This window comes from Durio zibethinus, chromosome 12 (genome assembly GCF_047325235.1).
Source record: "Durio zibethinus cultivar Kanyao isolate XHJ-2024 chromosome 12, ASM4732523v1, whole genome shotgun sequence".
Taxonomy (NCBI): Eukaryota; Viridiplantae; Streptophyta; class Magnoliopsida; order Malvales; family Malvaceae; genus Durio; species Durio zibethinus.
In genome coordinates this window covers 7,232,092-7,304,180 of record NC_143173.1, presented here as the reverse complement: position 1 = coordinate 7,304,180, position 72,089 = coordinate 7,232,092, and the positions used below count along the sequence as shown (strand labels likewise).

The following is a 72,089-nucleotide window of genomic DNA, read 5'->3' as shown; positions in this document are numbered from 1 at the left end:
ATGGTAATGGTCGACATTCACACAGTTTTGATTAAAATTGTCGACTGCTTGAATCAAATGACAAGGATCGAGCTTTTGTTGCCAGCATTTCGACGAGATAACTTTATTGGATAGACGCTTAACGATATTGCTCCTTTGGCAGGTCGACTTGTTTTAGATATTTGGAAAGCCCAACTCCAAGATATTTTCTTCAAGTTCCTACTAAAAAAATATGATGAATTGGCTATGAAATTTAACAATATCATGATGTAACCCACTATTTTGGAACTGAAATAGCAACTTAATGTGGTTGGGTTTGCTTCTAGAAGCCTCACCTCTCCTTGCAACAGCTTGTATGGAATACACAAGAAAATGAAAAGGCAAATAAGAACTTGAAACTTGTTTTGGTAAGTTTCCTAGGTTTCAACTTATATCTAGTGACGGGATCAACAGTACAAGTCTTTAAAATAAAATTCTTAAACCAGATAGGCTGCGTAGCAACTCTATAGCATGCAACAAAGACATCCTGCATGGTGAAAGCAACTAAGAGTGTTTGTTTCATTTTCTTTCAAAACACATTTCCTCTAGCCAGCATAAAAATATATTCTGAGATGGATTTCCTGTCATCTCGACAACCAACAAACTCAGAATCTGTATATCTTACTATTTCAAGATTGTCCACCTTTCTATATCTCAATATATGGTCTTTAGTCTTTTGAAAGTACCTCATCACTTTCTTAACAGCAACCCACTGATCCATAATAGGATTGAAAAGATTCCTCCAAAGAACTACCACTGCAAAAGCAATATCTGGCTTAATGGAAATATGAGCATAAATAAGACTACCAACTACACTAGAATAAGTTATGTTCTTTATGGATTCTTTCTTCAAATCATTCTTCAGACACTAACTAAGATTAAGCCTATCATCTTTCACAATAGGAGCATCCCTAGGCTTACAGTTTCGTGTTTTAAATCTATCAAGCATACAATTAATGTAAGACTTTTGCAATAGTTCCAACAAATTTTAAAATCTATCTCTATGAATCTCAATCTTAAGAACAGAAGAAACGTACCTAAAATTTTTCATGTCAAAATTCTTGAATAACAACTGTTTAGTTTCGTGCAAGTTCGGCGTCAGTTTCATGTAATAACCCAATATTATTACAATCTAACAAGATATCATTCACATATAACAAAAGAAAATTGTACTTACCATCTGATAATATAAGCCTTGAATATGACATTAAAGGTTGCTTCCTACTGATGGTCATAATTTTGGGATTGTGCTAATCTTATTATCATTACCTGAATGGAAGGAATACACTTAGGCTTCTTTTGTCAAAATTTTCTTGGACTGATAATTGTCGTACTCAGTAGCCTATGTGCTTTTTAGTTCCTTTCACGAATCAAAAACAGTTTGTTTTGAAGATAACTTTAGTGCTATTTTTTATGGACATTGATTGTAGGTTGAGTGAATAACACATTAATCAATTTTAAAGATGATGCAATTATAATGAACCATCAAAGAAACGAAAATGTAAAATTCTGATAAAGGATCAGTGAACAAGAAGGATTTATGGAGTTGAGATTTGTGATTCTAAGTTTCAATTTTCATGTTCCCTTTTGCTTCCAAAATCTTGGATTGTCATTGTCTCGTTCAGTGCTTTGGTTTCATTTTAGTTATTGTGAGCTGTTTGACTCGGAAGGGTTGCATTAGTTCAGATCACGGGGCATTTTACCTCCATATTTGTTGCATGTCATTAATATCAGTTAACTGGCCAAAAGGATAATAAAATCAGTTCAAGACCCTTGGAGATGCAAGGTCCAACGGGATAATTGCTTTGCATATTGATAACAGGCATCAGTAAAGAAGAATTTACAATGGATACCAACTTTTGGCAAGATCAGGTTCGCTACTACTGCAAGCTGATGAATGTTAGTAAGGCAAAAATACAAAATGTGATGGACACGATTGCCTTTTGTGGTGGATTTTCTGTAGCTTCGAATGGATTTCCTGTTTGGGTAATGAATATAGTACCTTCAAGCACGCAAAATACCTTATCTGCAATTAATGACAGGGGTCTCATTTTCGTGATTGGTAATAATTTTTTTTTATATTCTTTCTTACTTTAGCGGACCATCTGCAATTAATGAATATAGTGCCTTTAGCGGACTATCTAGCCAAGTCGGGAGTGGATAGATCCACTGACTTGATTACATGGTTGTAATTTTGTACCCCTCTTTTTCTTAATAAAATCTCATTTTTCAAAAAAAAAAAAATTTCTTTCTTACTTTATTGCTAATTTCCATTGGCAATAGAATCAGTGAAATGATAGTGATAGTTCTTGTTGGCAGTTTAAGATCTTTATTAGTTCTGTTAATACGTGTATGATTTATCTTAAGATGTGAGCCATTTTCAACATATCCACGCACATATGATTTGCTGCATTCCAACCAACTCTTCTCTCAAATATAAAAGTAGTGGACAAGGTTGCCAGCTTGAGGATATCATTCTTGAGATGAACCGTGTTTTTGAGGACTCGGGTGAGTGTTTCATAAAGTTTTCCTTTTACTTGTACATGTTGAAATTCAACTAGAATGTCTTAGTCATTGAGATAGTGATATATATTTCTGTCGTTGGCTGAGAAGCAATCGCAGGGCCTTTTCAGATTGCTCTCATTTGAATCATTCATGTACTATTTCATGAGTAGCATCATTAGGATCTCACATAGAAATATAATCAATCACCTTGTTCATACATTTTGCAGTGTTTGGTGCCTAGTTTTTTGGGAAGATTATAGAAATCATCATGCAATTTTTATCTATTTATAGTGATGTATCATGTTCATTGCAAAACCCCCACAAGTTTGAAATTAGACACTTTTGAATTAGAATGTTCTGGATGCAGGACATGGGAACATTATAGTATAATTTATGGACTTATTAAAAGTTTTCTTTTGTGTGCTTATTTGTAATATACATTTATTTTAGGGTATTTTGTTATATATATATATATATATATTAATTAATTAGTTTCTTTTATTTACCAGGTATTTGTTTAGGGAGTAGTATATTGGTGCTAGAAGCTTTAGATTATTGAGATATTATGATTGAATTTAGATTTGATATTGGAGTGCTGATGGTTTAGCTCTTGGTTCTCTCTTCAATCTTTACCTTTCTTCTATTTCTTTCCGGAGTTCCTCTTATTTAAGTCCTTTCTGTCTGATGCTCCTCTGTCTATTCTCTATTTCTATCTCTTTCCATCCCTTTGCTCTACCTCGGCTACAAACTGAAGCTACTCAGGTTTAATGAAGCACAAAGTATAGATTTTTTAAGTAATTGCTTTGTTATAATGTAATAATTTGTAAATGCTCTACCGTTAAACAACATTAACACATTTTTTTATGATGCAAATGTAGTTATTAATGTTACTTTTTTTTTTTTTATGGTGAAACCAATTCCATTCTTCCCTCTAATTATTTTATTTTTAATGAAAAAGTTGCTACAATTCTACCAAATGTTGTTCACTATAATTGTCTAATCGTAATAAAAAATTATATAAAAATTCATTATTTATAAGTGTGAGTTTCATATAAAATTTTAATGGATTTACAAAATTTTAAATTGTAAGTGATTAATTGTATTATAATAGTAGTATGTAATACGCTCTCTTCTCTCGTGACCCAAACTAATTAAGAATAATCTCTTTTTATCTCAAATGAAGAAATTTTCATCAAACTTGTATGCTTAGGGCCTGGGCTCAAATTTGCCAACTAAAATTAGTCTGTGAATCTACCAAAGTTAGGTAAAACCTTGTTGCAATTGCATTCTGCATTTAATATTGAGCTAGACCTACATTAATGCTTGATCGGAAAGCTTGAACAAAATGACCACTGCGAGTTAAAATTACCCCAAAATCAACAGTGTCAATAGTTGAGTTAAAATTACCAACATTTTACCTTTGTTAATAATGTTAGGTGAAGGGTCAGTATCTGAACAAATATTCATACAGCATGGGATGGGAAATGGGGTAAAGTTTTTCTATACTGTAACTGGGTCTGGGCTCGCTTCTTGCTTCCTTCATTGTATTCTTGAAAACCATTGGGCTTTATGCTAAGTTAAGTAAGAGAAGGGAAGACAATTATTTTCCAATCCTATAAATCCCACCTCTTTTATTCATGACATTCCAATTTTTGTTTAGAGAGATCAGAATCTAAAAGATAAAAGAAAAAATTGTAGGTATTGAAATTTGAATTACAAACCTATTAAAATTTATCTTTTAAAAATAAATACACCAATAAACTAAGTTAAACATTAAGTTCTTTAAACATTCCAATAAACAATAGTTTCGAATTTTTCACTCTTTTTGCTTTTTTTAGTAGCTACTAGTTTTTTATACGTGTATGACTTGCGTGTAATTTTTATTTTTAAAAATTCATTTTAATAAATAATTTTTTATACTATAACAATAATAATGATAAATATTAAAAATTTAATTTTGATTTTGATATAATATAAGTAAAATTTAATAACTGTTATATAATTTTGATTTTGATAACTTTTGATAAAATTTTGATAACTTTTGACACAATTTGGTAATTTATGATATAATTTTGGTAACTATTTATACAATTTTGGTACTTTTTTATAAAATTTTAATAACTTCTTGATATAATTTTTGTAATCTTTTGATAACTTATGATATAATTTTGGTAATTATTGATAAAATTTATATCATCATATTTAATAATGGATTCTTATAGGAAAATGCGAGTTCAGTTATGATATAAGATAATTTTTTTTATACAATAAAATTATGATTTCATTTAAATTTAGAATTTTTTCATTAAATTTTTTATTGAATAGGTTTATGGTAAGTTTATTTTAATATCTCAAGAGAAAATTTTTATCTCCATTTCTGCTGGTAACCAAGATTCAATTTCTGACAATTTCAAGTGTTAAAAAATTTATCAATGATTGACAATTAAGTTTCATTGATTTACCTTATGTTCTCAATGATTAACTATGAAACTATAAATGATATACTGTTAAATTATTAATAATTTATTACTAAATTCGCATTGATTTACTACTAATTTATGAATACTTTACTGCTAAGTTATGATTGATTTACTATTAATTATTGATGATTTACTATTAAATTACTAATAATTTATTATAAAGTTATAACTGATTTACTATTAATTTATCGATGATTTGCTATAAAAATTTATCACTGATAGATAATTAAGTTTCGTTGAAAAATTTTCAAGTATTAAAAAATTTACCAATGATTGACAATTGAGTTTCATTGATTTACTTTATGTTCTCTATGATTTACTATGAAACTATAAATGACATACTGTTAAATTATCAATAATTTATTACTAAATTTGGATTGATTTACTACTAATTTATTAATACTTTACTACTAAGTTATGATTGATTTACTATTAAATTATTGATGATTTATTATTAAATTACTGATAATTTATTATAAAGTTATAACTGATTTACTATTAATTTATCGATGATTTACTATAAAAATTTATTAATGATTGACAATTAAGTTTCATTGAAAAAATTTCAAGTGTTAAAAAATTTATCAATGATTGACAATTAAGTTTAATTGATTTACTTTATGTTCTCAATGATTTACTATGAAACTATAAATGATATATTATTAAATTATCAATAATTTATTACTAAATTCGCATTGATTTACTACTAATTTATGAATACTTTACTATTAAGTTATGATTGATTTACTACTAAATTATTGATGATTTACTATTAAATTATTGATAATTTATTATAAAGTTATAATTGATTTACTATAAAGTTAACAATGATTAACTAATTTACTACTAAATTATCACTTATTTACAACTAAATTATTAATGATTTACTACTAAGTTATCAATAATTTACATCTAAATTATCAATGATTTACTATTATGTTATTATGCATTTATTCCAATGTTATCATTAATTTACTACTTAGGTTTCAATTATTTACTACAAAATTATCGCAGATTTATTACAAAATTAATTATGATTCATTATCAAGTTATCATCAATTCATATTAAATTATACATAATTTATTATTAAGTTATTATTAATTAACTATTAAGCTATTGATGATTAACTACTACTAAGTTATATTAATTTCTTTTAAGTTTCTAATGATTAACAACTAAATTATTATTAATTTACTATTAAGTTATATATGATGTACTACTAAATTTATCAATTAATTACTATTAAATTGAAACTAATTTACAATTAAATTATCACTATTACTAATAAGTTATTATAAATTTATTATTAAATTATTAATTAGTAAGTTATTAATTATTTTTTTATTAACCTATCATCGATTAACTAATATGTTGTTATACATTTACAACTATGAAACATGAAATTTAAAAGTCCACTAATAATATTCGAGATAAATTTTTTTATATATAATAACATTATTGTTTTATTCAAATTTATAATTTTTCATAATTTTTAATTGAATATATTCATTTTAGGTTTATCGTAATACTTAAAATGAAAGTTTTGACTTCATTTCTACTAGTACCACTAAGTTATTGATAATTTATTATGAAGTTATAACTAATTTACTACTAATTTTCCAATGATTTACTAAAAAATTATCAATGATTAATTAATTTACTACTAAATTATCACTTATAACTAAGTTATTAGTAATTTACTATTGTGTTATTAGTGATTTACTACTAAATTATCAATTTACTACTAAATTATCAATGATTTATTATTATATTTTTATATATTTATTATTATGTTATATTGATTTTCTACTTAATTTTTAATTATTTATTACAAAATTATCACTGATTTACTACTAAATTGTCTATGATTTATTACCAAGCTATTTATATTTTATATAAATTATGCATGATTTACTATTAAGTTATCATTGATTAACTGTTATGTTATCGATGATTTACTATTAAGTTATACTGATTTACTTTTAAGTTTTCAATCAATAACTACTAATTTATCAATTATTTACTACTAATTTATAATTGATTTACTAATAAGTTATTTATTATTTACTACTATCAATGAATTATTATTAAACTAAAACTAATTTATTATTAAATTATCACTAATTTACTATTGAGTTATCATTAATTTATTACTAAATTATCAATAATTAATTACTAAGTTATTAATTATTTTTTGTTATCATTGATTTAGTACTGTACTGTTTTGCATTTAGAATTATATTATAATTGATTTACCATTAAAATATTATGTATTTATTATTGTATTATTACTAATTTATTAAAAAGTTATCAATTATTAACTACTAAATTATTATTCATTTACTATTAAATTATTACTAATTTATTATTAAGTTATCGATGACTATTACTAAATTATATTGATTATATTTAAGTTTTCAATGATTAATTATTAAGTTATTAATTATTTGCTACTATGTTCTCATTGATTTATGTATATCCAAAAATAAAATAATTACAATGTATGGTAGATGATGTAATCCATAAGATAAAGAAACAAAAAAGAAAAAGTTCTAATATAAATGATTTGAAAAGTATGAATAAATGCTTTTAATTTACTATAAGTAGTTTAACATATAATAATAAGTTTAAATCATAATTTTTTATACTAATGCAAGTATTAAAACTTAATTAAATAAATCTATACAATATACATTGAGTCAACATTTCTAAGATATTCTTTAAATTTTTTTAGTTCATGATAAAATAGTATATATTAAGATAAGCTTATTAATGATTTGATTAAATTATTAGTATATATGTTTTCATACCTATTAGCGAAGTACAATTGCATATAAATGATTGAAAATTTTGAAGTGTTTTATCACAAATGGAAGTAATAAATTTTGCCTTATATTTCTATCTTTTAAGTATATAATTTTGGGTAAAATTTTGTTATATATATGATCAAAGTAATGAGAACAAATTTACTAAATAAAATTTATAAAAATTAAACAAACCCTAATTTCAAAAAAAATATTAAATTCATAATAATTATATTTGTATTTTTCTTATAAAATTTTTTTGTACTAAATAAAAAGATGGAATATTTTCAATTATTGCTTTATTGTTATTACCATTATTCAAAATGATTTTTTTTTTATATTTTGATGCCAATTAACTTCTTTATTTGAAGAAAAAAGAATATTATAATGGATCATAACAAATAAAATAATATTTAACTCTATGTTACCTTCTGAATGAGTATAAACTATTATATCTCTTTTAAATAAAATATTTGAATTGTTTCTCTTAACCCATATAATAGCAACTTGATAAACAAAAAAACGATTATAAACTCATTGATCTATATTAACATTTCTATAGTACGAATTTCAAAATTCTCAAAAGAATATTTATTCTTTAATCTCTGCGAGACTTGGATGTAAAGATTTTTTTCTAGGATTATTATTAGTGTCTCCATCATTTCTGCATTTAAATTTTTATTGTGTTGTATTCTTATTTTATTTTGAAATTTATTATTGATATCATAAAAATATAGCTAAAATAACATGGATTAATCAACTTAAACTTGAAACAATCCAAAATTCAAATTGAGTATAAATAAAATTTTACTCATTTTAAAATTTAATTTAATTAAAATTAATATAATATACATAATTATAGAAATGAACTAATATAACTCAATTTCAATTAATTTTAAAAGTCAACAACTTATTAGTTATTTAAAACCCAAAATGATTGAACATAAACAAAATCCAAATTGCAATAGTAATCCAATCAAAATTTAATATTTTTTATTCATCTTCCATAATAATTTAAAAGTTTCTTATTTAACATTTTTTCTTCATCTTCAATGTCTTATTTTTACTGTATTTGTGGTTGAATTAGTTTATTAATTTTAAAAGTGTTTCTAAAATAAAATTATAATTGTAAGTAATTAGGTATACATTTTTATTTTAATTTAATGCAATTTGAATCCAACTTTTCAAATCAAAAGAAATATGCACCAATTATTGAGTTAATTTTGCTCAATTACATAAATGAATAATTGAGTACACAATGAATAAAAGTAGATTATAGAACTTGATTTAACCAAATTGATTCTAAGTCTATAATCCAACTCAAAATTATGAAAAGTCAAAATTCAAAATGATTGAAATACTAAATACACAATTAAATAAAAATTTATCAAATGAATTTTGCTAATAAATGCCTTTAAATCACTTTTAAGTTTAGTTAAATTATAATTTATAATAATATTTTATATTAAATATAATAATGATAATTAATTCAATGAATTTCAATTTTTTTGAATAAATATTACCTAATATGACAACTTTAAAAATTTTGATATAGCAGTGAATATTCTTCAACAAATGTAAAGGAGAAAAATGAAGGAGTATACAATGTTTTTCTAAATAAAAGAGTTTCATATTAATCTTAAAGAAATTTGAAACTAATACATTTGTATGTTTTTCATTAAACATCATATAACACTAACATTTTTTGTCATATGAAAAAGATGGAATTATGTATAACTAATTAATCTGTCATCTCATTTTTTACTTAGGATAATTTTTCATTGATGCTTCAATCAGTTGAATGTAATTATACATTCTATTAATTGAAAGCTTAATTTTTTTATTTAAAAAAATTTAGTTTACATAAATATTTGTTAATACATAATTTTAAAAAATAAAATAAAATAAAATTTTAACCTTGGTACTTATCATGTTTTATTAAAAAAATTTCAATTCTAAAATTAATAAACTTGTTATATAGTACCTATACAATTTATAATAATTTCATTTTCAGTATTAATAACATAAATTTTCATGAATTAGTGTAATGTTGGCATAAACATATTTAAAAAATAGTTCCAATAAATTTTTTCATACCTTAAAAGAATTAACAAAAAAAATAATTTTACTTCATTTAAAAATAATTCACATTAGGTCACTCAGTCACCTAAATGACAAAAAAAGCAAGAAATTTAATATAATTGAAAAAGATTGAATAATCTTGAAATATAAATTAATCATATATATGAATATTAAGATAAAATTTGAGAGATAATTAAATCAATTATTGTTTTAATTAAGGTGAACATTTCTAATAGCAATTTGACAATACCCGATTTTAAGCTACTAGTAGCTCTACTATCTTCTAAATTATCTAATTCTATAAGTGAAAAGTACAATTAAAGAATTTAATGAATCACATAAATTTAATTGTTGGTGAAGAAAGTACAACTAATTTGCTTTTAATTTGATATTAATTTTTATTCATGGGAATAACAATTCTTAAATAAATTAATAAAAATTATATATTTAAAGATAAATTTATTAATTTAAAAATTTATAAAAATATTTAAATCGATCCCTATGAATACTTTTAAAAATTACACTTTTATGTATAAATAGATAATTTTCTTAAAATTAATGACCTAAGCATCTAATATCAATTAAACCCTATTAGTAAACGATGATCATCCATTGCGTAGGAAGAATATTTTTACAAGTAATAATAGAATAACAAGTAACCCACAGACACCTTGGTATATAGATCAACTATTTCAACTTTGTGTTTGTTTTACTAAAGAACAAGAGAAGAGGTGGGTGTTTGCTGCAGCTGAGGCAGCCCTACGATAAAATGTTAGGAATGTGTGAAAAGAGAGGCCGGTAAACGAAAAATTGATATGACAACACATCCCCACGCTTGTCTGCCTACTGCCTTGGTAGCCCCCACTCTCTTTATTTCTCATTCTAGCCCTCGCCCCTTAATCGTGCCATATGCTTCAGTCTTTTTTTTTTTTTTGTCTGTTTGAACCGACACAAAATAACTCCCTCGTTAATAGACTTTTAGGCCACACTTTAAGCAATGTAACAGCTTAAACCGATAGAACAACAATTTTTGTTTTATTCCTCACTCTCTTTCCCACCCTTAAATTGACAGAAAAATTATGGGAGAAAGGCAAAAGGTTAAGGTAATACGCCAGTAACATATGAACATGCGATTGAGAGAGAGAAAGAGATGGAGAAAACCAAGAGAGGGCGAACTTAAGATTTCAATTTTTATTTTTTATAATTCCTAAAAATATTAAATGATCATGTACGTGCCAAAAGAGTTTAGCTTAGATGGCACCGGCATCTTTTGCTGAGGTTGCCACAGTTCAAGGCATAATGAACTCCTCGCAGGTAACTGGTAAGGTCAAGTGGGATCTGAAATAGTTTAGCAAATTCATAAAAAAAAAAAAAAAAAATCGCCATACATGGGATCCACACGGGTTTTATTTGTGGTATTATTGAATAATTGTTCTGTAAGTAAGATTAAAAAAAAACTTATCTTCTATTTTAAATTTTTGAAAAAGAAGAGTTTTCATTTTACAAGAAAGATTATAATTTGAAAATAAAAAATTTTAAATTAAACATAAAGATAATTGTATGAATAAATTAAATTAAATTAAAATTTGAATTTAAAAAAAATAAACTTTAAATTCTTTCCTCTTTAAATAGATATATAGTTGTAAATTAATTTTTTAGAACGGATAAATTTGCCTATGCCCTAGGTTTGACTGCAACAAATTGTGATTGAATTTATTTTTCTTTTCAAAAATTTTTAAAAAAAAGTGCTTGTCGAAATTACTTGGATCTTGGAACGTTTTTAGGTATTTCTTTCTCCACGAGATGTGGTTGCTAAATTTTACTTTTTCTCCATTGATTTAAGCACTTCTCCTAATTAATACATATGATTCTCTTGATCAATCATTTTAGTATAATCATCATATAATTTATAATTTAATTTAAATGATTCATACAATCACCTTTAAAAATTGATATTTATTAAATTTAAAATGCAAATTCAATACATACAATTTTTTTTTTAATTTTCAAACTGTAACTTTTTAAAAAAAAATGATAATACATATAATATATATATATATACACACGCACACACACACAACTGAAAAGTTTTCAAATATTGCTTCAAGAAATTCTCCACAGAAGGGACAGGTTTTCATAGAATATATAGCTAGTAAATACAAAATTAAGCTATAGCTAAGGAAAAAAAATTATATGGCGTGATATGGGTAATTAAGATGAGTAATTGGGTTTGCTTAAGAATTGTGAGGGTTAATTATTAATTAAAAGCACCATGATGGAAACCCATGCTTTAATCTTAAACATGATAACTTTAAATAAGATACAGTAATACAATAAAAAATAATACAAAAAATATACAAAAAAAATATGATTTAAAATTTTAATAAAAATCATTTATGAGTTTGATAAAAATAAAAAATATATATTTTTTGTATTTGATATGTTGATACAAATTGTAACAATAATTTTTGTATTTTGTATATTTTTGATACTAAATAAATATTATTCAAATACATAAATTATGATCTACTTAATCCCATAAAATGGCAAGTTAATAAATAATCCAAATATAGTAAACTAGTAAGCTCCAATAATTAATATAAGTTCCAAAATCAAATCCTTTTCTGAACGTGCTACGAACCAGCTAGCTAGAAAAGGAAACCCATATTAGCTGCAAAAACACACATTAACACACCTTTACATGCTTCTCTTTATCCAAAATAAAGCTTCAATTTTAGTTCATGAACCAAACCAAACAAACAGCTTCCATAATGCATGTTTATTGCTTTAGTCTATTCAATAAAAAGCAAACTGAAAGATTGCTGATAGTGTCTTCGATCTCAGCCAAAAGGCTGAGAAACTTACAGTTCATCGGATGCTAATAATGCCATCATGAAAAGCATGAAAATACTTCCAAGTTCCATCCTAGTTTTTATAATATTATTCTTTTTTTTTTGTGGGGTCTTGCTGATTTTGTTCCAAATTCCATTGCCTTTAACAAAATTAACGTGCAAACTAACTGAGTTCCCTCATCTCTTCTACGCTCTAGCTTCAAAGTGACCGTTAATTGTTACGGATGGAGCCATGGGCATGGTACACAAAACAAATTTATCACAACCCATATTTCATCAGCATCAAGGAATTAAATCGGCTTATCTTCCTGATTATACATTAATTTTCATTACTTTAGTGATTTCACAATAGATCTATACACAAATCAAATTATTCGTTGGGCTCTGAACACACACTTTAGAGTTTAAACCCGACTCAAAATTTTATATGATTAATAAAATTTATTTTTTATTTAACTTAAAATAAATTTAAAAATATTAAAATATTAACATTTTAATATTAATATACTTTTAAAAATATTTAACCTTGATCTAAGCCCGACAAACATAGTCGGCCATGGATAGGCATTTGGAAAGGCCAACCGGTCTAGTCAGACAACGAGGACAATTTCATTCCCAAATGCTATAGGTCAAAACCCTAAGAGCACTAATCTCAAACAATGAAAATCCACTCTAGGGCCTTAATAGTATGGTTTGGGTCCTAGAAGATTTCATATAATTAAGTGAAATGAACTTTGATGTTTCAAAAGCTTCTTGCAAACTCTAATTATCTGCTCATCTTTCCACTTGCTTAACTTTTGTTTAATCTTTTGTCCCATCTTTCCTTAGCAGTACTAAAAGGTGAGGTCTAACTTCCATTTAGAGGCATAAAAAGCACTTTGCACTTTCTGAAAGCAAAGTCGGTTTTTTTAATCCAACACCGTACTGTCTAAAGTTTGGCAGGGCTGGCCCAACTCGGCAATTCTTTTTTTTTTTAACAAAAAAAAAATGATATGCCAAAATTTTTATAACATGATACCTTTTAAATTTGCATTTTGGGGAGTTTATGGCGCTACCCAATTTCATTTAATAAATGCATGTATCAATTAAAAGAATTGGGTTCAAATCTCTTTTAGTTTTTTAAGTAAAATTAATATATACTAGATAAAAAATCCATACTTCACAGTGGGGTAGTCTTAGGTAGCTTCCCAAGAATAGCAATTCAGGGCCTAAAAACTTGTAAGAGGATTTTGGCAAAGGATATTGTGACCTGCCATGGAGTTCAGTGACAAGAATTAAGTAAAACATATAATGAAGTGTAATTCATCTTTAGGAATTTTAGGTAGTGGACATCTAAGTTCTTACAGCAATTAGGAGGCCTATCTCAACTGATGAAAAGACCACTCCAAAAAAGGCTCCCAAGCAAGCAACAAAATCAAATGTATTGATATTCCATATCAAAATTGCTGCCTGAACATCGAAGAGCCCTATATTTGTCTGCAAAATTAAAAAATTTGCTTGCAATGCCTAAGAAACGTGCTTGAACATGTGGAGTCAGCTGTCTTAAACACCAAAGATGCTAAAGCCATAGCAGCAACAGTTTCAATTGCAACCTGTGTCCCTGGAACAGATATGTTCACCGGTGTGAGAGGCCTCTTCTCTTTCATGACCTCAGGTATTTCCCAATATTTATGGTCTGCTACAGGATCACCCACCTGCCTTAGTATTGGAAGTGAAAAGGTAAAAGTTAAGATACATTTCAGAGGCTTTTTTTAAAGGATTGTGCAATTATCAATTAGATCACCATCTTAGATTCCAAATCAAGTATGTTTCGCGAAACAACTGCAGAAGTGGCACAAGGTTTCTCACTTAGTAAAATGAGACTATGAACAGTAGCATGCTCATTATGACAATGTAATTGATCTCATATTTCCAAACAACCAATCACGACAACATCAGAAATACCAAGCTAGAAGTTTTAGGCTTAGAACCAATTGCTAAACTTCGAGATATTCCAGATCCTTAATAATTGCTACCTTTGGTAAAAGCCCCTGTGCATTTTAATAAGTCAGAATGTAAATTTTTAAGGTAAGATTAAAAAAAAAAAACAATTTAAATGAAATTGCACAATCACTCATGTACGTACACACACAATCCAAAAAAGTATATGGTAGTTAAAGACAGTGATAACCTGAATAAAAAGCACGTTTTCTGAAGGATGAGCATTTATAAGGTAATCCGTTATCTTTTCAAGAGTTCCTTGAGCGGGTTCCAGTTGATACACTGCTTCCATCTGATCTCCATGCTCAAGGATAGCCCATGATAACATTGTAGCTATAAATGCCAATGGAAAACCAAATTTCATGTGATCCCCAGCATCATACTTCCCCTTGGAAAGATCCAACTGCACTTCACTTTCATCCTTAAGTGCTGAATCTCCTCCCCATGATATCTTATTGTCCACTAACTTACTAGCTGCAAAAAATGCCTAAGGTTTGATCAATATATTTGTAATCAAATATACCTCATGCGAATCAAAGGCCATGCCAAGTAAGATGAATGTGTCTGCACGCCACTGAACTCCAATACCAATGGGTCTATGACACAAATTTGATCTTTTGGCAGTTTTAACATGATAGTAATTAACATCAATTATTTTGTCAAGATTTCTTGTAACAATTACAGTAACCTGTACCAAAATCCCAAGAAATGGAAAACACAATCAATATTAATAATATTCACAGGGACATCACATAGCAATACAAAGACATCCATTCCATCACAAAGATAAGCTAGATGGATTAGACTCCATCTTGCAATGCATGGATGAGTTAATTTGCATGGTAAATAAATCAAACCTTGGCCAGCTTGTTGAAGTCAAAATATCTATTCTGAGAACCTCTACTCCCAACAGGCTTAGACGGATGAGACTCTAATGGAACCCCCTGAAGTAGATAAAAAGTTAATTTATATGTTTTCATAGAGCTATAAAATTAAAACCAAAACATAGTATACAGTTAACACAAAGGAAATAAACAATACGCAAATAGGAAACTAAGCTTACCAATCTTCCTCGTGGATCAAATAATCAAACCTAAATGCACTTTAATGCCTAAGGTTTAACTTTTTTTATACTCAAATTATACTGAAGAGATCAACATTTTTGCCTGTAGTGGGCTATTTTGTTGGGAAAAGAGATAGGCTTTCCTAAAATTAAATCAGGACACATAAAAAATAACAAATTTTGGGTAATTGTAAATAAATTACTCTATGTTTCTATTAAATTCAATCAGCCTTTTTATAGGCTTACGAACAGAGAAAAAAACTCAAACGGTTAACAGATAATGGGAAAGTGGGGAAAGCGGGGAAAATGGATAAATATTAGGAATCACTTAACCACGTTTAATAACTACTACCAATAACTACTACCCACTAATCCTAAAAACCATCGTCTACTATGAACTATATCCTAAAACTTACGACTTTGAGCCTAGACGTAAACTCAATTTTGAATCATTTTTCAACACTCCCCCTTGATTCAAAATCACATACTCCAAGATGTAATCTGAAGTAGAAAAATTTCTCTCTTGAAAGTGCTTTGGTGAAAAGATCTACTAGGTATTCATCCATTCCACAATGCTCCATTTTGATTACACCATCTGCAACTAAGTCACGAATAAAATGAAAGCGAATGTCGATGTGCTTTGTTCTCCCATGAAATGCTGGATTCTTTGTCACAGCAATTGTTGACTTGTTGTCACAAAAAAGTTTAGTTGCTCTATCTTGAACCTTACAAAGATCTACAAGAAGTCTTCTAATCCAAATTGCTTGACAAGTTGCTAAAGTTTCTGCTATATACTCAGCTTCTGAAGATGATAAAGCTGTTGTAGCTTGTTTCTTTGAACTCTATGTGATGGCACCTGATCCAAGAGTGAAAACACTTGCCAAAGTACTCTTTCTATCATCCAATGAACTTGCCTAGTCACCATCTGTGAATCCATATAACTTGAAATTTGTAATTTGCCAATACCAAATCTCAACATCACTAGTTTCAGCAATATAACGAAAGACTCTTTTTGTCGCTCCAAGATGATGTTTTGTGGGACTTTGCATAAACCTGGATATCATACCAACAAAAAATGCAATATTTGGTCTAGTATGGGTCAGATAAATCAAACCTCCTACTAAGCTTCTAAAAGTCTTTACATCAGCCTTTTCTGAACCATCTTCAAGTTGTAACTTCTCATTCATGTTCATGGGTGTGGCAGCTGGATTACAGTTGAACAAATTGAATCTTTTAAGTAGATCCATTGCATACTTTCTTTGTGAAATGAAAATTCCATCCTCGCCTTGCTTCACCTCAAGCCCCAAAAAATAACGCAACAAACCCATGTCTGACATTTCAAATTTTTTCATCATGTTAGCTTTAAATTTAGCAACAAAAGAATCATATGAGACCATATAAATAATATCATCAACATAAAGGTAAACAATTATAAGATCATTTTTTCTTTTCTTTTTCACATAAAGAGTAGACTCATTCTCACTTCTTGTAAAGCCATTATGACAAAAATAGCTATCAATCTTACTATACCACGCTTGTGGTGCTTGTTTCAGCCCGTAAAGTGCCTTTTTTAACTTGTACACCTTTGTGTCTTTGCCTTTGATCACAAACCCTTGAGGTTGACTGACATACACTTCTTCTTTTAAGTTTCCATTTAAAAAAGTAGAATTAACATCAAATTGATAAATAGGTCAATGAAATTGTGCAGCCAAGGCTAAAATAAGTCTCACTGTTTCAAATCGAGCAACCGAAGAAAAAGTTTGTTCAAAATTAATACCTTGTTGCTGCAAGTATCCTTTTGCCACCAACCGGGCTTTGTGCTTATGTATGGTTCCATCATGTGGTATTTAGTTTTGAACACCTATTTGAGGCCAATTGCATTCTTGTCTTTCGATAAATCTACCATGTCCCATGTTTCATTTTTCTGAATTACCATCATTTCTTCTTACATTGCATTATGCCATTCTTCTTGGTTTGCTGCTTCTTTAAAAGTTATCGAATCTGAAACAAGGAGAGCAAATTGACAAGTTTCATAAATCTCTTTCAAAGATCTAAACTTTTTTGGAGGTGTTTCATGTGATAATTCTTTCAAAGAAAATGAACTTTTATATCGTGAGGTTAGAGGTGAAGAGTGAGATAAAGAAGTCAGTGAATAAGAATTGCCTGGATAGTTTGTGGGAGTTGATTCGACATCTTCATTTACTGCATTCTCATTTAGATTCTCACTTTCACTTCGAATCATAACTTGAGTAGTCTCATTTTTGCCATTCCACTCTCAACTTGTATTTTCATCAAAGATCACATTTTTGCTAATAATCACCTTGCCACTAAGAGGATTATATAGACGATATGCTTTGGATTGAGTGCAACATCCCATAAAATGCATTTTTCAGGTTTTTTCTCAAGCTTGTGACAAGCTTGAGAATTAACTAAAGCATAAACAACATAACCAAAAATCCTTAAGTGATTTATCATCGGCCTTGTACCTTTTCAAGCTAAATAAGGTGTTTGATTGAGGACTATTTTTGTAGGAGAAAGATTTAGTAAGTAAACAACAGTTGCCACAGCTTCAACCCAAAAATGATTTGGTAGTCCTCTCACTTGCAACAAGCTTCTAGCTATTTTCACAATAGTATGATTCTTTCTTTCAGCTACACCGTTTTGCTCTTGAGTATAGGGTGCAATCAATTCCCTGTGAATGCCATTTTTCTCATAAAAAAGGTTAAACTCATTAGATAAAAATTCTCCTCCTCGATCAATGCAAAAAGTTTTTATGAAAGCTCCACTTTGCTTTTCCATAAGAGCTTTAAATTTTTTTAAACTTTCAAAAGTCTCTAACTTATTGGTTAAAAAATAAACCCAACTCATTCGACTATAATCATTAGTAAAGAGCAAAAAATACTTACTCCCACTAAGTGATGTAGTTCTCATAGGCCCATATAGATCGACATGTATCAATTCAAGGCATTCGAGGCTTTCCATGACTGTCCACTTGGAAATGACTTTCTTACTTGTTTTCCATAAATACATCCTTCACATAAATCAAAAGATCCAATTTTAGGCAATTCAAAAACCATACATTTTTTACTTAGTAACTGCAAGCCTTTGATATTGAGATGTCCAGATCATATATGCCATAATTTTGATTCATCCTTCCTGCTAACAATAAGAGTTTGCTTTTTCACGTTAGAAATTTTAAGTGAAAACATTTTGTTTTCTGTCATATGCATATTCACCATAGGTTGCGCAAATTTATCTTTAATAACACATACTCTATTTTCAAACACAATTACACATCCACCAGCCATTAGTTGTCCAACACTCAACAAACTATGCGCCAAATTAGGAATAAAAAAGACATCAGAAAGTAATTTTCTTTTACCATTGCTTGTCTCTACTATAATGGTACATTTTCTTTTAACTTGCATCTTCTTGTTATCTTCAAGTCTGACTTGTAACTTTTGTGACTCATCAAGATCTTTAAACAATGATCTATTAGGGGTCATATGGTTTGAGCACCCACTATCCATAAACTAAACATCATTTGGAACTTCATTAACAGGTAAATAAGTCATGAATAACTTACTTTCTTTACTTTTTTCCTTTACATAGCTCATTTGGTTCCAGCAATTTACTTTTACATGCTCAAATTTCTTGTAATTGTAACACTAGATAGTACTCTTATTCCCTTTTTACTCACCATCAGATTGCCTCTATTGTCTATCAAAACGACCTCTTCCTCTACCTCTGCCACATCTTCTTCTATGAAAACCTCATCTGCCATGTCCTTTATCAACGAACACTTCTTTTTTAGTTTTCTCTCATTTCACTTGAAATGCCTTCTCATCAGTTTTCTCTTGTGGTCTGTTTAGCCTTGCCTTAAGAGCTTGCAAAGAACCCATCAGTTCATCAAAGAAAAAAATAGATAAATCCTTAGACTCTTCTATTGCAATAGCTATATTATCAAACTTTAGAGTTAGGCTTCGTAAAACTTTGAAAATAAAAGTCTCGTCAATAATCTTATCACCATAAGATCTCAATTGAGTAACAATAGAAATTACTCTAGAAAAAAAAATCTTGCACTATTTCTTTACTCATCATCATCAAAGTTTCAAACTCATGCCAAAAAGTTTAGAGTTTCATAGCAATAACTTTTGAAAAGCCCTGAAACTCTTTTTGTAAGGTTTCTCAAACTTCCTTTGAAATGTTAGCTGCTATAATCGTGGAGAAAAATGTCTTATAAATTGTATGCTAAATGATAAATAAGGCTTTGGAATCCTTATTCTTCTTGTCTTTTAGTCGTCTGTCATCGTTATCATTCTCGTCATATCCAGTTTCTACAAAATCCCAAAGATATTAATATTTGAAGAGTGTCTTCATCTTAATGCTCCAAAAGTCATAATATTTTCCATCAAACATAGGAATGAGAGGTTGGGCTACATTTGAACTACTATTTACTGCCATCGTTGACAATTCAACAGATACAAAAAATAGGTAAGGATCTTAAGACTCGATAGCAAAGATTTGTTAAAGAAAGAGGTAGGTTTTTCTAAAATTAAATCACGACACAAAAAATAATAAATTTTGGGTAATTATAAATAAATTACTCTACATTTCAATTAAACTCAATCGACCTTTTTATAGGCTTACTAATAGAGAAAAAAACTCAAACAGTTAACAGATAATGGAAAAGTGAAAAAAGTGGCTAAATATTAGGAATCGCTTTACCACGTTTAATAACTACTGCCAACAACTACTACCCATTAATCCTAAAAACCATCATTTACTATGAACCATATCCTAAAACCTAAGACTTTGAGCCCAAACGTGAACTTAATTTTGAATCATTTTTTAACAACCTTGTTAGGGGCCATGAAGGTTTAGGGTTTGGGGTGTACTTGAAAAAAGGTGTGCGAATTCTAAGGTTAGAAATATAACAGAAGACATAATGATATTGGAGAAAATAGTTTCACAGCCACCCATAAAATTTACTGCTAATCGAGAAAATGAACTTGTAAGTAATGAAGAAAAAGTATCATCAATTATATAACAATAGAATTATGTGATTCAATATGTGCATGTATATATTTTCAATATATCTGATTTATATTGACAAATAATCAAAAGATCTAATATGATGCGAATGAAAAATGTTTTAGAGTTTTTATATTTTCCATGCATGATTTAACATGTAGTGCAAGAGAAACAAACTTGCTGATATTTTTATATAGTACATATCATTTTTTTTAAAGTTTCAGTAGTATGAACTTTAATTGCCAAAGTGAGTAGGTTGTCGTAAATAAACATTTTCTCACTTCTTACTTATGACCACATAGCAAGAAGTCATTAAACCAACAACATTCATTACTTCTAAGGCCACCATTTCTTTGTTTCCATCTATTTGATAATCCTTCATCAAAGTAAAAGTTCTTCCAATAGCTACAACTTCCTGTTAAATTGAGCCACCAAAGAAGAAAAATGAAAACATAAAAGGTCTATTTAGATGTAACATCATAGTTAATTTCCTTGGTTAGTGAAGATGTATAAAAAAAAATGGCTTACCATTAATGCTATCATACCAATCACGACACCAATCTTCAAACCTTTAAGAAGATATTCACCATTGAAATAAATTTGATTTTGTGAAAAGCAAAGGATCAAGACACAAATTTCAAGTTACAGCAAAATCTTTCAAAAGAAGCTATTGTAATTTACTATACAGTATTTAGGCAAATAAAATAGGGGACTCAAATTAACTAAGGTTGAATTTGAAACTTGAAAACCAATAGAATTTAAGGTGACATAGAAGGAGAACTAATTTTTAAAATGAAAACCACTTTCTAAATAAAAACTATTATAAAATAGATGTATGTTTTCGCAAGAATGAAAGAAAAATTAGAATAGAGAACTTAGATAAGGTAAAATGCCATGGGCCTTTCCATACAATTGGTGCATCCTTATCCACTAAAAATCCCATTGACATACACTTCACTTTATAGTTTTCAATAGGAATCATCTTCATATTTGTCTCTGTGTGTGTGAGAGAGAAAGCATTAAAAACATAGCTAAAAAAAAGTAAGAAATGATTTGTAAATTGTCCAGTAGAACAATAGGTAGAAAAGCTCGAATGGAAATGTAGCACCAATTCTGTATCAGATTCAATTCCAAGAAGATATTTATTAAATAATAGTAAATGATAAAAAGCACTAGCAAAGAAAGTTTCAATAAGATGAACTCAATCTCTAAATTAAGTGCTAGGTTGGGATTGAAGTGAGATAGGAGTAAATTCATCCAACTAAAATTCTGTTGTTAATGCCTCTTTATAAGGTTGTGTAAATACCATATTCCTGACTCAAGAATGCATCCATCCCATGTTGATGAAACTAAATATAGAAATATACAAAATCAACTTCAACCATATTTTTTTTTGGGTAAGAAACATGATTGATTTAATTATAAAATAGTACGATACATAACATGTCCAGCTTCATCAACGATGACCAAATCTTTAACATAAGAAGGAGGTTTAATAAACACCACATAGTTGACCTCGTAACAAGTAGAACTATTACAACAACTACCACTACCAAACTGGGCAAATGGGTCAGCACACCTATTCTATTCCCTAAACACATGCAACATGCATTGATCTTCAAGATCTTTCATCAACTTCCTACACCTAGAGACTAGAGGGAGTAACACAGGATTAGTCACCTGGTGATTCTTAATCATGAAGATAAAAGTGGTGGCTCGAGTTCAATTTTTAGCTTGTGGATGTTAAGTCCTTTCACCAAAAAATAATCCATCTCTAAGAGCCCATGACTTAGCCAAAATATTTGAACACACCCTAATATATCAAAAGGAACCAACAATCCATTTTCGCTCACTATCTTGAATAATGGTTCCAGCTCCTATTTTTCCACGGTTGCCCAATGCTGAGTCATCTGTGTTCAATTTATACCATCCCTCATGGGAGGGTTCCACCTTTTTGTAAGAATGCCTCATTAGTTACATTATATAGACATGGGTTGCTAATGTGTGATAAAAAATTAGATATGTGTTAGTGGTTTATGAAAGTTAGATGTTTTTTATTGGTTTATGGAAGTTAGATGTGTGTTAGTGGTTTATGAAAGTTAGTTGTGTGTTAGTGGTTTTTGTTTATGGCTTGCAAATAGAAAGATCATGCCTTGTGACTAGTAGTCATTCTAGTTTTAGGTTAAAATCCTTTTGTATTAAGGAAGTTACATCGAATAAAGAAGAAGTGCAATATTTTTAGTTTCATATTCTCATTGTTCATTCTCACAAGGTTTTTTTTGTCTCTATAAACTAACAAAATTGGTATCAAAACCAAACTTATTGAGGGATTTATGAGTTGAGTGAACAAAAAAAATTATTACAAACAAAAATCTTTTGCACAAACACAACAACACACAAAATCCTTAGTTAAATGAAGTCCAATAAGATATTCTCAATTGAACCATTAGTCTTTAATGGTGACAACTATCAAGCCTGTGCTATTAGAATGGTAGTACATTTAGATGCTTTGGATCTGTAGGAAACAATGGAAGATGACTATGAAGTTTTTGCACTACCTGCTAATCCAATAGTTGCTCAGCTTAAGAATCATAAAGAGAAAAGGACTAGAAAGTAAAAAACAAGAGCTTGCTTATATTCTGCAATTTCAAGCACAATATTCACCAAAATCATGAACCTATAATTAGCCAAAGAGATTTGAGAGTATCTCAAGAAGGAATACCAAGGCAATGAGAAGACAAAAAACATGCAGGTACTGAATTTGATTAGAGAATTTGAGATGCAAAAAATGAAAGAGTCAAAATCTATTAAAGAGTACTTGGACAAGCTACTTAGTATTGTGAACAATGTGAGACTATTTGGTAAGGATTTTTTTGATGAGACAAATGAGCAAAAAATTTTGGTTATATTACCTGAGAAATATAAAGCTAAAATCTCTTCTTTAGAAGAGTCAAAGGATCTGTCAAGCATTTCTTAGGTAAAGTTGGTGAATGCATTGTAGGCACAAGAACAAAGAAGGATGATGAGATAAGAGAATTTTATAAAAGGTGCTTTTCAAGCAAAGGCACAGAATTTAGGATAAGGCAAAGAAAAAAAGAATAATAAGAAGTAGAATAACACAAGCCTGGCAATAATGCAAATAATAACAAAAGCAAGGATAAAACTTATCCACCTTGTCCACACTGTAAGAAAACCAATCATCTGCAGAAGAAATGCTAGTAGAGGCTAGATATTCAATGCAAAAAATATGGTCAAATTAGGCACATGAAAAAGATTTGTAAGTCACATAAGCATGCAGAGAAAGCAAATGTCGCTACTGAATAATATCAGAAGGAGCAGTTATTTGTTGCAATAGGTTTTACAATGAATATCAATTCTAGTGACTGTAGACACAGTCCAGGCCCAGATCAATTGGGCCTGGTCCAAATGGGTAGGTCCATTTTATTTTATTTTATTTTTTCATTTTGTATTTTATATTTTTATATTTATATTTATATTTTATATTTTATTTTGTATCTTATGTATTTATTATTTATCTATTTATTATTACATTTATTAATATATATATTTATTATTATTATTATTTTTATCTGTTAATATTTATATATATTTTATTTATCTAGTTATATATTTATTATTAGTTATCTATTTATCTATTATAAGTTATCTATTATTATTTTTATTTATCTGTTAATATTTTGGTTTATCTGATTATTTTTTTTAATTATCTATTAATATTTTTTTTCTTTTTTGGCTGAGATTGAATTTTTTGAAAATCCTACCGTGAATGGGGATTCAATCAAAGTCCATATTAGATTCAATAATTGAATCCCAATCCAAGGAGGAGTTGGGATTAATCAGAAACTCTTCTGATCAATCCCTATAAATAGATTCACGGATCAAAGGAAGAGGGACACAAAAAAAAAGTAGACACTGGCTGAGAAAGAGTTCACAGTGAAGAAACAAAAGTTTAAAAGGATTTTGGTGCGTTAGAATAGCTCTAAGAATCGGTGGAGAGTTTTTGGAGAATTTTTTATGAATTTTTTCTGGAAATTTTTGAACAATTTTCAGATTTCGGTTGAATTTTTACATGACTATTCCAACCAAGTTTAAATTTTTTGGCCAACTTCCCTGTTTTCGGCAACCATTTCCAGAAAACCAATCAGTTTTTCGATGAACTTCCGGTAAAAAACTCAGATTTCGACGAAAATTTTCAAAATCCGACGGGCATTCAATCGGAGTTTTTCAGTTTTAAAGAGAAAGAAGAGAAGAAAAAAGAAAAGAGAGAGAAAAAGAGAAGGGATTCTAAGAAAAAAATTGATTTTCAGCCTTATATACCCTCCCAAAATAACGTCGTTTTTGCGTTAAGTAACCAGAGGATCCGTACGTTTTGCCAGGATCCGACCCGACTCAAGCGTCGACCCGCGTACGACTCGCATCTCTGAACCGTTAACCGAGCTGAGCCGCACCCTCGAGCTGCGTCTCCGAGTCGTTTTTCTTCTTTAAGCTGAGTCGAGCCGAGCCGAGCCGAGCCGAGCCGAGCCGTTAAGCCGAGCCGTTCCTAGGTTTTTTTTTTCGTTTATTTATTTATTTATTAATATTATTATTAGATTAGAATTGTTTAATATTCTTTTATTTTTATCTTTATTTTATTTTTATTTTTATTTTTATTTTATTATTTTATTTTCTTTAAATAAAATTAAAAAAAATATTTTTGAGGAAAAGTTGAAAGTATCAATTTTCTTTAAAAATAAGCTTTTCAAAAAATATTTTTGGGGAAAAATTAAAGGTATCAATTTTTCTTGAAAATAAATTTTCAAAAAAGGTATTTTTGAGAAAAAGTTGAAAGTATCAACTGAGATTGAATTTTTGGGGAATCCTATCATGAATGGAGATTCAATCAAAGTCCATATTGGATCAATGATTGAATCTCAATCCAAGGAGGAGTTGGGATTGATCAGAAGCTCTTCTGATCAATCCCTATAAATAGATTCACGGATCAAAGGAAGGGGGATACAGAAAAAAAGTAGACACTGGCTGAGAAAGAGTTCACAGTGAAGAAACAGAAGCTTAAAAGGGTTTTGGTGCGTTAGAATAGCTTTAGGAATCAGTGGGGAATTTTTGGAAAATTTTTTACAAATTTTTTCTGAAAATTTTTGGAAAATTTTTAAATTTCGGTTGAATTTTTCGACGAAGATTGAATTTTTCGGTGACTATTCCAACCAAGTTTGAATTTTTTGGCCAACTTTCCAGTTTTCGGCAACCATTTCCAGAAATCGATCAGTTTTTCGATGAACTTTCGATGAAAAACCCAGATTCTGACGAAAATTTCCAGAATTCGACGAGCATTCAATCGGAGTTCCTCGATTTTAGAGAAAAAAAAAGAGAAGAAAAAAGGGAAGAGAGAGAAGAGGAGAAGGGATTTTGAGAAAAAAATTGACCTTCAGCCTTATATACCATTCCCAAAACGACATCGTTTCTGCGTTAAGTAAACCAGAGGATCTGCGCGTTTTGCCAAGATCCGACCCGACCCGAGCATCGACCTGTGTGTGACCCGCACCTCTGAACCGTTAGCTAAGCCAAGCCGACACCCCCGAGCCGCGTCTTCGAGCCGTTTTTCTTTCTCAAGCCGAGCTGAACCGAGCCGTTCTCTTTTTTTTTTTTTTTGTTTACTTATTTATTTATTTATTTATTTATTATTATTAGATTAGAATTGTTTAATGTTCTTTTATTTTTATCTTTATTTTATTTTTATTTTTATTTTACTTTTCTTTATTTTTATTTTTATTTTCATTTTATTATTTTATTTTCTTTAAATAAAATTAAAAAAAAATATTTTTGAGGAAAAGTTGAAAGTATCAATTTTCTTTAAAAATAAGCTTTCCAAAAAATATTTTTGGAGAAAAGTTGAAAGTATCAATTTTCCTCGAAATTAAAGTTTCTAAAAAATATTTTTGGGAAAAAATTGAAAGTATCAATTTTTCTTAAAAATAAATTTTCAAAAAAGGTTTTGAGGAAAAGTTGAAAGTATCAATTTCCCTCGAAATTAAAGTTTCCAAAAAATATTTTTGAAAAAAAGTTGAAAGTATCAATTTTTCTTAAAAATAAATTTTTAAAAATGGTTTTTTTGAGGAAAAGTTGAAAGTATCAATTTTCCTCGAAATTAAAATTTTCTAAAAAATATTTTGGGGAAAAGTTGAAAGTATCAATTTTTTCTGTACAAAAGCGATCATTTTTCTTTTCTTTTTTTATTTCTTTGAATTTTCTTTAATGTTAAATAATCCGACGATGGAGCCTCTATGAGTGACACAGTAGTTTTCTTGCATACTTTTGAGGTGAGAGAATTTTCTCAATTTTTTGCTAAAAGTATTAGAGTCAATTGAGAATAATTTTCAATAGTTAATTACTTGGTAAATTTTTAAAGCTTATTGGTAACACAAAATTAAGCTGGTACCGTCTTTTGATGGGTGTTATGAGGGTGCTATAGCCTTCCTCACACGTAACCGAACTCCCGAACCTTGTTCTGGTTAGTAGACCCGAACCTATTCTTTTAGGGACCCTTAAACTTAGGTGTTCCCTGAAAGGATAGATTCCTTAGGTGGTCAATCGCACATAGATAAAAAAGATTGGTGGCGACTCCTTAAATCAATGTCTAGCGATAGATCCTCGGATCTACACGTTATGATAGCTTGGTGACTCCGATGGGGAAGTCTGAGAGTCAGGCTAGCAAATAAATTTGTGTTATCCAAAAGCCTAATAAAATTAAACCTTTTTGTATATATGTGTTATTATTCATTCATGTTATTTATCTTATTAATTATGTCATTCATATGCATGTGCATAACATGAGCTCTATACCCGAGCTCCGTCCTTCTAGGAGGGAGTAAAATACCTATTGCTTTCGTGAGGTTTAATGCCTTTGCAGTGGCTAGCGAAATACTCTCACTCAAATTGAACCTTTTTCGCTTGTAGCCTGTAATGGGTGAGGATTAGGGTGCCTTACTAGTTTGTGATGGACAATGATGTAAGGAGCAATTTGGAAACCTTTAGACTTTAACCTCAAACCACATATAGAGAACCTTAAGAGTGTCTAACCTATAGATAGAGCCATTACTCTTCCCTTTTTAGAATTGACCAAAAGCATAAAATTCATTCCTCTTATTCTGTATGATGTTTTAATTTACTTAGTTATTTATTTATTTCTTTTTTCTAGGCATATTAACCTTTTCTCTCATTCTTTTGCATTGGTTCATGCTCATATCATAAAGTTGCATAAAGAACATTTGCTTGAAAGACGGTCTTCAACAAAAATTTTTTCATGGATTCCACTGAACGACTAGTTATTGTACTTATAGATGAAAAGCCATTTTGAATTGGGAAAAGGTGCTTTCTCGAAGCTTTATATCCATAATCGAGCTTCGATCAAAAATTTTTGTGAAAGTAGATGGTCAGATAAAAGTCTAAAAAGGAATGGATAGCTTTCTTACAAAAATTGACCAGTGTCGATGTAAGATGTTGGCCCCATGGATGAATCGTGAGCCTATGTTGTATCAATGTGGGGATAATATAGTGGTCCCACTTCTGGGCTTATGAGGAGCGACAAATTATGCATCACTCATAGTGAGAAGGTAGTACGGGGCATAACAGTTCATTCCTATGACTTATAGGCTTCATCAGTTGGATTTCTTTTACAGTGAGCCTAAAGCATTTTAAAGGATGAATGAGATGATTAAAGCATGAAAAAAATCTTCGAAAAGTGAGTCATGGATCATTTACTGATAAAGTCACTCCAGGGTACTTGGTTTGGAGAGCAAAACGAAGATAAAAAATGGTATTCACTTATGAAAGCTCTCAACCACTAATAAAAAAAAAACTTGAAGAGACACCATCAGAATTAGAGCTTACAACAAAAGAATTTGAGTCTGAAAAAGGTAAGTTAAAGCAAAAAATCCAGAAGCTTCAAGAAGAAAAAGACTAGTGGAAAGATAGAGCTGAAAGTCATGAAGCTAAAGTTTGCAAGATTGCTAGAGAACGTGATACAGCTATTGAAGACTTAGCAAAGCTACACCAAGAGCATAAAAGATTATACGTGAGAAAAAGGGGGCTAAAGAGATAACCATTGTTCAGTTAACTGAAGAAAATACAAGATTAAAGCAAGAGTATGCTGAATTGGAAGAAAAAAATACCCAAGTACAGATAGAAAATAACCTGCTAAATAGTTATCTGAGCAGAATAAGATAAAAGTTGAATGAACAAGAAGACCACATTGCTACATTGGTTAGGGAGCATAGAGAACTATCATGCCAAGTTTGATATGGTAAAAGAGAGAACTTAAGAAGATAGAAATACATTGAGCACCAAACGACCTAAATCTATAAAAGAGTATACAAGGCAAGAGAGATAGTGGAAGAGGCAGAGGTATTAAAACAAGTGGTGACCCCAGTAGGAGAACATGGATAACGTCTGTTGAACTTCATTGAGAAAGCCAAAGCCCAGTATGAACAGATTAAACAATTTTATGGTTATAGTTCTAGGATGATAAACTCAATGTAAATAAAAAGTTTTTGGAATAAATGAAATCTTTTAGTTGAATATCGTTTTTAAGGCAAATGTTCTTTGCATACATGCATTTTTCATTCATTGCATTCTTATTCATTACACTTAACAAAGTAACCATGTGATAGTCATGCAAATTTACTAATTCTAAGATATGGTACTCAAGGTTCAAGGATAACTCCATCTAGCAAGAACCCTGTCCATCGATACAACACAAGATCCAAAGCTAGACAAATGAAGCAAAAAAATTTTCACAGATTTTAAAAGCTAGAAAAAGCACATCAGAAGATTTAAAATGAGTTAAGCAAGATTCTGGATGCTCTCAATAAGCTGAATAAGGGAAAAAGAGTTGAAGAAAATATAAGCCAACAAGTTCCCCCATTACAAGAAGTGGTTGACCCTTTGTACCCTCTAGATTTTGGTCCACCTCAAGCCCAATTTACACAAGAGGTTCCACCACAACACTTTGCATATCCTACATATCCTGGAATGCCATCAGCCTCTAACCTAGGGCATTATCATAGCTATGTAAATCTTGTTTTTACTGAAAGGGCAGTAGAATTGATTCTTGATCTAGATGATTTGAAAGAGAAGGAGAAAAAAAAAAGCAAAAGTGGTGGAAACTCAGGAAAACTCCAAAATTAGTATGCCAGAACAAAGGCTACGGGCTGTGGAAGAAATTGGTTTCTATGGGTCAGTTGATGCTGTTGGGCTTTGCTTAGTCCCTGATGTGGTCATTCCTCATAAGTTCAAAGTACTAGAATTTGAAAAAAATGATGGCACCAAGTGCCCAAAAATTCATATCACCATATATTATTGAAAGATGGCAGCCCATGCTTATGATTAAAAACTCATGATGCATGTTTTCCAAGATAGCCTTACAGGCTCTGCTGTTAGATGGTATGTTCAGTTGGACGAACCCGTATTCGCTCTTGGAGTGATATGGCTCATGACTTCATCAGTCAATATCGACATATTATCGATTTGGCTCATGATCGTTTATCTTTACAAAACTTAGAGAAAAAGGCAAATGAGTCTTTTAAAGAGTACGCCCAGAAATGAAGAGATATAACTTCTCAATTACAACCTCTTCTGACTGAGAAAGAGACCACAGTGCTGTTTGTTAGCACTTTGAAACCTTCCTATTATGAAAAGAGGATAGAGAATGCAACAAAAAATTTTGCTAATATAGTAATTTTGAGAGAAATTATCAAGAGTGCCATCAAGAATGGTAAGCTAGAAGAAACTGAAGCATCTAGTAAGAGAGTCCCGAAGAAGAGAGAGACTAAAGCTCAAGTTGTGAGCTTTGATAGATAGTAATTTTGGGGTTATCAACCCTATTCACTACAAGGATACTTTTCATATTACCCTACTATAAATAACATTTTTTTTACCCATACCAACCATTTGTACAATCACTTTATCCCTAAACATATCAACCTCCTCTTAGGCCTCAGAACACTGCATATAGTCCTAACACTCACCTACTCCAAGACCCCAAACTCGTCCAACTAACCCAATGAGTGATTCACGGGAGCAACGAACTACTCATGAAAAACTTGTATTTGACCTAATTCCAATGACTTATACAAAATTATATCGGGAGCTTTACAACAGTCATTTGATTGCTCTTAGTAAGTTAGAACCCTTCAAGCCACCTTACCTCAAGTGGTACGATCCCATAGCTCATTGTGACTACCATTATAGGATTACTGGTCACTCTATCAAAAATTGCATTGCCCTGAAACACAAAGTGCAATGATTAATCAAGGATGAAATGATTAGCTTTGATACAGGAGGGGTGACTGCACCAAATGTTAGTGGCAATCCCTTGCCTAATCATAATATGAATGCTCTAAGTGAAGAACAGGAGCATCATGTGAAGAAAAAAGTGATAGATATTAAGACGCCTCTTAGTCAGCTGTTTGATATTTTATGAAAAGCTGACATAATACAACTAGTGAGTTCACACAGTTATCATGGAGTATATATAACTGGCACTAGTTGTAAATATCATAGTAGGGCAATAGGCCACTCTATCAAAACTTATAAACAGTTTCACCAAAAGGTACAAAAACTTTTGGATTCATACTAGATGGAAGTCTTCAAAAAAAGAAAAGACTTAAGAGGTATTGAGGTGTCCATGACTGATAAGCCTGCAAAGCTGTTTCCAAAACCAGTGACAATTCATTATGGGAACAAGCCAAAGTCAATCATAGACAAACTCATTCCCAGGTCAATAACTATTAAAGTTTCGACTCCTTTCTCATACAAAGATGATAAAGTTATACATTAAAGATATGGTTATGATACAGTAGTTCAGGGGAAAAAAAAGTCTCTAAAGCTGACGCTTCCAATATAACTGGTGTAAGAGGTATTACCCGAAATGGAAGGTGCTACACTCCAAAAATATTAGGGAAGGCTAGAAGAGAGAAGGCCAAAGAAAAAAAAGGATGAAATAATCCTGAAGTAGAACCCGAGAAAGATCGTCCGAAGCTGATGTAAAAAAAAACATTTATGAATTCTTGAAGCTGGTAAAACATAGTGAGTATTCAGTTGTTGAACAGTTGAATAAAATTCTAGCTTGAATCTCATTACTATCACTACTACTAAACTCAGAGCCACACCGAAATGCCCTGTTAAAAGTGCTGAATCAGGCATACATGGCACATAATGTATCTGTTGAATATGTGAATCACCTGGTTGGAAATCTAGTTATGCCGAATCACATTTCGTTCAGCGATGATGAGATTCCCTTGGAGGGAAAAGGAAATGCCAAGGCTTTGCATATCACAGTCAAGTGTAAGAGCCACATCATAGTCAAGGTCCTTATTGATAATGGCTCTGCTATCAATGTCATGCCTATGTCAACTTTGGTGAGGCTACCCATTGACTACTCTCATATGAAAGATAGTCAGATGATCATAAGAGCTTTTAATAAGACCAGAAGAGAAGTCTTGAGGGATATCGAGATGCCCTTACAAATTGGGCCATGCACTTTTAATGTAAAGTTTCAAGTAATGGATATCTCTCCATCCTATAACTGTCTATTGGGAAGGTCGTGGATTCACATGGCAGGAGCTGTGCCTTCTACCTTGCACTAAAAGATGAAGTTTAATGTAGAAGGTCAATTAGTAGTAGTAGTTGGGGAGGAAGACATGCTACTAACCCAACCATTGAATACTCTATATGTAGAGGCTATCGAGGAAGCATTAAAATGCTTCTACTGATCTTTTGAGCTAGTTAATTATGTAGGTGAAAGACTTAAAAATTAGTCTTTTTCAAGGATAGTAATGAGCCGAGTCATCAATAAGGGCTGGTATCCAAGATTAGGGCTGGGCAAGAACTTGTAGGGAATAAAAGAACCCTTGACAGTGATATACAATAGTGAAAGGTTAGACCTAGGCTATGAGGTAGTAGAATGGGAGATCAAGAGAAGGCCAGCAGGAAAAATAATAAGACTAATGGTCATCCCATACCTGTATAAAACTTTCAGACTTGGAGGATTCATGTACCCAGATATAGGAAAAAGTGTGAAAAGGCTTTTGCCCAATTAACCATTAATGCTATTGAAGATGAAGTGGGGCTTAATCAAGAGAGGTGGGTTCACCTTTGTCCGCCAAGTTATGAGCTGAATAATTGAAGTGCCATCGAGATGCCTATGACTTTTGAAACTAATATAATGTAATTGTAACATCCCAATAGCTATTGCCCAAGGTATTGGGGTGATCTTTCTTGTTTGGGCCATTTATCTTTTATTATTTTTAATAAAAATTAGGAAGGATGCATTTTCATTCATTTTTTCTTATGTCTTCATTATTTTCATCTTTCTAAACACATCTTGCCAACATATCCCATTTCATTTAATTTCAGGTCTTTAAATGAACATGAAGATAATTATGATAACAATTAAGAGGTTAGTTTTGAAAATTCAATTAACACTGATGAACTTGATAATGAAGAGAATTCTAAGGAATATGTTATGCCTCCGGACCTAATGAGATTGATTAAACAAGAAAATAAGCCAATTGAGCCTCATTATGAGATAGTTGACTTAGTGAATCTAAAAGATGAAGAGAATAAAAAAGATGTCAAAATTGGCACTTCACTTTCATCAGGAGATAGACAACGATTGGTAAACCTACTTTGAGAATTCGTAGATGTATTTGCTTGGTCTTACCAAGATATGCTAGGGCTGAGCGCGAAGATAGTGGAGCACAGATTGCCCCTAAAGCCAGAATGTAAGCCAGTTTAATAGAAACTGAGATGAATGAAGACTGAAATGCTACTAAAGATCAAAGAAGAGGTGAAGAAACAATTTGATGCAGGTTTTCTACAAGTGGCTAAGTATCCAAAGTGGGTAGCCAATATAGTACCAGTTCTTAAGAAAGATAAAAAGGTATGAATATGTGTAGACTATCATGATTTGAATAAGGTTAGTCCAAATGATAATTTTCCTTTACCTCATATCGACACACTGGTAGATAACACGACTAGGCATTCAATTTTCTCTTTTATGGATGATTTTTTAGGGTATAATTAGATAAAAATGGTTGCAGATGATATGAAAAAGACCACTTTCATGACTATGTGAGGAACTTTTTGCTACAAGATCATGTCTTTTGGGTTAAATAATGCTGGGGTAACATGTCAAAGGGCCATGGTAACACTCTTCCATGACATAATGCACAAAGAGATCAAGGTGTATGAAGACGATATGATTACAAAATCTTGTGAGGATGAAGATCATGTCACCAGCATCAAAAAGTTATTTGAGAGATTAAGAAGATTCCAGCTCAAGCTAAACCCAACCAAATGCACCTTTGGGGTAAAGTTAGGGAAGTTATTAGGCTTTGTGGTAAGTGAAAGAGGAATTGAAGTTGATTCAGATAAGATACGGGCTATTTAGAATTTGTCACCTCCAAGTACACTCAAGGAAGTTTGAGGTTTTCTGGGAAGATTGAATTATATTTCTCGATTTATCTCTCAGCTTACCTACAAATATGATCCCATATTTAAGCTTCTCCATAAGAATAATCTTGAAAAATGGAATGAGAAATGTCAAGTGGCTTTTGATAAAATTAAGCAATACTTATTAAACCCTCTAGTGTTGGTGCCACCTGTTCTAGGAAGACCTTTAATTCTATACTTGACAGTATATGAAATTCAATGGAATGTATGCTGGGGCAACAAGATGAGTCTAGCCGAAATGAGAGAGCTATTTACTATATGAGTAAAAAGTTCACAGAGTACGAGTCCAAATATTCTTCATTGGAGAAAATGTGTTGTGCATTAGCATGGACTACCAAAAGACTCAGACAATATATGCTCTATCATACCACATGGCTCATAGCAAAACTGGATCCAATTAAATATATCTTCGAGAAGCCTTTTTTGTTTGAAAAATTTGCTAGATGGCAAGTAATGCTCTCGGAGTATGATATTATATATGTGAGCCAAAAGGTAATAAAAGAAGGTGTTATAACGGAGTTTCTTATAGATCGTGCTACTGAAGAGTATGAACCAATGAAGTTGGAATTCCCTGACGAAGACCTAATGACTATTTCCCAACTGGAGAAAGGGGAGCATAGAGAAAAGTGTTGGAGAATGTATTTTGATGGAGCTGCCAATGCCTTAGGATATGAAATTGGGGCAATTCTAATCTCTTTAGAAGAACAATATTGCACTGTAACAGCAAAGTTAAATTTTAATTGCATAAATAATATTGCTAAATATGAGGCATGCGTCATAGGCTTACAAGCTGCTATAGCTAGGAGAGTGAAAGTATTAAAAGTGTTTGGAGACTCAGCTCTAGTATATATCAGTTGAAAGGGGAATGGGAGATGAGAGATTCAAAACTCGTTTCATATCATAAGTATAATTTAGAGTTGATGAAACAATTTAAAGATATCCAATTTGACCACTTACCTTGAGCAGAGAATCTGATTACTGATGCATTGGCTACTCTAGCTGCAATGATTTGAATTAATGACAATACTAATATTCAGCCCATTAAGCTAGATGTTAAGGATATGCCAGCGCATTACTCTAATGTAGAAGAGAAAAAAAATGGGAAGCCCTGGTATTACGATACCCTACAATATTTTAAGGATCAGCAATACTCAGTCTAAGCAACAAAAAATGATAAAAGGGTCATCCGAAGGTTGGCTATGAGCTTTTTCCTGGATGGGGATGTTTTGTATAAAAAAAGTCGGGATCAAGTATTACTAAGGTACATAAGTAAGGCTGAAGCGAGAAAAATCATTGAAGAGGTGCATGATGGAATTTATGGGGCACATACCAGTGGACATATGATGACGAGACAAATTATGAGAGCAAGATATTACTGGTTGACAATGAAGAGTGATTGTATTGACTATGCTCGTAAGTGCCATAAATGCTAGATATATGCTGATAAGATCTATGCTCCGCCATTTACTTTACATGTTATGGTACCACCTTGGCCATTCTCAATGTGAGGCATGGATGTCATTGGTCCTATCACCCCAAAGGCTTCTAATGGGCATAAATTTATTTTTGTGATGATAGATTACTTCACAAAGTAGGTGGAGGCAGCATCATATTCAAGTGTAACACGATCTGTGGTTTACAAGTTCATAAAGAGAGAGATCATCTGTAGATATGAACATTCAAAAAAAATTATTTTAGATAATGCAAAGAATCTAAATAGTAAGATGATGCAAGAAATATGTGCTCAATATAAGATCAAGCATCATAACTCGGCATCATACCATCCGAAAATGAATGGGGCAGTTGAGGTAACCAACAAGAATATAAAAAGAATTCTTAAGAAAATGACTGAGACTTATAAAGATTGGCATGAGAAGTTACCATTTGCATTGCACGTATATCGAACATCAGTGTGCACCTCTATTGGGATAACCTCATTTTTTTTGGTTTATAAGATGAAAGTTGTACTACCAATGAAAGTGGAAATCTCATCTTTGAGGGTTCTAAAAAAAGTTGAGTTGGAAGAAGCTGAATGAATTTGAGAACGCTACAAACAGTTAAATTTCATAGAAGAAAAGAGATTGACTGCACTGTGCCATAGTTAGTTATATCAAAGAAGAATGATGAGGGCTCATGATAAAAAGATTCGACCCCATTACTTTTGAGAAGGAGAGTTGGTCTTGAAGAGAATCTTTTCAATCCAGCACGATAATAAAGAAAAATAGACTCTGAATTGAGAAAACTCGTATGTGGTGAAACGGGCTTTCTCGGGTGAAGCGTTGATACTGACTGAGATGGATGGAAATGATTTACCCCATCTTATAAATTCTGATGTTGTGAAGAAATACTATGCTTGAAAAAAAATGAAAATGAAAAAAGAAAAAAAAGGAAAAAAAAGTGAATGAAAAAGGAAGACTTAAGGCAAAAACCCTAAAAGGTTGGTTTGAGTCATAGGGGGTTTATCTAAGTTGAAATCCTGAAAAGGTAGCTTAGATAGGGAGAATACAACATCAAATTTGAAAATTCATTGACATGGAGACTAGCAAATTCGAAAGAGCTCTAAGTTGTTAAATACATCAGATAGTTAGGTTTTTATAAAAACTTTGAGATGTGTTATCATGATTATCCGATTGTTTATTTTTGGGCTTTGTCCTCATACTCATCCTTGTAGTTCTTTCTTGGCCAAAGTTTGCCAACATTTTTCTAATAAAAGATATTCTATTTCACTCTTTGAGTCTTTTTTTGTGACTATTTCTCAACCATTCTTATTCTTTTCTTCTTAATACCCTACAATGGAAGAAATGTGCAAATGCATTCTTACTTTTTGAGTTTGAAATAATGATTGATGAATGAATAATAGCATGAAAGATTTTTACATTATATTGAAAAAGTCAAGAGTAATAAAGGCAGAATCGAGATGTTCAGTTCTTGATAAGGTCATTGAATTTGGAAAGAGCTTTCATACAGGAAGAATGTGAGTTGAAGAGATGATTGAAAGCTATATTGGCTCAATCTTAGAAGAGCAGCGTAATTGGGTCTTTGAAGAATCAAAGGTTCGGGGCCCAAGAAAAGAGCTTGAGAAACTTGAGTACCACAATTGAATAAGAGTTAATTAGCCAACATTTGCATAACATGCATTGAATTTTATATGCATTGCATAGCATATACTACATAAATTCAAGAAGCAGAGGTATTTCAAAACCCCACATAGAGAAGACAAATGTGAAGATATTTTCAAAATTAAGAAAAGACTTGTTAGGTAACTTTCTAATCCTTGAAATAGGATGTCTCTCGGTATCAGGGTTGATTTATAAGACCTTTGGGCATAATTTCCTGAAATTCTTTCAAACACGATTTTCAACTCCTTTGGACATGATTGTCAAGGAGCAATTTATTTTTCAAAAGTCATTGAGCCTCTGATTAGAGGAGTCATTTTTTTTCAATGTCGTTGAGCCTTTGATTAGAGGAGCTTTATTCATTTTCAAAGTCGTTTAGCTTCTGATTACAGGAGCCATTTATTTTTCAAAGTCATTGAGCCTCCGATTAGAGGAGTCTTTTATTTATTTTTCAAAGTCGTTGAGCCTCTGACTGGAGGAGCCGTTTATTTTTCAAATTCATTGAGGCTCTGTTTAGAGGAGCTTTATTCATTTTCGAAGTCGTTGAGCCTATAATTAGATGAGCATTGTTTATTCATTTTCAAAGTCGTTGAGCCTCTGATTAGAGGAGCTTTGTTTATGTTTTTTCAAAGTCGTTGAGCTTCTACTTAAAGGAGTTTTGATCAAATCTTTAACACAAACAATGCAAAATTATGGCATAGAAGGCTTGGACATTTCCATCATGCTGGACTTCTTTATATGCAAAAACATGATCTGGTGAAAGGAGTACCATTGCTGGAAGAGAATATGATAAATTGTAAGGCTTGTTAGTATGGCAAATAAGTCAAAAGTCTCTTTCTTCAAACTGCATGAAAAGCAACACATAAGCTTCAATTGGTTCACATAAATGTAGGAAGACCTTAAAAAATATCATCTTTAAATGGCAGTAAGTACTATAAAGTATTTATTGATGATTATACTAGATTTTATTAGATTTATTTTCTTAACTTCAAATCTAAGGTTGTTGGTGTATTTTGGAAATTTAATGTATATGTGGAGAATCAAAGTAGTTTGAGAATGCAGGTAATAAGGTCAGATAATTAAAAGGAATACATTTTTGACAGGTTTAATGAATTTTGTAAAAAAAGATGGTATTGAGCACAACACCCTATACTCCACAGTAAAATAGACTAAGTGAAAGGAAAAATAAAACCATAATAAAAATGACAAGGTGTATACTATATGAAAAGGAGCTACCAAAGAAATTATGGGCAGAAGCTGCAAACACAGTAGTCTTTCTACTAAACTGACTACAAACCAAAGTTCTGCAAAAGAGAACTCCACTTGAAGCATGGTTTAGTTATAAACCAGACTTGCAGCATCTAAGAATTTTTAGTTACCTATGTTTTTCTTATATGCCACATGTAAAAAGAGATAAATTAGACAAAAAGGTAGAACCAGGAGTCTTTATTGGATATAATAACTTATCCAAGGCTTACAAAATTTTTCAACCATAAAATGGAAAAATTCTTATGAATAAAAAATGTTAAGTTTATGGAGGATAGATAATGGAATTGGAAGGAGTCAAAAAAGGAGCAACATTCAAAGTTTCAGCAAAATCCCAAGGATGACATAGATGAAGTACCAGTCAGAGGTACAAAGCCATTGTTTGATATTTGTGAAAGGTGCAATGTTGCTGTTTTTGAGCTTACAGAGTTTAAAAAGGCAGAAAAGGATGACAAGCAAATTAAAGCAATGAAAGAGGAGCTTAGAATGATTAAAAAGAATGACACTTGGGAGTTGGTGGACAAACCTCAACACAAAAAACCTATAGGTGTCAAATGGGTTTACAAAACCAAAATTAATGTAGATGGTTTTGTAAATAAATATAAAGCAAAATTAGTTGTGAAAGGGTATGCTCAAGTGTTTGGAGTAGATTTCTTTGAGACCTTTGCTCCAATAGCAGGAGTTGATACAATCAGAATCTACTTGCCTTGGTAGCATAAAAATGATAGAAGGCTTACCAGCTAGATGTAAAATCTACGTTTTTAAATGGTTATTTACAGGAAAAAGATCTTTGTGGAGCAATGTAATGCCCTCAATCCCGCATTAAAAAAATGTGTGGATAAAAAAGAATATATATGTAGAGATATAAACCCAAACTTATGAGGTATATTTTGTGAGATAAAATCATGAGACCTTCGGGTCAAAGCAAACAATACTTCATTGACTGAATGTGGGTCTCCACAAGTGGTATCAGAGTCTTATGGAGACTCACACTTAATCTGTGAGGTATTATCCATTTTGACCTGAAGGTCTCACGATTTTATCTCATAAAAGGTGCCTCACAAGTGTAGGTTTACATCTCTATATATCTATTATTCCTTATCCATACATTTTTTTAATGTGGGATTGGAGACATTACAAGCAACCAAAAGGTTTCCAAGTCAAAGGATAAGAGGAAAAGGTCTACTTATTGAAAAAGGCCTTGTATGACTTTAAATAAGCTCCCATGGCTTGGTATAGTTAGATTAATGAACACCTGCTAGGTCTTGGTTTTGTTAAAAGCCAAAGTGAAGCTACATTCTATGTATAAGAAATTGATGCTAATTTGATCATAGTTTCTATTTATGTTGATAACATGCTTGTGACAGAAAGTGATGGGGAGCTAATAAAAGATTAAGGCCGAAATGCTCAAAGTATTTGAGATGACAGACCTTAGTCTAATGTCCTATTTTTAGGAATGGAGGTGAAGCAAAATCAGGATGGAGTTTTCATATGCTAAAAAAAATATGCAGGGAAAATACTTAAGAAATTTCACATGAAAGACTGCAAATGCACAAATACCCCAATGAATCAAAAGGAAAAATTTAGCAAAGATAATGGATCAAACAAAATTGATGAAGGTCAGTACAAAATTTTGATTGGTTGTTTGATGTATCTTACTGCCACCAAATCAGACATTATGTTTATAGTGAGCCTATTTTCATGATTCATGTATTATGCTAGTGAGGTGCACTTTTAATCTATTAAAAGGATTGTCAGATATATTAAGGGTACAATAAATTATGGTATCAAATATTTCTACTGTCAGGATTTTAAGCTTTATGGTTACTCTGATAGTGATTGGGCAGGTTTAGTTGATGACATGAAAAGCACAATAGGTTTTCATTTTAGCTTTGGATTAGGAATGTTTTCATAGTGCTCAAAGAAGTAAGAAGTGATAGCTTAGCGCACAATTAAGGTTGAGTATGTTACAGCCATTGTAGCTGTGAATCAAGCACTTTGGCTCAGAAAGATATTTACAGATTTACACATAGAAGAGAAGGAGCCAGCACTATTCATGTAAACAACCAAGCTGCAATTTCAATATCAAATAATGCTATTTTTCATGGTAGGACTAAACACTTTAAAATCAAATTATATTTCTTAAGACAAATGCAAAAAAAAGATGAAGTCAGTTTGCTTTATTGCAGAACTAAGGATCAAATTGCAAATGTGTTAACCAAAGCCCTATCCAAAGCTAGATTTGAAGTTTTAAAAAGTAAACTAGGTCTTTGCAGCTATTGAGGCAAGAAAGAGTGTTGCAAGAATGCCTCATCAGCTACATTATGCAAACATGGGCTATTAATGTGTGATGAAAAATTAAATGTGTGTTAGTGGTTTATGGAAGTTAGATGTTTGTTAGTAGTTTATGGAAATTAGATGTGTGTTAGTGGTTTAGGAAAGTTAGTTGTGTGTTAGCGGTTTTTGTTTATGGCTTGCAAATAGGAAAATCATGCCTTGTGACTAGTAGTTATTCTAGTTTTAGGCAAAAATCTTTTTGTATTTAAGGAAATTACATCGAATAAAGAAGAAGTACAACATTTTTAGTTTCATATTCTCATTGTTCATTCTTACTCGTTTTTTTTTTTTTTGTCTCTGTAAACTAACACACCTGATGGACACAAAAGACTACAATGGAGCCCAAACTCCTTTTTGGTTCATCACAAAGAATTCAACAACCTTCATAGTTGCCAATTTCACCAAGTCAATGGTCTCACCATTTTGTCTAAAAATCCTCCTATTCCTTTCAAGCCAAACCTCCTATAAAATATGGATAAACAACAGGTACCAAGGGATACCATGCATGGATCAGTGCTTGTTCAAAGCATTTTCTTTTATCCATTATCTATAGTCCAAGATTTGATGGGATAGAGGCAGAGAGGCTCCTCGTAAGGCAGCCCATATGTTTCTGATCCACTAGTAACTACAAAAAAAGTGTGCCAAATTTTCCACGTCAAGCATGCAAAACACACAAGTAGTCGGGACGTTCAACCCTCGTTTAGCAAGCTCATTATGTGTAAGCAAAATATAGTGCATACATTGCTAGATGAAAAACTTAATTTTTGGTAAAGCCTAAAACTTCCATATCCACTCCCATTGACCCTTATCCTCGTTCAGAGTAGTTCCTCTAGCAAGGTCATATGCAAATTGGATAGTGAATATCCCACTAAAGGATGCAAACCAGTATATACTATCTTGTCCCTACCCCACCACTTGAGTAAGAATAGCACTTATCTTATCTAAAACATCATCATTGAGTTGAAAAAAAATTGGAAGAGGTTGATTATTTTTTATTGCATTCAGACACTGACTCGTTGAAATTTAATCCTTCCGCTAGTTAACAGGGCCATGAACAGTATCTCTCAAACTCCCAGACCCTAACCAATTATCATGCCAAAAGCTCGTAGAAGAGCCATCACCAATGACCCAGCCAATACATTTTTCACTAATCGAACCTGCTCATCTCATGGCTTTCCACGTTGTCGACACTTTAGAATCTTTCCTCATAATGCTAGTTTCTTAGAAATACTTCCCTTTCAGCGTTTAAACCCACAAAGCATCCTTTTGATAAGAAATCTCCAAACCTGCTTAGCTAACTATGCTTGGTTTTGGGCTCGAGTCTCCCTCAAACCCAGTCCACCTTTACTTTTTTTCTTAGTCACTTCACTTTAGTTAAGTAGGTGCATATATCTTCTTATCCCCATTTTTCTCCCATAGAAAATCCCTATTAACCTTATCCAACTCATTTGAAATGCTTACTAGAAAGGGTTTACATTACATATAATAACTGGGGATGCTTTCCATAGTTGACCTAATTAGCACTATTCTTTCTACAAGAGAAAGCAAATTTGCCTTTCAACCAGCTAACTTTGTTCTGACCTTCAATGAAAGCATAATCATTCTTACTAACTCTCTCTTTATAGATAGGAAAACCCAGGTATCTTCCGAGATCAAGGGTTTTGTTAATGCCTAAAAGGTTAGTAATATACCTTTTGTAAGATTTTTCTAGATTGATGGTCTGCCCAGACTCATCACAAACTCCCATAAGTACCTCCTGCATAGATTTGGCAATTTTTTCTTCTACTTTACCTAGAAGAATAATGTCATTCGCGAATATGACATGAGATAGCACAAGTCCATTTCATGAACTTTTAGTAGGCTACCATTTACGATCTTCCATAACTTTAAGAATTTTTAGACTTAAAAATTTCATGCACAAAATAAAGAGGTAAGGGGACAAAAGATCCCCTTGTCTTAAACCTCTGGAAGGCTTGAATTTTTCTAACGTTCCTTCATTCATCAAAATGAAAATAGAGGAGGATGAGAGAACTCATGATCAGGGAAATCCAGGACTTTGGTAGATTGAAAAAGGTAAGCACTTTCCTAAGGAAACCCCATTCAAGCCTATCATAGGCTTTTTCCATGTCCAGTTTGACTATCATATGTCCCAATCCTCCTTTCTTAGTTTTAAACGAGTGGACAAGATACTGAATGATAATGCAGTTATCACATCCGTTTCTACCAAGAACAAAACTAGCTTAGAAAAGTGAAATCAACTTATCCAGAAAGAGCTTTAGTCTCTGAACCATGATCTTTGAGATAACTTTATAGGGTATGTTACAAAGACTTATGAGCCTGAACTGATCTATCTGAGCGGGATTATTGCACTTGGGAACCAAGGAGATCAACATCTCATTCAAATTTTCGGGCATGGACACCACCTCAAAAATATGTTCGACAGTGACACCACTCAACCTGTTATATAAGATTTCATATATAACTGAAACCTGCAATGAAAACGTTAAAGCACTATACGCGGTAACACTTTAATTACTTAATTCCTGCTGTAAGTAATGGATAATTAATTGATATACAAGTAGAGCATTTTGTCTGTCTTGGAAGATAGTTATATTACCTCTAATAACTTTAGGCTTTCTATAACATCGCATTCATCGCATCTTCAAAAGGACTGAAAATTCATCATTTAATCTTATAAAACGCTATATACATCAAGAAATTTTTGTCAGCATCCATTTTTTTTTGTTGATCGAACTGCTCAGAAAAGCCATCACCATTACCCAAAGTAAAAGAAATTTCGGTAACCAAGCCCTATTAGCCTGAATAAATGTGTACCCTCTTTTGATCCCCATTTGTTCATTCACTTTAATAGTCACTGAGTGGTGGAGGCTCTGTTGCAACTTAAGACCCATCAGTAAAATCACAAGACCATCTCAACTTGTTTCTAAATGTCTTGATCTGTTGACTTCATTGAACGCCAGCGACAAACAAAACAGACAATTGGAAGAAAAAAACGTAAATAAAATCATGATCAAAATCATTGCATGTAAAATCAGATTATAGCAATGCAAATTAAAGAGATTTAATATCAAAAAATTTTGAAAAAGCCAGTCCAGTCCCTGCGGCAATCGATCCATCGCTATTCCTTTCCCCAAAGTGTTGATATGAGCCCAAAGACCTAGTTAGAAGGAAGAGCTCCGAGACTCCCCAATCGAGCATCGGGTTCAAAATATAGTAGAGAGAAGTGAATGGAGATCAGCTCCACAGGCTGGGATTCTTTTGCTTTCCCTTTTCTTTTTTTTTTTTTTCTTTTTTCACGATTGTTTGTCTAGCTGTTGGTCTCAATCTTGGTTTTTTCAACAATAAAACCACATATCCAGAAGCTTCTAAAATTGCTTTCTCCCCAAATTGTCCATGTAATTTTTATTAAGACATTACTAATCTATACAATTAAATTTAGGCTGAGGATTGCTTTTATTGTATGTAATAGATGTTGAGATTAAATTATTACAAAATGGAAACTTGCAAATGAAGGCCATGATGATCAAATTTTATGGACCCAAAAAGAAAGAGTTTTCATGGAGAATGAATAAAGTGACCAATAATTAATTTTAGATTTGCATTTCTTACTAGGGCTGTAAACGAGCCGAGCCGAGCCGAATAATGAGAAGTTCGAGCTCGAGCTCGACTCACAATTCAGGGCTCGATACTCGACTCGAGCTCGATCGAGTTTTATTTTTCAAGCTCGAACTCGATTCGTGATCGAATTCAAGCTATTCGAGCTCGCTCGATTAAGCACGATTAATATATAAAAAAAAGCTCGATTTTTATACTCGAAAAAAAAACTCGATTATTCGAGCTCGAGCTCGAGATCTTTTACAACTAATTTTTATCAAACCTAATAAATATTATATTTTCAAGATAACAACAACAATAACAACAACAATAATAATAATAATAACTTACATAACAACCAAATTTAAGCAAATAAAAGTCTCATTAAATGATTCAAATACAACACACAAATATAAGACATAATGAAACTTAGAAATTAAAATCCTAATTGAAAGATATTAAATATCCAAGCAAATAAGTTCACAAATAAATTAAAACAAACCAACAACAATACATATGCTGCCTTCACAATATTATGTCTTCAAATGAACATTGGGCTCATATTGCTTTTCAATAAACCTATACAAAAGAATAATTACAAAACAAAGAAATTATAATTAACAATAAGAATAACGATAAAAGTACCCACGCAAGAAAAAGATTGTAATATTATTACAATGATCAATAACTTTAAATTTTTAACATTAGCATCAACATGGATTTTATCTTGTCAGTTGTCTTATAATCAGAGCAAAAAAATATAAACAGTATCTTGTCAATTACCTTAACATGAGTTTCTATCATTAGTTAACCTATGGTTCGTAAATTATAATGCAAAAAGCTCAATCTAGACTAGCTACTACCTATTTTTCTTTAGTAATGTTGTGACAAATTAAAAGTATGTAATAATAATATTTCATACCTGTATAGAAGACATTAGATATCCTCACTTTAGGGGATTTTGAGTGCAATCTCAATTGATTTCTTCTCTTTCTACATAGATAAAGTAAAGGAAAATAATAGTTAAAAATTAGATTAAAGCAATGATAGTCACCTAATAACAAAATAATAATAAAAAAAACTCACTTTGTTCTTCTTCTTCACTCCATGAAGATTCCGACACCAATCTCCTCCACAAAGTAATGCTTGCACTGTGTCAGGAGATAAAAAAGCACGATAAGTATCAATAACTCTACCTCCGGCACTAAAGGTAGCTTCTGAAGCCACTGTAGTGATAGGAATAGCAAGTATATCCCGAGCCATCTTGGATAAAATACGATACTTCAAAGTGCTCGCTTTCCACCATTCCAAAGCATGAAACTTAGTGGAATCTCCTTCACAGATAAAACAGCCCTCAGCTAGGTAGACATCTAAATCAGATTGTTGTGGTTGAGGAGTTTCAACTGATTTTACATAATTTGCAAATTCAAACCAACCAGAAGAAGAAGCTTCTATATTCATACCACTAATACCATTATCATGCACTTGAGTTTCAGCACTATGCTCATTGCCAAATTGATACTCACGAGCATATTCATCATAAATCTCATAAAGGGCATCTCGAACTTTAGCAATATTTTCTTTTGCTTCTCTATCAGGGTACATTCGAGGAAAGCAAAACTCAATCACCCTCATTTTGCACCTTGGATCCAAGATTGCTGCTATAAACATCAACAAATTACATTCTCCCTAATACTTATCAAATTTACTCTTCATCTTACGAACCATTGCTTGAACAAATTCATTTTCATCATTCATCCTTTTATCCAACAATACTTTCACACGATAAACTTCATTCAGAAATAGGTTTGAAGTTGGATAATCACTTCCAGATATGATTTTAGTGGCTGAATTAAAAACTTCTAAAATCTCACAAACTTTCTCCACCTTTTCCCAATCTTCATGACTTGGACAACATTCATAATGAGATTCTCGCTCTTTGAGTCTCGGAAACACTTCTTTGAATTTGATTGCAATCGACAACATCTCGAATGTCAAATTCCAACGTGTTTTACAATCGAGAATGAGTTTCCTATCAGGTAACTGTAACTGCTGTACTATATCAGAAAATGAGTTAAGTCTTGCCTCATTTTGATTAATAAAACTGACACTTTCATGAACATCACCAATCACATTCTTAATCTCAAAAAGGCCATCTTGAACCATGAGATTTAAGATATGTGCACAACACCGAACATGAAATAATTTTCCTCCACAAAGCAACATCCTATTTCTTGAAAAAGTGTCTTTAAGAATTCTAATCGCCACATCATTGCTTGAAGCATTGTCCACAGAAAGTGTAAACACCTTGTTTTCAATTCCCCATTCCTTTAGACACTTAAAAATACAATCAGCAATCTCAACACCACGACGAGGAGGAGGTATGTGAACAAAGCTAATAACACGTTTTTGCAATCTCCAATTAGAATCTACAAAGTGTGCTGTAAGAACCATGTACTCAATCTTTTGATTACTTGATTTCCACAAATCTGTTGTCAAACTAATCTTACTGACAGTCTTCAACAATGCCTTTAATTTCTTCTTTTTTGCTTCATAAACTTGCATGCAATCTTTTTTAATAGTATTGCGTGATACCTTTTCCCATTCAGGCATCCCACATTTTTGCATCATGTTAAAACCTTCCTCTTCTATAATCGAAAAAGGATGCTCGTGCATAAGTATCCAATGTGCAGCTGCTTCTCTCATCTTTACCATATCAAACTTGCCATCTGTGAGAGCAGGTAGTATCTGTACATCACCACATGTGTTTACTGGCTGAAAGTTGATCATTTGTTGTTGATTCTGAAAAATTTTTCTCTTAACACAAGTTGTCAAATGCCTCTTAAATTGAGTTGTACTTTTACTTGTATTTATTGCTAGCTTCTTCTTGTAATGGACACACTCTCCTTTTTTGGAACCATCAGAAAGAGTGATTTCTTTGAATTCTAACCAAACAGCAGATGTCTTTTGCCTCTTTTTCTCATTACTTTCTTCACACTCTTTAAAGTCAGCATTATCACATTCTCTATCATTGGCATCAATGACTGGTGTTTTATCTGTGTTACCATTAGTGGCATCTAAAGCTTCATTCATTGAATCATTACCATCATCTGACACAAATCGACTAGTAAAAGAATTTATTGTCGGCTGAACTGGTATAGAAAAGATATCCGGTGTGGTTGATGACATGTTTAGCTCCCTATAGCAAAAAACAAAAAAGATAAATCAAAACAATAATATAATTTTAGGATCAAACAATAATGCAAACAAGTTGTTAGAAACATGTGTGATAAATTTTATTGCCAGAAACATGCTAAACAAGTTGCGAGAACAAATTATTGGAAGAGTATAAAATTTTATTCTTTGGGAAAATATACTAATATTGTAGGAATTTTAATAAATTTAAGATTACCTACTTTGATAATAATTTCAATTTCTAAAATCAATTTCTTAAAATGAATATTTCTTATTAATTTTTACAATTATACATGCCTATTTAGTATTTATATAACATTAACTCAATCTCATTAGAAATAAGTGTCAGGTTATATTCTAACAAATCTAATATGCATAAAGAAGAAAAGTATTCACATTAAACAGTCCCCAATAAATTAGTGATGAACTATATGGAAGCTCAATTATGATTATGACTAAAAACAATAGAGCCAATGACCTTTTTTTTTTGTTAAATAATATGAACCATCCAAAAGTTTTTCTACTGATAAAGCGTATTGTGCAAGTCTTGAAGTGGCCCAAATTCAATTACTTTCTTACTAATAATATAGAGACTTTTGGTTTACAAAATTCAGTATTTAAATGCAACTTCACAAAGAACATACTGCTTTTCACAAGTTTGCAACAAAAATAAAAGTATAATATGATAGTGTTTGACAAACAAATCAGAATTGAGAATATCAATATTAACAAATAGCTATAACACCTTGCCCCCTTTCATTGTTGTTCTCGATCTGCATCCCCACAATATTCATAAGGGTATTTAATTTAGGCATTCATAAAGGTATTTAATTAAGGCATTCTTATTTAAACCACCTTTTAGCATGAATTGGAAGCCTAACATAAAAACATTTAATAAAAAAATGGCACTCAAAAAGTATGTCATGGAGAAAAGGCTACGTTGAGGGATCGGGTTCTGTTCAAGCTACTGCAAATGTCGAATGGGTGGAACGAGCTTACCTTTTAGAGAGAGGAGAAAGGGCTACGTTGAGGGATCGGGTTCTGTTGAAGCTGCTGCAAACGTCGAATGGGTTCTGTTGAAGCTGCTGTAAGCTGTTGAAGCTGCTGCAAACTGTTGAAGCTGCTGCAAGCTGCAAACATCGAATGGGTTCTGTTCAAGATCTGCAAACTGTTGAAGCTGCTGCAAACGTCGAATGGGTTCTGTTCAAGATCTGTAAACTGTTGAAGCTGCTGCAAACTGTTCAAGATCTGTAAACTGTTGAAGCTGCTGCAAACTATTTAAGATCTGTAAACTGTTGAAGCTGCTGCAAGCTGCAAACGTCGAATGGGTTCCGTTTAAGATCTGTAAATTGTTGAAGCTGCTGCAAACTGTTCAAGATCTGTAAACTGTTGAAGCTGCTGCAAGCTGCAAACGTCGAATGGGTTCTGTTCAAGATCTGTAAACTGTTGAAGCTGCTGCAAACTATTCAAGATCTGCAAACTATTGAAGCTGTTGCAAGCTGCAAACGTCGAATGGGTTCTATTCAAGATCTGCAAACTGTTGAAGCTGCTGCAAGCTGCAAACGTCGAATGGGTTCTATTCAAGATCTGTAAACTGTTGAAGCTGCTGTAAACGTCGAATGGGTTCTGTTGAAACAGCTGCAAACTGTTAAAGCTGCTGCAAACGTCGAATGGGTTCTGTTGAAGCTGCTGAAAACGTTGAATGGGTTCTATTCAAGCCTTTTAGAGAGAGGAGAAAGGGCTTTCGAAAGGGTGGAACAAGCTTGGAAGACAATGGAATGGGATTCGGGAAGAAAAGCGACCGCAAGTAGGGCTGTTGCCTGTTGGTGAGTGAGAGAGATGGGGAGAAAAACTGAAAGAGAAGAGAGAAAGAAAGAAAATAAAATTTTAGGGTTTTTTAAGCTAAGGGTAAAAAAGTAATTTTATAAATAAAATAATAAAAATAAATATATAATAGAAAAGCTCGATTAGGCTCGCGAGCTACTCGAGCCGGATATAAGAATACTCGAATTCGACTCGATCGATAAGTCGAGCTACTCGAGCTCGAGCTCGACTCGATAATAATCGAACCGAATTCGAGTTTTCTTCGAATCGAACCCGAGTAGCTTGCGAGTACTAATGTATCATTTACACCCCTATTTCTTACAAGTTCAACCAGGCTGTTGGCAATGCTTTTCATCTAAAATATTATTGCTAGGTAGAAGAAAAAAAAAACCATTATAGAGGTATTCCTATTATAACCTCACAAATTAAACAAATATAGAAAGGAATTTTCACTAATATTTTCATTTTTTAGTTTTTCTCCATTTTTTCCTTCAATTTTTATTTTACTAGAAGTGTTTATGGGTCAGGTAAAGTTTGAACTGAATCTATACTTTGTATTAATAATTTATATATTTATCTAATTTCAATTCAGCCCGATATTTTAAGTCATAAAATTTTTTTAAATCCGACTCAAGTTAAAAAAAAAAAATCTCAAATCCACTTTTTAAGTTTAATTTATATAATAAAATGTTAAAAATATTTTTTTAAATAAAATATTAAAATTAAAATTTACATATGTATACTTATATAATTATAATATTTTAATTACATGTATATATTTTATTCAAGCAAAGCCAAGTTAGACATGAGCTTTAATTTTTTTGTTCAGGACTCGACTTAAAATTTAATCGAACCTAAAAATTATATTTAAACTTATTTAATGAATTTTAATGTTTTTTTAAATTTTTTTAAAATTTGGATGAATCTTCGGATTTAAATGAGTAGTCTTGTCCTTGTACAAGTCTACTTTAAACTTAATTATTTATAGACTTTCACATGTAATTCTTTGTTTTGAATCATTGATGGGGTTAGAAAGTTAGTAGTAAAATCTTTGTAATAATTTACTTTAGTATTGGTCATATAAATTAATTCGTTAATAATAAAAAGTGCTGAGTCTAGTGCCTCTTTGAGATTGACTAAGTACAAATCGTTGCCCGTATGAACAGAAAATTATATTACTTTTTCAGAGGGTCAACAACAAGTTGGTCGTATCTTGGCCCAACTTTGTTATGTAATATTCTCACTCTAAAAGGTTTCTTCTAATTTGGCATGGCAACATTTCATAACCAATTAACTTCTAACCAAGAATTGGTCCGCTATTGACTAATTTTATGAGGAAAATTAATTATATTAAGTTTCAAATTCACGCTTCGTTGTGAAAGTAAAATAAATATTTTAGTTAGTCTAAATATTGAATAATGTAAAATATAAAAAGAGGTGTGAAAAGAAATTACAAACACCAAAAAAAAAAAAAACTTAATTGTTTAATTAGCTATTATAATATGATCACCAAGGCATTAAGGCTTTCGTACAGGGATGCTACCTCAACTCGTCAAAGTGTTTTCACTATGGCTTAAATACTACCAACAATGATCTTGTCATATATGAAGATGATCATTTCATAAGCAATTCCAAGGAAAAAGCAATCAAAAAACCAACTTGATTATGTTGCTTCACACCAAAATTCCTTTTTCCCACTTATTCCAAAATAAATGCATGATTCATTTTTTATAATCGTAACAAAGCATAGAAAACCTTCTATCATAGATAAAAGATATTAGTTATTATTGAGAAGCTCATGAGTTTGGACCATCAAATATAGCACTTAGGTCATTAAATCCCTTTGAACTTGCTTTTTATTTTTCTAAATTTAATATTTATAGATCAAGTCATTGTAGGAGTTGAATTAAAGTAGTTAAGTTAATCATATTGCATCTATTTTAGAATCAGATTAATAACAAAGGATAAGACAGAGTCATCTTCCCACTATTAATATGAAAAAACAAATTAAAATTCCCATGACAATAAAACAACGTGGTTATCAATAATAGTAGCTGTTATTTTTGGGAATAACACAAAGACCAAGACCTTTGTCATGAATTTTAATGGCATATCATGTGATGCAACAGATTTACCAACATCTATTTCATGAGATATTATAGTAGGGCACCCTTGCACCCGATATTTGTTTTTCTAAACTCTCTAAAGCATTGTCTCCAAATCTTTGGTTTAATGGCTAAAGATGTATGAGGGGACATCAAGGGCCTGGTTTTAAATCAGGCTTTCCCATTCCCCCTTACTTGTACTAGGGCTTTGCCCTCTTGATGTAACAAAAAAAAAAAAACTCTCTAAAACATATCTAGTTAACAGATGAGAAGCCATGTTGCTCTCTTCAACGTATGTGAGACATGATAGATTTGAAAATGAAACATCATTGCCCGTCTACTTTGTGAAAGACCCGTAGGTGATAAATCCACTTGACCTAACCTTAAAGTTTTATGGTACTTAAAGGATCCCCTTTCCAGTATGATTTTCATAAAGCCTATATCCTTTGCCAGTTCCATCACTTATCTCTATATTTTAGCATTATAGATGATTAGTCCAAATAAAATTTCATCTAAGCCAATATAATAAGGTAGTAATAGGTAGTTTTACTCCTATTAATGGGATCAACTAATTTTTAAACTTTAGGATCCTACATCTTCCATGACAACATTTGTACTTATATACGAAAATATGCACTTTTTTTTGTAAAGAATGCTTAATTATGATGTATAATTGTTAAATACAAAACATTTTAATTGAGTTAAATTAAAAGAAAAAAAGCCATACAATCCAATTTAAAGTTAGAAACCACTAAGCAGATGTCAAATTCGGCTTAAACTTAAAGCAAACAAACAAAATTCTTCACTGCCTTGCTTCTAAATAAATAAAGAAAAAGTAACAAAATTATCAAAACTATATTCCTAAATTCAGCTAAATGAGCCGTCATATAAAAATAGTCAAGGATGAATCTTACTTGAAATTACTTGTTTGTAACCTAACATTGTAAAAAGACTGAACTCCTTTGTTAGAAGATAAATTCTTTTCTTCCAAGGTCTCTATACAGACTTTCAGTTTTGAGGAAGACAAAAGACGTCAAGGTTTTGTAAAACCATAATAAACTTCCACAACATAGGGTTTGCTACATCAATTTCTCTAATAAAAATCCTATCATAAGTTTTTTCTTTTGTGATACGCTAAGTGCAAGTACAATTTATTAATTTGAAAATAAACCAATCTTGTCAATTATTTTCAACTTGAAACTGAAAAAAGTTAGATTTTTCACCCATACCTAAAAATGAGTATCTGATAAGCTCCGAGAGATTTCCAAGATATAGAGTCATCTATTTCTTTATTTATTTAGAAGCAAGTACCATCTTAAAACTGAATGCAAAATGGTATAACATAGTGTGCAAATTTGACTTTTATAAGAAATCATGATGTTTGAATTGCATTACTTTTCAATCATATGTCTATATTTTTAATTGAATATGATATTTGATTGTTACTATTTTCTTTATTTGTAGGAAAAATTATTTATATTTCTCAATCACCTAGGACAACAACATCCTAGAAACCTAAAATGAAAACCAGTTCACTCGGTTAAGCAAGATACCAAGAGAAAATGTTTGCTCAACTAAAACACAGTCAAGAAAGCTTGAAAAGTATATCACAATAAACTAAGTACATCAAAAATTAATACCTTTTAAAGTGATCTAACCAAGAAGAAATGAAGAAGAAAATAACCCACCAAAGCTATGGCTTAACCGAAAACGTTTAAACTTTAATATAGGTATGGAAATAGAAAACAAAAGAAATTCCATAGGTAAAACTGGATTATTTTAACAGATATTTGAAATGTAAATATGAACTTTGATTTGCTTTATCCAACTATAAATATGTGAAAACTAAATTTCGCTTAAATCAGTCCACCTCAATGAAGAGCCTCTGGGTATTGACATTCTTCATAGGCAACCAGCAAGAAGCCAATCCGAAACAAAGGAAGATTTGTCCCGTCTTCCCTTTCTTACCCTTCTCTTGACTTTCTAAGACAAAAACAAAAATAGCAAGTATATTAAAAAGATTTCAAAATCACAAAATAAATTTCAAACAAAAATGCAAAATCAATTCCTTGTTACGGATGATGAAAGCGACACAGGACACCAATATGATCTTGGCAAAGACTAAATTGTCTCTCCTTCAGCCTTGCTATAATCATCTCTTTTCGTTTCCTACCCATTTTTCTTTCCTTAGTTCTCCTCTCCTTCAATCTACCCATATATTCTTTGGGATCAGCACTCCATTCTAAAGAGTTACTTTATGCCTGAAGATGCTATCTAGTGAAAGATATTGAGCCATTCATTTGCAGTGATGGGTACATTTGAGAATACTGTCTCATTCCAATATTATTAACATAAAATAACTTTTTTCTAGTTGATGGAACTGATGCATAGGCATTCTTAATGTAAGAGGGTGCAAGAATATTAGTATTTGTTGCCTTTAGTTAAGATAGCAATACTGTCCTAGCAGTGTTTCTTGTGCTCACCAAAGGCAGAGGCCTTAATAGCAACTGCCTTCGGCACACCCTTAAGTTTGTTCCTAATCACTGGAGCAACAGCTTCCTACTCAGTATCCTCTACAACTATCACGATTGGGTACTTCTCTTTAACAGCACTGTAATATTTTAAACATCTCTATAGAAATGTAGATATGAGGAAAATAAGATGTCATAGATGAATGAAACTGATACAACCATTCAGACAAACTTACCTCTATTTGTACATGATCATCAAATGCATCAATGTATATATTTGCAAGAGCAGTAGATAAACCTTTCTTAAATAATTTTTTCTTCTAAACTTGAATTGAATCTGATGAAGACAATTATTAGTAAGAATAATAATATAGGACACAAACTTTCACATATCCTTTCAATATAAGAATAGTTTTTTACTTTTTTACATAGATTACTTGATGAGGTACTTAGGGTTTAGAACTATTCTTAAGGTAGAATTAAGGAAATAGAAGTAAGCTAAATGACTTGTAAGAAAGCTATGTTAAGTAAGAAGAACCTAAAGAAGGCACCCATGGTTTCTAAGCAACCATACCTGATTGATTAAGAAGACACTCATAACCTTAAAAAGAGTTTAAAACTTCTGAAAACCCTCTTACTCTGAAAGTAAAATAACTTCATGAATCTGTATTAACTCAACTTAAGAGAGCAAGAAAGATAAACTAACAATTCAACATCATTAAACCACTCACAGCATATTTATACAAAACTAAGACTTGACTTATTCCAATACACAGCCATTCAAGGTCTCGTATACGAATTCCAAATTCTATCTTAGGTATTGGAACCACTTTCCTACACCTTGTACACATTTCCCTCATGCAGTGGCTATATTTAGTGGAAAACAAACTATTCAAAGGGAAAGAACTATAATGATAACATGCAGCTAGCTTAGACAATAATGCTTAATAATTAGATGGACCTAAAGATCATGGAAAATCCACTCAAAAAACTTCCCCCCAGAGAAAAGAAAGAAAATTCAAAAGAATTCTAGTAATTTATGCATAAAAATTTCATTTTATAACAGAATTCTTTGGCTTGAAGTCAAATATAAAGTCAAAAAACATATGGAACTAGATCACAAGCATCACCAAATTCCCCCCAGCCAATCATGAAGGGTTGAACTTTCAAAATAATTATAACAGATTTCAAAACAACATATTTCATAATGTAATCACAATGCCATATGGTAGCTAAGAACAATACAACTAAAAAGAAAAACTTGGAATCTATTAAGTTACAAATTCAAATGGCTATTGTAAAGTCCTTTTTATCATTTTATCCCTCCAAACTTTTCTTCAAGAACTAAAATATATCATAATTCAGTTTTGCCTCTTAAAGCCTTGAATTCTCAGTTGTTAAAAGCCGGGCTTTCACTTCAAACAACAAAACCAAACACCCTTAAACCATATCCAAATTGAATGATAAATACAATTTAAATAGCAAACCAACTAAAGCAATGAAAAAACCAAAAAACCAAGTTCACAGAATAACTTGAATTTTGCCTAAAAGAAAGAAATTGACAATTCAATAAAATATTTGAGATTGCTAGAAACCTCAACCTATAGTTACACGTTTGATATTCCAATTTTCCTTATTTCAATAATTATTATTTCGATTAAAACCCCAAAAAGTCTTTATTAGAGGTTTATAATCATGTTTGCAAATATGAGTTTTTTCTAAAAAAATTGCACGTAATATGAAACGATTATACTAAACATGCAAAGAAAATAAAAAAAGGGAAAGGAAAATTACCCATTTACAGAGAATTCAATCTCAAATAGGTCATTGCAGAAATCCCAATTCAATTTTGATTTTAGCCTAATTTTTTTTACCTAAAAGATAAAAAACCCCAAAGCTTGAATTTTGATAATTCTTAATAAGTAAAATAATAATAATCTATTTATTTAATAGAAAAAAGAGGAAAAAAGAATTGGGATTTGCAGAGAACATACAAAATAAAGCAATTTGGGATTTACAAGAACAATGCAAAAAAGTCCAAACCTCATAAAAATTTGTAGAGTACATACAAAATCAAATCCTGGTGTCTCAATTTGATAACATAACAACAAACAAATACTCACCTAAAAAAAAAATTCATACCTCCTACTGCACTTATGCATCACTCTTTTTTACTTTTTTTTTTAAATTAAAAAAAAGAAATATATATATATATATATATCTCTTTGCTCACAAAAGAAAAGAAGAGAGAAGAGAAAATAAGTGGGAAAGTTTGAAAAATAATGAAAAATCGAGAATAAAGCAAGAAGCAATTGAAGAAAGTTTTAACCACTATTAACCACCCAATCATCCTTTAATACATTGCTGAGTTGTCTATATTAGAATTAATTGGGATAGCTTTTATATTATGTAATAGATATCAAGCATAGGTCTAAAGAACATTTTTCTATCAAATTATCTATACTATATAGCATTTAAAGTGGTTAAAAGTATAAAAAAATTACAAAAATATAAAAACAATATGAATATATAGGGTAAATTATTTTCATAATCCTTAAAGTTTGAAGTGAATATCATCTTGGTTCCTAAACTTTAAAAATAACATATTAGTCCTAACATTTTACTTGTCATAAGAAATGAACCTTCTATCAATCAAACTATTAATGGAATGTTAAATGAAAAGATAAAAATGAAAATTACAAAATAGGATAAAAGATTGATAATATTTGTAAACACCATTTTGTATTTTTTTTCTTTTTTTTTTCTAATATGTTTGACAAAAATCTAAATGCATTAAATGCACCATCCCTAAAAGTCTAAAATCCCAGCCATCGCCAGCCCTCGATAACTGCCTAACACCCTTCCTAACTTGGTAGCATAAATTTTGACCACTAAAAGTTTATCAAGTCGGTTGAAAATTTGGGATTTAAATCCCAGAAAGCTCTATAAATAAAGCTTGTAACCTGTAAGAAAAAAGGAGGGAGCCATCGAAAAAATATGCTAAAAAAATAAATTATAAAAAAAAATTCTGCAATATTCAAAAAAAAAAAAACTTTCTGAAACCCAAGATCAAATAAGCCAAATAAACAAAAATCACAACCCCTAGTAATGGGGATCTCAGCGCCAAAAAACATAAAAAAAAAATTTTTTTGATTGAAACTTTGGGCCTCGATCTATGTTGTTCAATTCTGCTTCTTGCAAAACAGAGGCTAGATTTGAGTTTAGGGGTCAAAGGGAGTTATTTGGTGGATTTTAATTTTTTTTCAGTCATCGATGACGGTGACTAACGACCAATAGTAGCAACAATGATGACCAGTTAGCCATCTCCTGCACGTTTTTTTGAGAAAAAAAAAAGAGTTTTTTTTTTTTCTGAAAGAATGAAGAAATGAAGTGAAAAAATTTTTTTTGGGCTTTTATATAAATTGTTAGGAGCCAAAACGACACCGTTTTAATAAAGACCAAAATAACGTCGTTTTGACACAAAGAAGATCCGCGCATCAGTCCTAACGTGACTCAGGATTCGTGCACCCGACCCGATGATCCTACGACCCTGCATCCCTTAGCCTTTAATCGACCCAGTTGAATCGGATCAGATCGGACCCAACCACCGAACAACTGAACTTGCATTGATTGAACCATTGACCAGTCTGGTTCAATTTTTTGAATTTTTTTAAATTTTTTTATATATTATTTTTGTTATTTTAAATTTTATTATTAATATTTATGCATATTAAAATGTTTATATTTGTTAGAATAAATTTTTTGTGAAATAAATAAATAAATAATGAAATACATAATTAAATTTTTTTTGATAATTTTGTTAATTTTAAAAAATAAAACTTATAAAATAATAATTAACAATAATAAAAATGTAAAAAAAAAAACTTTTATCCGATGATGAGATTTAAAGATACTCTGAGTAATGGTACCGATGAAATCTCTATGTGAAAAGATTTTTTTAAATACTACCAGTGCATTAGAGTGTTTATTAAAAGTTTTCAATACAAGAAAAATTTTCCTTTTTTGTCATAAAAAAATAAAAACTAACTAATAAATTAAAAATAAAGTAATAAAAAATGAGAAAAAAGAAAATTTTAACTAATGACGAGATTCTAAAAGTATTTTGAGTAGAGATGCTTTAAGAAATCCCTGGCTGAGAAGATTTTTAAAATATTACTAGTGTATTGAGATATTTATAGAAAATCTTCAATATAATAAAAATTCCTCTTTTTTTCAAACTTTTAAATAAAAAATAATAAAGTTAATAAAATTTCTAAAAAATTAATGAAAAATGTGCATCAACATGTTATCATTCACATTACATGCATGACATAGTTTTTACGAAAACTAAATTCGAGTTTCCGAAGATAAGATTCTAAGGTATTCTAAGAAACGATGCCTAAAAAATTTTTATGTGAGAAAGAGTTCTTCTAATGTTACCAATATACTAGAACATTTTAAGAATTATTTTAATAAAAGAGTTCTAATTTATTTTTCTCGAATAAAATTTGAACAATAATAAAATAAAAATAAAGAAAAAAGCCAAAACTGTAATAAACAAAAGAAATTAAGGAAATTATTTTTCAAACATTGAAAATAAGACTGTTTTTATCAAAATCAATGGATAACAAGTAATTAATTGGTACCATTTTAAACAGGCGCTGTGGGGGTGCTAATCATTCCCATGCGTAATCGACTTCTGAACCTAGATTGTTTCGTATACCATAAAATTATCTTTTTAATAAATTTTAATTAATTTTAAGATTTTATTAAAAGGATATGTTTTAATAGGTGGCCAATCACATCTAGCCAAAAAAGATTGGTGGCAACTCTATTTTTTTTCTTTTTATTTCCAAATTTGTTGGGCAGACACAAAACTGTTATGATAGCTTGGCAACTCCATTGGGGATGCCATTTTTTCTAGAGTCAAGCCAAAATTAACTATGTGTTATTTTTAATTTTACTTTAAATAGTCTTAATCAATATTTATTTTTAAGTTCCTAGATTGTGATTCCTAAGAAAAAAAAATCAAAAACAAAAAGAAAAGTTTCACACGCATTTTTTTTATTATGCCTTTTATGTTTTATTTTTCTGTATATATTGCTTTCAATAAATTAGGATACATTTGCACACACAATGACACAATGCACCTTATGCATGAGCTCTATACCCAGGCACTATCCTTTATAGGAGGAAATAGAGTACCTATACTCTCATACGGTGATAATCTCTGTAATGGCAAGGGAAATACTTTCACTCAAATAAAACCATTTTCATTCGTAGCCTACAATGGGTGAGGATCGGGGTACCTTACTAGTCCTGCGTAAATGATAGTGAGGGACAATTTGGAAACTTTTAGATGTGTGTCAACCTTAGCCAAGCATATAATAAGCCATAAAAAGCTAGCCTTAAGTAAAGCTTCACCCACCATTTTGTAGAAAGTACCTAAGTCCAAAATGTGTTAAAATACAAAACAAAGCAAAACAAAACAACAAAACAAAAAAATCTCAAAAAAATTTTTTTAATCTCAAACCACATCCTCACACTAACTTAACTTTGTTTTCCTTTTGCTTTTCACATTAATCATATCATACAGTCTTGCATCAAAGTATTTGCTCTAGGACATCTTTCTCCCAAGAAGTCTTCATGGATCTTATAGAATCATAGATTTGCTCATCCTCTATCAATGTCTTATGTACACCATATGATGAAATGTATATTTTGTCAAAGAAAGCCCAGCAAAAAAATGAAAATTACTTGCCTACTGGTTAGGTGTCAGAGTTACCCGTAAATGTGCATTTGGGTCTCACACAGAATAATTTAGGAGACTTAGCTGCCATCTGAGGTCAGTTAAGTGAAGAAAAAAAAGAAAGCTTTTACAAGAAGTATAGGCAGATTGCATCTCTTATTCTAGTAGTGATTGATAAATAGTTGGTTAGAATAGTTATATAGTTTTGGGATCCATCCTATAGATGCTTCACTTTTAATCAAAAGGATTTAGTGCCAACTATTAAGGAGTATTCATTTTGGTTGGGATAGAACTATAGTGTTTGGATAAAATATTTACCTAAAAGTCGAAATCAGGTTATTGTAAAAAGTTGGCCAAGCTTATGGGGGTAAAAGTAAAAACCATAGATTCCTTCGCAAAGCTTAAAGGTGAACATTTTAGTGTCCGTTGGGACTTTCTCTAAAATTTTATTCAAAGGCATTTTAATGATGATCAAGGCATGGCTATGTTTGCTTTAGCATTGTATGGCATGGTGATCTTCTCAAAGACTTTGGGTTATATCGAGATAACTATAGTGGACTTTTTTGAGTAAATTGAAGCCTAAGCAATTAATTTTACACTAGCAGTCTTAGTCGAAACCATCAGGTCATTGGATTTCTGTTGATAGAATGGAAAAAAATATTTCATAAAGTGTACACTGCTATTATACGTGTGGGTCAAAAGTCATTTCAAGTGTAAAAAAAGTGTATTCTCAAAGCCATATCTTCGAAACAAGGCACCAGTCAAAGAATTCTACAAAAGCCAATGGCCAACATTGAAGACTAAGGAAGAATGGGTTCTTTTCTTATAAAGGCTTAACAAGGATGAAATAGAATGGATGGCACCATGGATGCCTCATGTGCCGATGTTGTATCATGGAGGAAACGAGCCATAGATACCATTGTTAAGGCTATGGGGTACTGTGAGTTATGCTCCATTGATGGTGTTTAGGCAATTTGGTGCAAAACAGTTTGTTCTTGCTACTCATGGCCTGGTTTAAGTAAAATTCACCTACGAGGAGTCCAATCCACCAAGAACCTTGGAGTAGTTAATTCAAGCATGGAAAAAGACACGAAAGATGAAATTAAGGCCTTTTCTCAATAAAGTCATTCTTGATTATCAAATTTGAAAAATGAAACAGCTTAGAGACATATACTCATTCCTAATGTATCTTAGATCAATAAACTAACCTTACAATATAAGTGCAATTATTAGAAGTTGAATTTGTTAGAAAGGAATTAGAAGTTGAAAAAGAAATAAAAAGAGAAAATTTTAGACTTCGCGAAAAGATGGGATAATTGAAATATGAAGCAGAAGTACAAGAAAGCATATTAGATAAGGTTATAAAAGAATAAGATGTGGCCAATAATGATTTGAAAGATTTACACTAAGAAAATAAGAGATTATGAGTCCAATTCAAGACTAAAAAAGTCACCAAGTCTTACCTTAGTTGGCAACGTGAAATGGATGAACTCTAAGAGGAAATGAACCAATGGAAAGGGAAAGCTCAAAAAAAGCAAGAAAAGGTCACCAGAATTTCTCAAGAATGCCAGAATTGGAAAGGATTATACTCTACAGCTTTAGCAAGATTGGTTGAATGCCAAAAAAAAAAAGAAAGGTTGAAGACTATGCTTGCAAAAAAGAGAAAAAAAACATCTTAAAGTACTAAATGAAAGAGAATCACTTCACTAGGTGATCTAAGGGTTAAAGCTGCAACTGTAAAACTATAAAAACCATGTTTTAGTAATAATAGATGAGTGTCAGAGAAGAGAAAAAGATTAGATCTTTACATATGATTCAAAAAGAGATACCCACATGAGATGAAGAACAGAAAAATTAGGGAGACAACAGTACATAGAACACATGACCAATCAAGTTTACAAGGCAGTAAATAAAGCATGAGAAATAGTTGAAAAGGTAGAGGCATTAAGACAAGAAGTCAATCTCGTAGGAGAATATAATCAGCACCTAGTGAACTTCTTAAATAAGTCCAAGGATCATTATGAGCAAGTCAAACACTTTTATGGATACAATTCTAGGATGATAAATTTCATGTAACAAAAGTTGTATGGAATCAATGAAAATTTCTAATGCTAAAATTTGTCCAAGAGCAAATATCTCCCAATTGCATTCATGCATCATGTGCATTATTTTCTTTCAAAAAAAAGATCATAAAAAAATCAAAAATAAAATTTTTAACATATGACATTCTGATTTTTAAAAATTTGTGGTAATAAAAGTTTAAAAATAGCTCGCCCACCAAACACTTTTATGGATACAATTCTAGGATGATAAATTTCATGTAACAAAAGTTGTATGGAATCAATGAAAATTTCTAATGCTAAAATTTGTCCAAGAGCAAATATCTCTCAATTGCATTCATGCATCATGTGCATCATTTTCTTTCAAAAAAAATATCATAAAAAATCAAAAATAAAATTTTTAACATATGACATTCTGATTTTTAAAAATTTGTGGTAATAAAAGTTTGAGAATAGCTCGCCCACCAAAAATTTTGACTCAACTTACTCGCCATTCATGCAACACCAGAGCTCAAACAAAAATCATGGGATAAGAACAGGCTAGTGGATTTGAGAGGATGGAGAAGGCTCAAGAAGAACTAAAAAGGGATATTGATAAGATAATAAACATGCTTAAAAATCTTGATAAAGGAAAAAAGGTGGAAGAAAATCCCGCTTTTAAGAATAACCACCAAACATGATGAATCATATATATCCTCAAAGGCTTGAGCCATGATTGACCCAACCTTTTTAAGGAACCAGAGTGTAAATTTTTACTCGCGAAGGATTTTTTAACCTTTATCTAAGAATTATATCCACACCTACTATAGGACAGTTTCAAAATTTCATTAATCTTGTTATGATGGAAAAATCACATGAGCCAATCTTGGTTCCTGACTTGGATGATCCCAAAGAGAAAGAAAATCTAGGGATAAAGATGCTAAAAAAAAGTGAAAGATACCAATGCCCAACAGAAGATGAAATTATTAGAAGAAAGATTTAGAGTCATAGAGGGAATGAGTTTTTATGGCTCCACAGATGCAACTGAGCTTTGTTTGGTCTTAGATGTAATCATTTCACCTAAATTCAAGGTCCTTGAATTTGAAAAATATGAGATACGAAATGCCCAATGACTCATGTCACCATGTATTGTTGTAAGATAGCGACACATGCTCATGACGAAAAATTGTTGATGCACATATTTGAGGATAATCTTATGAGATCTATAGCCAAATGATATATTTAATTAGACAGGACTCGTATTCATTCTTGGCAAGAGCTCACAAGGGCATTCCTTACACAATATTAGCATTTCATGGATCTAGCTCCAAATTGTCTATCTTTACAAAGCATGAAAAAAAAACAACAAAAAGTTAATAAGTATGCACAAAGATGGAGACATATGGTCTCACAAGTGCAACCTCCCTTTATTGAGAAAAAAATATCAATCTTGTTTGTGAACACCCTGAAAATACCTTACTACGAGAGATTGATAGGTAATGCAACCAAAAACTTTGCAAATATGGTGATATCAAGTTAGATTATTAAAAATATCATAAAGAATAAGCTCAATGCTAGAGAAATAAATGGTGTAAAAAGAGGTGCTACTTTTAAGAAGAAAAAAAATAAAGCCCAAGTAGTAAACGGTGTAAAGTAACAATTTAGAGGTTTCACGCTATACCTAGCGTCAATCTATCAAACTCATTACCCTTTCATAAATAATGTGCCATCCATCCCTCATTTGTATCAACCATACCAGCCACTACCACAACTAGCTTATCCACCCCAGTTTCAGCCATTCTTTCAAACACTCACATATTTATACAATCATCTTACTGCACCTACCAAACTAGAATGGAGGCTCAATCTAAGTAATGGTTTGAGAGCTCTAAGAAATACCTAAGAAAAAACCATTTTTGATCTTATCCCTATCACATGCATGAATTTATACCCTTAATTTGTTGATAAACATTTGTTAGCCCCTGTTATTGTTGAACCTTTGAAATCTCCATTTCCTAAATGGTATGATCCCAATGTGCATTATGATTACCATTATTAAAACTCGAGTCATTCTACAAAAAATGTACTACTTTAAAGCATAAAGTGTTAAATTAATGAAGGGGTGTTAAATTTTAATACCATCTAATGAAGAACTCTAAATATTAATAAGAACCTTTTATCAAACCATACTAGACCATCAATAAATGCTTTAATTAATGGACAAGCAAGCTATGTGAAGAGAAAGATAAAAGAAGTTAAGACTCTTATGGCTAAGGTGTTTAAAGCCTTAGTCAAAGCTGATATGATGAAATCAATAGAGTCTCACAAATGCTCCGAAGTGATTAAGTCAACCAAAAGCTATAATTATCATAAATGTGCTTTAGGACATTCTATTGATAGTTGTGACCAATTTTGCCAAGAAGTGTAAAAGTTAATGGATATGGGTCAGATAGAGTTTTACGAAAAAAGAGAAAAATTGATAAAAGCTGAAATGTCTACCATTGATTCAAAGAATAAATTTATGCATAGACCTATAACTATTTACTATGATGAAAAGCTAACTTCAAGGCTAAAAAAGCCCATCTCTTGACCTGTAGTGACAATTAAAGTTTTTATCTTTTTTTCATACCATAATGATAAAGCAACACCATAAAAATACAATTGTGATGTTATAGTTAATCTAGATGCTACAAATATAATGAGCATAGGAGGCATGACCTGAAGTGAGAGGTGTTATATTTCAAAAACTTTAAAAAAAGCTAGGAAAGAGAAAGCAAAGGTGAAAGAAAAAGAAAAAAGTCAAAATAATCTTGTTGTAGTCCTAGATAAAGAATGTTAGAAGCTAATCTTTAAAAGTAAAGCTTGTGAATTTTTAAAGCTAATAAAATATAACGAGTAAAGTATGGTAAAATAGTTAAACAAGATGCTAGCTAGAATTTCACTATTGTCATTATTGCTTAGCTTAGAGTCACACCGTAATGCTTTACTAAAGGTGCTTAATCAAGCTTATATATCTCACAATGTCTTTGTTTAATATGTGGAATAGCTTGTTGGCAATATAATAATATCAAATGACATCTCTTTCGGTGATGGAAAAATTCTTCCTGAGGGACAATGAAGTACTAAAGCTCTCTATATTACTATAAAATACAAGTTTCATATAATGGCTAAAGTTTTGATCAATAATGGTTCATCAATCAATGTTATACTTATGACTACTTTGGCAAAACTACCTATTGATGGATCTTATATGATGCCTAGTCTTATAGTAGTTTGAACCTTCGATAAAACTTGAAAAGAGGTGCTAAGAGATATAGAAATGCCATTGCAAATTGGCCCTTACACTTTTAATGTGAAATTTCAAGTTATGGATATTTCTCTTTTATATAGTTGCTTATTAGGTAGGCCATGGATGTATTTGGCAGGTGCCATTCCATCCTTATTATATTAGAAAGTCAAATTTATTATTGATAAAAAATTTACATGTGTGGTAGGAGAAGAAGATTTATTAGTAATTCGACTAGTAAATACTTCTTATGTAGAAATAACAATGAAGCCCTGGAATGTTCTTATAGATCTTTTAAGATTGCCAACACAGCATATGTGGATGAATGATCTAAATTATATTCACTGCACTTATTTATGACTACTAAAATGGTCATTAAGCAGCTTACTAGAATGGGATGACAACATAGAATCAGACTAGAGATGAACCTACAAGGATTCATAGAGCCACCAGCATTATATGATAAGAAAGAACAAGAAGGGATATAAGCCAACAAGAAAGGACATAATGAAAATGGTGAACGAACATAAAAAAAAAAAAAGAATGGCTAATCTCGGGGGATATGAGCTGCAATTAGAGCCAATGGTCATTCCATACATTTATGGTTCATTCCATTCATAAGGACATATTTATCCTGATTCACTTGAAGCCCTAAGTACAGAATTAATGAAAGATTTTTCTGAGCTAACCATTCATATGGTAAAAAAAAAAAAATAGCAAAGATAAAGAACTGTTCGTGTACCCATGTCCTTCAAAATTTGAGTTGAATAATTGAAAAGTCATAGAGCTACCTGTTATCTTATCAACTTTTGAAAAGTAATATGTTATGTAACTTTAGTTGCTTATTCCATAAGCATCAGGAGATCTTTTATTTTATGTTTCAAGTTTGTCATTTTAATAAAAGACTTAGAAAATGCATCTATATTTTTTTTATTACTTTCATTTTCATTTTTTTTCATTTTCCCTTTACCATTTTCTTGCTATTCCACTTTTGTGTGCCAATATTATCTTCATCTCACCCACTTGTAAGGTTTCAAATAATGAACATGAAGATAATCATGACAATAATCTTGGATTCAATTTCAAAAACTCAATTCATGTTGATGAACTTGATAATGAAGAAGATTTAGATAATTACATATTGCCTCATAATTTATTGAAATTAATAGAATATAAAGATAAGCCAATTGAGCCCCACCAAGAAATTATCAAATTAGTAAATTTAAGGGATGATGAAAATAGAAAAGAGGTTAAAGTTGGTAATCCTTTTTACTAGCTAATAGGCAGAAGCTAAAAGAACTGCTTCAAGAATATATTGGCATGTTCGTATGGTTTTACTAGGATATGCCAAGACTCAATACTAATATTATAGAGCACAAGTTGCTTTTGAAACCATAATACAAGCCAGTATAGCCAAAGCTAAGGCGTATAAAGTCAGAGATGCTATTAAAAATTAAAAAGAAAGTGAAAAAATAATTTGATGCTGAAATTTTAAAGGTGAAAAAATATCTTGAATGGGTAGCCAACATAGTGCTAATTCCTAATAAAGACGAAAAGGTGAGAATGTGTGTTAATGATCAAGACTTGAATAGGTCTACCCCATATCGATACCCTAGTAGATAATATTGCCAAACATTCCACATTTTCTTTTATGGATGGCTTTTTAGGCTACAATCAGATTAAGATAGCTAGAAAAGATATGGAGAAAATAATGTTTGTGACCGTATGTAAGACATTCTATTACAAAGTTATGCTTTTTGGGTTAAAAAATACTGGTGCTACTTATCAAAGAGCGATGGTGATTCTTTTTCATGACATGATGTATAAAGAGATAAAAATATATGTGGATGATATGATTGTAAAATCTTGTGAAAAGGAGGATCATGTAGTCAATCTCAGAAAGTTGTTTGATAGGTTGAGAAGATTTCAGCTAAAGTTGAACCTTGCCAAATGTACATTTGATGCTAAATCAAGAAAGTTGTTAGGCTTTATGGTCAATGAAAGAGGAATTAAAGTTGATCCAAATAAGATACATGCCATCCAAAACTTATATCCTCTTTATACCCTAAAATAAGTGTGAGGTTTCTTAGGGAGATTAAACTATATTGCTCATTTCACTTCAACTCACCTATAAGTGCGATCCTATTTTCAAGATTTTAGAAAACATGATCCGAGAAAATGGAATGATGAATGCCAAAAAGCTTTTGATAAGATAAAAGAATACCTATCAAATCCACTTGTGTTGGTGCTATCCATTCTGGGGAAGCCTTTGATTTTATACTTAATAGTGCACAAAAATTCAATGAGATATGTGCTATGGCAAATAAATGAAACTAGCAAAAAGTAACGAGTAATTTACTATTTAAGTAAGAAGTTCACTGATTATAAGTTCAAGTATTCACCATTAGAGAAGATATGTTGTGCATTAGCCTAGACAACTCGAAGGCTCAAACAATACATACTTTATCATACTATTTGGCTCATAGCAAAGTTGGATCATATTAAGTATATCTTCAGAAAGCCTTTATTGATAGGAAGAATAATGCAATGGCAAGTTCTGCTTTTAGAATATGATATTATTTATGTGACTCAAATGGCTATTAAAGGTAGTGCAATAGCTGAGTTCCTTGCTGATCATGTAGCTGAAAATTATGAACTAATGAAGCTAGATTTTCCTGATGAAGATGTGATAGCCATTGGAGAAAATGACCATGTTGAAAAGTGTTGGAAGATGTATTTTGATAGAGCTGCTAATGCTTTGGGTTAGGGTATTGGGGCAATTTTGATGTCTCCCAATGAACACTATTATCCTATCACGACCAAATTGAATTTCAACTATACAAATAATGTGGTTGAATACGAGGCTTGTATTATGAGTTTACAAGCAACAATTGAAAAGAAGATCAAAGTGTTGGATGTGTTTGGAGATTCAGCCATGGTCATTTATCAGTTATGAGGTGAATGGAAAATGAGAGATTTCATGTTGATCCAGTACCATAAATACATCTCCTAGTTGGTCAAACAATTTGAAAAGATTCAATTTGAAAAGATTCAGTTTGAGCACTTACCTAAAGAAAAGAACCAAATTGTCGATGCATTAGCTACTCTAGTTGTAATGATCAAAATATATATAAATATTGAGATCTAACCCATTAAGTTGGATGTGAAAGATGTACCAACGCATTGCTCAGGTGTCAAAGAAAAAGTTAATGGGAAACTATGGCATCATAACATTATGCAATACATAAAAGTTAGCAATACCCAGAACATGCAACAAAAAATGATAAATGGACTATAAGAAGGTTAGCTATGAGTTTTTTTTTATAGAGATTTCTTTTATAAAAGGGGTCGAGTTCAAATGCTTTTAAGATGTATGATTGCGGTCAAAGCAAAAAAGATTATTGAAGAAGTTTATGATGGGATTTATAAGGCACATGTAAATAGTCATATGATGGCTAGACAAATCATGAGAGCTAGCTATTATTAGTTAACAATGGAGGGTGATTTTATTAATTATGCTAGAATATGCCATAAGTGTTAGATCTAGGTTGACAAGATCCACGCTCTTCTATTAGCATTGCACATTTTGGCCTCTCTATGGTCGTTCTCTATATGGGGCATGGATCTCATTGGTCTTATCACTCCAAAAGCTTCGAATGGGCATAGATTCCTTTGAATGGGTAGAAGCTACCTCATATGCCATTCTTTTTTGTGATGATTGATTATTTCATGAAGTAGGTAAAAGCTACCTCATATGCTAGCATGACCTGATCCATGGTATGCAAGTTCATAAAAAAAGAGACAATATGCAAATATGGGCTTTCAGAGATGATTATTTCTAATAATACCAAAAACTTGAACAAAAAAAAATGATGAACGAAGTGTGCACTCAATTCAAGATTTATCATCATAATTCAGTACCATATCGTCTAAAGATGAAAAGGACAGTAGAGGTTACAAACAAGAATATTAAAAGAATCCTAGAGAAAATGACTGATACTTATAAAGATTGACATGAAAAGTTATATTTTGCCTTGCATGCTTATAGAACATCAGTTCGAACATCTACTTGGGCCACTCTATTCTCTTTGGTATATGGAATAAAAGTTGTACTATCAAGCAAAGTAAAAATTTCATTGTTGAGAGTCCGAATGGAAGTATAGCTAGATGAAGTAAAATGGGTTTGAATTCAATATGAGCAATTGAACCTTATTGAAAAAAAAAGACTTAGAAAAAAAAAGACTTACAATGCTTTATCATGGTCAATTGTATCAAAAGAAGATGATAAGAGCACATGATAAGAAGATCCACCATCATTGCTTTAAGAAAAAAGACTTAGTGCTGAAAATGATCCTTCCAAATCAACATTACAATCGAGGAAAATGGACATCAAATTGGGAGGGACCATATGTGGTGAAAAAAGCCTTTTTTGATGGGGCATTGATTTTAACAAAAATGGATAGAGGTGATTTACCTACTTTAATAAATTCAGATGCTGTAATGAAATATTTTGCTTGAAAAAAAGAAAAAAAAAAGAAAAAAAGAGAAAAAAATTATATATCTAAGCTGAAAACTTGAAAAAAGTGGCCTAGATAAGACTTTACAACAAATGGGCAAGTGTAGTTTGATGAACTCTGAAGAATCGGGAAACTCATTTGATTTGGTTTTGGAAAAAGAATCCAGGAATATTTTGTTCATAATTATCTAGTAATCATTACTTGGGTACCTTTGTTCCTACCTAAACACTTTTGTTGCCATGTACTTATTATCAATTCAATGAAATATGTTTTCTTTCTTTCAGAAATAATGCCTATCCATTCTTTTATCTCATTCGATATTTTTGTTTACCTTACAAATAAATAAGAGAAATATGTGATTGCATTTTATTTGTCATTGCATTTTATTTGTCTTGAAATTAAAATGATGAAAACAATAATATAGAAGATCTCAACATTACTTTTTAAAGTCGATAAAGGCAGATGAAAATGATGAGAAAAGCATGATAAGACATTGATGTTCCAGACTTCTAAAAAAGAAAAATATTATTAAGAAAGAATACAATGGTAAGATGTTAAGAACAATTTGGTCCCACGGTAGTTGTTGAAAAGCAAAAAGGCAAGAGATTTTGAAAACCTTTTACTACAATTGGAAATGAATGATTTTGATTGCATTACATGTATTACATCTAGAGCACTCAGTACATGCATCCATAAGCAGTTATAATAAGGACAAGGACTTTCCCTAATGAAAAACAAGATTTTGATCTTTAGGTAAAGATAATAATCAAACAAGAGATTTCAAAAGAGAGAAATTTGCTTGTTTAAAGATGAAAAATTAGTTTCGAGAAAAGATCAATTTTTAAAGTCATTCAGCCTCTGCTCAGAGGAGCTTTTCTAGGATGAAATTTTTAAAGTCATAAAGCCTCTGCTAAGAGGAGCTTTTCCAAGATGAATTTTTAAAGTTGTAAAGCATATGCTTAAAGGAGCTTTTCCAAAATAAATTTAAAAATTGTTAAGTCTTTACTTAGAGGAGCTTTTCTAGGATGAAATTTTTAAAGTTATTGAGTCTTTACTTAGAGGAGCTTTTCCATGATGAAATTTTTAAAGTTATAGAGCCTTCGCTTTTTAAAGTTGTAGAGCCTCTGCTAAAAGGAGCTTTTCCAAGATGAATTTTTAAAGTCGTAAAGCCTTTACTTGGACGAGTTTTTCCATGATGAATTTTAAAATTGTTGAGCCTCTGCTTAAAAGAGCCTTTTTCCAAGATAAAATTTTTAAAGTCGTTGAGCCTTTACTTAGAGAAGCTTTTCCAAGTTAAATTTTAAAATCATTGAGTCTCTGCTTAGAGGAACCTTTTCCAAGATAAAATTTTTAAAGTCATTGAGCTTCTGCTTAGAGGAGTTTTTCCAAGATGAAATTTTTAAAGTTGTTGAGCCTCTGCTTAAATGAGCTTTTCCAAGGTGAAATTTTTAAAGCCATTGAGCATTTGCTTAGAGGAGCTTTTTTGAGATAAAATTTTTAAGTTTCAAAGTTGTCGAGCTTCTATTGAGATGAGCCTTTTTAAATTTTTTTTTTAAAAATTGAACCTCTGTTTAAAGGATCCTTTTTAATTTTCAATACAAAAGAAACAAAAAAAAAAGATTTTGTGCTCAATGTTTCTTCTTTATGAACAAAATGGTTGTCTGTTTATCTTTGCCTGATTCTTGATTCTCAAAAATAGGTAAAGAAGGATAGCTGTAAACACCATTTTGTATTTTATTATTATTATTATTATTATTATTATTATTATTATTATTATTATTATTATTATTATTATTATTATTATTATTATTTTCTTTTTTTCTTTTCTCATCTTTTTTTTTCTTTTTTGATCTCTTTGACAAAAATCTGAATGCATTAAGTGCATCTTCCCCAAAAGTCTAAAATCCCAACCACTGCCAGCCCTCAACAACCGTTTGACAACCTGACTAACTTGGCAGCGTGAATTTCGACCACTAAAAGGCTACCAGCTTGGTTGAAAATTTAGGATTTGAATCCCAAAAATCTGGGATTTGAATCCTAAAAAGCTCTATAAATAGAGCTTGTAACTTGCAAGAAAATAGAAGGGAGCCATAAAAAAAAACTTTTGCTAAAAAAATAAATTAAAAAAAAGGGGTTCTGCCAAATTCAAAAGAAAATTTTGAAACCCAACATCAAATAAGCCAAATAAACAAAAACACAAAAATCATAACCTCTAATAACAGG

The 72,089-nt window shown here is 31.1% G+C and overlaps 3 protein-coding genes across 3 annotated transcripts; all 3 read right to left on the bottom strand.

Moving 5' to 3' along the window:
* Nucleotides 1-18,910: 18,910 nt before the first annotated feature.
* Nucleotides 18,911-19,569, bottom strand: LOC149515640 (uncharacterized). Its single transcript, XM_089741767.1, has 2 exons — nucleotides 19,486-19,569; nucleotides 18,911-19,318 (listed from the first exon to the last, which is right to left on the bottom strand). Exons 1-2 carry the CDS (start codon nucleotides 19,567-19,569, stop codon nucleotides 18,911-18,913), a joined length of 492 nt encoding a protein of 163 aa, XP_089597893.1.
* A 25,606-nt stretch (nucleotides 19,570-45,175) lies between these two features.
* Nucleotides 45,176-46,455, bottom strand: LOC149515639 (zinc finger BED domain-containing protein RICESLEEPER 3-like). Its single transcript, XM_089741607.1, has 3 exons — nucleotides 45,767-46,455; nucleotides 45,603-45,673; nucleotides 45,176-45,259 (listed from the first exon to the last, which is right to left on the bottom strand). Exons 1-2 carry the CDS (start codon nucleotides 46,349-46,351, stop codon nucleotides 45,632-45,634), a joined length of 627 nt encoding a protein of 208 aa, XP_089597733.1. The 5' UTR covers nucleotides 46,352-46,455; the 3' UTR covers nucleotides 45,176-45,259; nucleotides 45,603-45,631.
* Nucleotides 46,370-47,606, bottom strand: LOC149515638 (zinc finger BED domain-containing protein RICESLEEPER 2-like). The gene has a single exon (XM_089741766.1). It carries the CDS (start codon nucleotides 47,468-47,470, stop codon nucleotides 46,370-46,372), a length of 1,101 nt encoding a protein of 366 aa, XP_089597892.1. The 5' UTR covers nucleotides 47,471-47,606.
* Nucleotides 47,607-72,089: the final 24,483 nt, after the last annotated feature.

What these genes read in the sequence shown, in the direction of transcription:
- LOC149515640 (XM_089741767.1), bottom strand. Translation starts at nt 19,569, where the DNA reads ATGGCAGATGAGGTTTTCATAGAAGAAGATGTGGCAGAGGTAGAGGAA. An exon ending in ACAATAGAGGCAATCTGATG is followed by an intron (nt 19,319 to 19,485) that starts GTGAGTAAAAAG and finishes AATGATGTTTAG; the next exon opens with TTTATGGATAGTGGGTGCTC.
- LOC149515639 (XM_089741607.1), bottom strand. Translation starts at nt 46,351, where the DNA reads ATGTTTATAGCAGCAATCTTGGATCCAAGGTGCAAAATGAGGGTGATT. An exon ending in GAGTGAAGAAGAAGAACAAA is followed by an intron (nt 45,674 to 45,766) that starts GTGAGTTTTTTT and finishes TTATCTATGTAG; the next exon opens with AAAGAGAAGAAATCAATTGA.
- LOC149515638 (XM_089741766.1), bottom strand. Translation starts at nt 47,470, where the DNA reads ATGATCAACTTTCAGCCAGTAAACACATGTGGTGATGTACAGATACTA.